Below are 64797 nucleotides of genomic sequence, written 5' to 3'. Positions count from 1 at the left end.
CATGATCGGAGTCATTGTTTTTAGGGACAAAAATAGAAATCTGCAATTTTTGTGAAAATGGTTTTAAAATGTTTTTTTTAGGCCTGTCCAGAATGTCGCTAGTTCGGCATGACCGGAGTCACTGTTTTTGCATCAAGAAAATGAAAAAAAAGCTGCAATTTTTGTGAAAATGTTTCTAAAATTATTTTTTTAGGACTGTCCAGAATGTCGCTAGTTCGGCATGACCGGAGTCACTGTTTTTGTGTCACGAAAATGAAAAAAAATAAATCTGCAATTTTTTGTGAAAATGGTTTTTAAATGTTTTTTAGGCCTGTCCAGAATGTCGCTATTTCGGCATGATCCGAGTCATCCTTTTTGGTGACAAAAACAGAAATCTGCAATTTTTTGTGAAAATGTTTTAAAATGTTTTTTTTTAGGCCTGTCCAGAATGTCACTAGTTCGGCATGACCGAAGTCACCAATTTTGGTTCACAAAAATGAAAAAAAAAAATCAGCAATTTTTGTGAAAATGTTTTAAAATGTTTTTTTTAGGCCTGTCCAGAATGTCACAAGTTCGGCATGAGTCACAAAAATGAAAAAAAAAAATCTGCACTTTTTTGTGAAAATGGTTCTAAAATGTTTTTTTTTGGCCTGTCCAGAATGTCGTTAGTTCGGCATGATCGGAGTCATTGTTTTTAGGGACAAAAATAGAAATCTGCAATTTTTGTGAAAATGGTTTTAAAATATTTTTTTTAGGCTTGTCCAGAATGTAGCTAGATCGGCATGACCGGAGTCATCGTTTTTGGTGACAAAAACAGAAATCTGCAATTTTTTGTGAAAATGGTTTTAAAATGTTTTTTTAGGCCTGTCCCGAATGTCACTAGTTCGGCATGACCGGGGTCACTGTTTTTGTGTCACGAAAATGAAAATAAATAAATCAGCAATTTTTTGTGAAAATGGTTTTAAAATGTTTTTTTTAGGCCTGTCCAGAATGTCGCTTGTTCGGCATAACCGGAGTCACTGTTTTTGTGTCACGAAAATGAAAAAAAATAAATCTGTAATTTTTTGTGAAAATGGTTCTAAAATGGGTTTTTTAGGCCTGTACAGAATGTCGCTAGTTCGGCATGATTGGAGTCATCGTTTTTAGGGACAAAAATATAAATCTGCAATTTTTTGTGAAAATGGTTTTAAAATGTTTTTTTAGGCCTGTCCAGAATTTCGCTATTTCGGCATGATCGGAGGCATGATTGGTGACAAAAATAGAAATCAGTAATTCTTTGTGAAAATGGTTTTAAAATGTTTTTTAGGCCTGTCCAGAATGTCGCTAGTTCGGCATGACCGGAGTCACTGTTTTTGTGTCACGAAAATGAAAAAAAATAAATCTGCAATTTTTTGTGAAAATGGTTTTTAAATGTTTTTTTAGGCCTGTCCAGAATGTCGCTATTTCGGCATGATCGGAGTCATCCTTTTTGTTGACAATAAAAAAAATCTGCAATTTTTTATGAAAATGGTTCTAAAATGGTTTTTTTAGGCCTGTCCAGAATGTCGTTAGTTCGGCATGATCGGAGTCATCGTTTTTGGTGACAAAAACAGAAATCTGCAATTTTTTGTGAAAATGTTTTAAAATGTTTTTTTTAGGCCTGTCCAGAATGTCACTAGTTCGGCATGACCGAAGTCACCAATTTTGGTTCACAAAAATGAAAAAAAAAATCAGCAATTTTTGGTGAAAATGTTTTAAAATGTTTTTTTTAGGCCTGTCCAGAATGTCACAAGTTCGGCATGAGTCACAAAAATGAAAAAAAAAAAAAATCTGCACTTTTTTGTGAAAATGGTTTTAAAATGTTTTTTTTAGGCTTGTCCAGAATGTAGCTAGATCGGCATGACCGGAGTCATCGTTTTTGGTGACAAAAACAGAAATCTGCAATTTTTAGTGAAAATGGTTTTAAAATGTTTTTTTAGGCCTGTCCAGAATGTCACTAGTTCGGCATGACCGGAGTCACTGTTTTTGTGTCACGAAAATGAAAAAAAATTCATCAGCAATTTTTTGTGAAAATGGTTTTAAAATGTTTTTTTAGGCCTGTCCAGAATGTCACTATTTCGGCATGATCCGAGTCATCCTTTTTGTTGACAATAATAAAAATCTGCAATTTTTTTGTGAAAATGGTTCTAAAATGGTTTTTTTAGGCCTGTCCAGAATGTCGTTAGTTCGGCATGATCGAAATCAGTGTTTTTAGGGACAAAATAGAAATCTGCAATTTTTTGTGAAAATGGTTTTAAAATGTTTTTTTTAGGCTTGTCCAGAATGTAGCTAGTTCGGCATGACCGGAGTCATCGTTTTGGTGACAAAAACAGAAATCTGCAATTTTTTGTGAAAATGTTTTAAAATGTTTTTTTTTAGGCCTGTCCAGAATGTCACAAGTTCGGCATGAGTCACAAAAATGAAAAAAAAAAAAAATCTGCACTTTTTTGTGAAAATGGTTCTAAAATGTTTTTTTTAGGCCTGTCCAGAATGTCGTTAGTTCGGCATGATCGGAGTCATTGTTTTTAGTGACAAAAATAGAAATCAGCAATTTTTGTGAAAATGGTTTTAAAATGTTTTTTTTAGGCTTGTCCAGAATGTAGCTAGATCGGCATGACCGGAGTCATCGTTTTTGGTGACAAAAACAGAAATCTGCAATTTTTTGTGAAAATGGTTTTAAAATGTTTTTTTTAGGCCTGTCCAGAATGTCGCTAGTTCAGCATGACCGGAGTCACTGTTTTTGTGTCACGAAAATGAAAAAAAATAAATCGGCAATTTTTTGTGAAAATGGTTTTAAAATGTTTTTTTTAGGCCTGTCCAGAATGTCGCTAGTTCGGCATGACCGGAGTCACTGTTTTTGCATCAAGAAAATGAAAAAAAAAAGCTGCAATTTTTGTGAAAATGTTTCTAAAATTATTTTTTTAGGACTGTCCAGAATGTCGCTAGTTCGTCATGTCCAGGGTCACTGTTTTTGTGTCACGAAAATGAAAAAAAAATATCTGCAATTTTTTTGTGAAAATGGTTCTAAAATGTTTTTTTTAGGCCTGTCCAGAATGTCGTTAGTTCGGCATGATCGGAGTCATTGTTTTTAGGGACAAAAATAGAAATCTGCAATTTTTGTGAAAATGGTTTTAAAATGTTTTTTTTTAGGCCTGTCCAGAATGTCGCTAGTTCGGCATGACCGGAGTCACTGTTTTTGCATCAAGAAAATGAAAAAAAAGCTGCAATTTTTGTGAAAATGTTTCTAAAATTATTTTTTTAGGACTGTCCAGAATGTCGCTAGTTCGGCATGACCGGAGTCACTGTTTTTGTGTCACGAAAATGAAAAAAAATAAATCTGCAATTTTTTGTGAAAATGGTTTTTAAATGTTTTTTTAGGCCTGTCCAGAATGTCGCTATTTCGGCATGATCCGAGTCATCCTTTTTGTTGACAATAAAAAAAATCTGCAATTTTTTATGAAAATGGTTCTAAAATGGTTTTTTTTAGGCCTGTCCAGAATGTCGTTAGTTCGGCATGATCGGAGTCATCGTTTTTGGTGACAAAAACAGAAATCTGCAATTTTTTGTGAAAATGTTTTAAAATGTTTTTTTTAGGCCTGTCCAGAATGTCACTAGTTCGGCATGACCGAAGTCACCAATTTTGGTTCACAAAAATGAAAAAAAAAATCAGCAATTTTTTGTGAAAATGTTTTAAAATGTTTTTTTTAGGCCTGTCCAGAATGTCACAAGTTCGGCATGAGTCACAAAAATGAAAAAAAAAAAAATCTGCACTTTTTTGTGAAAATGGTTCTAAAATGGTTTTTTTAGGCCTGTCCAGAATGTCGTTAGTTCGGCATGATCGGAGTCATCGTTTTTGGTGACAAAAACAGAAATCTGCAATTTTTTGTGAAAATGTTTTAAAATGTTTTTTTTAGGCCTGTCCAGAATGTCACTAGTTCGGCATGACCGAAGTCACCAATTTTGGTTCACAAAAATGAAAAAAAAAATCAGCAATTTTTGGTGAAAATGTTTTAAAATGTTTTTTTTAGGCCTGTCCAGAATGTCACAAGTTCGGCATGAGTCACAAAAATGAAAAAAAAAAAAAATCTGCACTTTTTTGTGAAAATGGTTCTAAAATGTTTTTTTTAGGCCTGTCCAGAATGTCGTTAGTTCGGCATGATCGGAGTCATTGTTTTTGGGACAAAAATAGAAATCTGCAATTTTTGTGAAAATGGTTTTAAAATGTTTTTTTTAGGCTTGTCCAGAATGTAGCTAGATCGGCATGACCGGAGTCATCGTTTTTGGTGACAAAAACAGAAATCTGCAATTTTTAGTGAAAATGGTTTTAAAATGTTTTTTTAGGCCTGTCCAGAATGTCACTAGTTCGGCATGACCGGAGTCACTGTTTTTGTGTCACGAAAATGAAAAAAAATTCATCAGCAATTTTTTGTGAAAATGGTTTTAAAATGTTTTTTTAGGCCTGTCCAGAATGTCACTATTTCGGCATGATCCGAGTCATCCTTTTTGTTGACAATAATAAAAATCTGCAATTTTTTTGTGAAAATGGTTCTAAAATGGTTTTTTTAGGCCTGTCCAGAATGTCGTTAGTTCGGCATGATCGAAATCAGTGTTTTTAGGGACAAAAATAGAAATCTGCAATTTTTTGTGAAAATGGTTTTAAAATGTTTTTTTTAGGCTTGTCCAGAATGTAGCTAGTTCGGCATGACCGGAGTCATCGTTTTTGGTGACAAAAACAGAAATCTGCAATTTTTTGTGAAAATGTTTTAAAATGTTTTTTTTTAGGCCTGTCCAGAATGTCACAAGTTCGGCATGAGTCACAAAAATGAAAAAAAAAAAAAATCTGCACTTTTTTGTGAAAAAGGTTCTAAAATGTTTTTTTTAGGCCTGTCCAGAATGTCGTTAGTTCGGCATGATCGGAGTCATTGTTTTTAGGGACAAAAATAGAAATCAGCAATTTTAGTGAAAATGGTTTTAAAATGTTTTTTTTAGGCTTGTCCAGAATGTAGCTAGATCGGCATGACCGGAGTCATCGTTTTTGGTGACAAAAACAGAAATCTGCAATTTTTTGTGAAAATGTTTTAAAATGTTTTTTTTTAGGCCTGTCCAGAATGTCACAAGTACGGCATGAGTCACAAAAATGAAAAAAAAAAAAATCTGCACTTTTTTGTGAAAATGGTTCTAAAATGTTTTTTTAGGCCTGTCCAGAATGTCGTTAGTTCGGCATGATCGGAGTCATTGTTTTTAGGGACAAAAATAGAAATCAGCAATTTTTGTGAAAATGGTTTTAAAATGTTTTTTTTAGGCTTGTCCAGAATGTAGCTAGATCGGCATGACCGGAGTCATCGTTTTTGGTGACAAAAACAGAAATCTGCAATTTTTTGTGAAAATGGTTTTAAAATGTTTTTTTTAGGCCTGTCCAGAATGTCGCTAGTTCAGCATGACCGGAGTCACTGTTTTTGTGTCACGAAAATGAAAAAAAATAAATCGGCAATTTTTTGTGAAAATGGTTTTAAAATGTTTTTTTTAGGCCTGTCCAGAATGTCGCTAGTTCGGCATGACCGGAGTCACTGTTTTTGCATCAAGAAAATGAAAAAAAAAGCTGCAATTTTTGTGAAAATGTTTCTAAAATTATTTTTTTAGGACTGTCCAGAATGTCGCTAGTTCGTCATGTCCAGGGTCACTGTTTTTGTGTCACGAAAATGAAAAAAAAATATCTGCAATTTTTTTGTGAAAATGGTTCTAAAATGTTTTTTTTAGGCCTGTCCAGAATGTCGTTAGTTCGGCATGATCGGAGTCATTGTTTTTAGGGACAAAAATAGAAATCTGCAATTTTTGTGAAAATGGTTTTAAAATGTTTTTTTTAGGCCTGTCCAGAATGTCGCTAGTTCGGCATGACCGGAGTCACTGTTTTTGCATCAAGAAAATGAAAAAAAAACTGCAATTTTTGTGAAAATGTTTCTAAAATTATTTTTTTAGGACTGTCCAGAATGTCGCTAGTTCGGCATGACCGGAGTCACTGTTTTTGTGTCACGAAAATGAAAAAAAATAAATCTGCAATTTTTTGTGAAAATGGTTTTTAAATGTTTTTTTAGGCCTGTCCAGAATGTCGCTATTTCGGCATGATCCGAGTCATCCTTTTTGTTGACAATAAAAAAAATCTGCAATTTTTTATGAAAATGGTTCTAAAATGGTTTTTTTAGGCCTGTCCAGAATGTCGTTAGTTCGGCATGATCGGAGTCATCGTTTTTGGTGACAAAAACAGAAATCTGCAATTTTTTGTGAAAATGTTTTAAAATGTTTTTTTTAGGCCTGTCCAGAATGTCACTAGTTCGGCATGACCGAAGTCACCAATTTTGGTTCACAAAAATGAAAAAAAAAATCAGCAATTTTTTGTGAAAATGTTTTAAAATGTTTTTTTTAGGCCTGTCCAGAATGTCACAAGTTCGGCATGAGTCACAAAAATGAAAAAAAATAAAAATCTGCACTTTTTTGTGAAAATGGTTCTAAAATGTTTTTTTTAGGCCTGTCCAGAATGTCGTTAGTTCGGCATGATCGGAGTCATTGTTTTTAGGGACAAAAATAGAAATCTGCAATTTTTGTGAAAATGGTTTTAAAATGTTTTTTTTAGGCTTGTCCAGAATGTAGCTAGATCGGCATGACCGGAGTCATCGTTTTTGGTGACAAAAACAGAAATCTGCAATTTTTTGTGAAAATGGTTTTAAAATGTTTTTTTAGGCCTGTCCCGAATGTCACTAGTTCGGCATGACCGGGGTCACTGTTTTTGTGTCACGAAAATGAAAATAAATAAATCTGTAATTTTTTGTGAAAATGGTTCTAAAATGGGTTTTTTAGGCCTGTACAGAATGTCGCTAGTTCGGCATGATTGGAGTCATCGTTTTTAGGGACAAAAATATAAATCTGCAATTTTTTGTGAAAATGGTTTTAAAATGTTTTTTTAGGCCTGTCCAGAATTTCGCTATTTCGGCATGATCGGAGGCATGATTGGTGACAAAAATAGAAATCAGTAATTCTTTGTGAAAATGGTTTTAAAATGTTTTTTAGGCCTGTCCAGAATGTCGCTAGTTCGGCATGACCGGAGTCACTGTTTTTGTGTCACGAAAATGAAAAAAAATAAATCTGCAATTTTTTGTGAAAATGGTTTTTAAATGTTTTTTTTAGGCCTGTCCAGAATGTCGCTATTTCGGCATGATCCGAGTCATCCTTTTTGTTGACAATAAAAAAAATCTGCAATTTTTTATGAAAATGGTTCTAAAATGGTTTTTTTAGGCCTGTCCAGAATGTCGTTAGTTGGGCATGATCGGAGTCATCGTTTTTGGTGACAAAAACAGAAATCTGCAATTTTTTGTGAAAATGTTTTAAAATGTTTTTTTTAGGCCTGTCCAGAATGTCACTAGTTCGGCATGACCGAAGTCACCAATTTTGGTTCACAAAAATGAAAAAAAAAAATCAGCAATTTTTTGTGAAAATGTTTTAAAATGTTTTTTTTAGGCCTGTCCAGAATGTCACAAGTTCGGCATGAGTCACAAAAATGAAAAAAAAAAAAAATCTGCACTTTTTTGTGAAAATGGTTCTAAAATGTTTTTTTTAGGCCTGTCCAGAATGTCGTTAGTTCGGCATGATCGGAGTCATTGTTTTTAGGGACAAAAATAGAAATCTGCAATTTTTGTGAAAATGGTTTTAAAATGTTTTTTTTAGGCTTGTCCAGAATGTAGCTAGATCGGCATGACCGGAGTCATCGTTTTTGGTGACAAAAACAGAAATCTGCAATTTTTTGTGAAAATGGTTTTAAAATGTTTTTTTAGGCCTGTCCAGAATGTCACTAGTTCGGCATGACCGGAGTCACTGTTTTTGTGTCACGAAAATGAAAAAAAATTCATCAGCAATTTTTTGTGAAAATGGTTTTAAAATGTTTTTTTAGGCCTGTCCAGAATGTCACTATTTCGGCATGATCCGAGTCATCCTTTTTGTTGACAATAATAAAAATCTGCAATTGTTTTGTGAAAATGGTTCTAAAATGGTTTTTTTAGGCCTGTCCAGAATGTCGTTAGTTCGGCATGATCGAAGTCAGTGTTTTTAGGGACAAAAATAGAAATCTGCAATTTTTTGTGAAAATGGTTTTAAAATGTTTTTTTTAGGCTTGTCCAGAATGTAGCTAGTTCGGCATGACCGGAGTCATCGTTTTTGGTGACAAAAACAGAAATCTGCAATTTTTTGTGAAAATGTTTTAAAATGTTTTTTTTTAGGCCTGTCCAGAATGTCACAAGTTCGGCATGAGTCACAAAAATGAAAAAAAAAAAAATCTGCACTTTTTTGTGAAAATGGTTCTAAAATGTTTTTTTTAGGCCTGTCCAGAATGTCGTTAGTTCGGCATGATCGGAGTCATTGTTTTTAGGGACAAAAATAGAAATCTGCAATTTTTGTGAAAATGGTTTTAAAATGTTTTTTTTAGGCTTGTCCTGAATGTAGCTAGATCGGCATGACCGGAGTCATCGTTTTTGGTGACAAAAACAGAAATCTGCAATTTTTTGTGAAAATGGTTTTAAAATGTTTTTTTTAGGCCTGTCCAGAATGTCGCTAGTTCAGCATGACCGGAGTCACTGTTTTTGTGTCACGAAAATGAAAAAAAATAAATCGGCAATTTTTTGTGAAAATGGTTTTAAAATGTTTTTTTTAGGCCTGTCCAGAATGTCGCTAGTTCGGCATGACCGGAGTCACTGTTTTTGCATCAAGAAAATGAAAAAAAAAGCTGCAATTTTTGTGAAAATGTTTCTAAAATTATTTTTTTAGGACTGTCCAGAATGTCGCTAGTTCGTCATGTCCAGGGTCACTGTTTTTGTGTCTTGAAAATGAAAAAAAAATATCTGCAATTTTTTGTGAAAATGGTTTTAAATGTTTTTTAGGCCTGTCCAGAATGTCGCTAGTTCGGCATGACCGGAGTCACTGTTTTTGTGTCACGAAAATGAAAAAAAAAAAATCTGCAATTTTTGGTGAAAATGGTTTTAAAATGTTTTTTTTAGGCCTGTCCAGAATGTCGCTATTTCGGCATGATCCGAGTCATCCTTTTTGTTGACAATAAAAAAAATCTACAATTTTTTGTGAAAATGGTTCTAAAATGTTTTTTTTAGGCCTGTCCAGAATATTGTTAGTTCGGCATGATCGGAGTCATACTGGTCTAATACTTAGAGTACTTCCGTCGTGAGGTTAGCTCCTCCGTGGATAACATAGCTATGAAATAGACTTCATACCTACCACCACTACAATCGTGGAAGACACTGTGACTTGTAGAAAACTACTACAGACACCCTTGACACCAATTCTGACTGACCTCCAGGCATTGACCTGAAAATTACCTGACTACGTCAGACTCATTCTGAACAAGTTGTAATCTGCCAGGATACTTGGTTTTCTTCCCTTGACATGCGCGATTGTGTAAGCATAAACGCACATGCACAACGGAACATCCAATTAGGATTTATGCTAGGATCACTTAAGGGTCCAAGCAAAATACCAGCCTTAGTAAAGTTGAACATTTACTTCTAGGCCTTTGACTCTACAGCACTCACCAGTTTTCTAACCAGAAGTCCATAGGTCATCACTGTAGACTGCCCAAAAGTAGTGCCTTACAGCTGTAGACTTATATAGTTGTCAACTTAGGATAGTACCCTAAGCGCCACCCCGCAAATTAGGAAAGCCCTAGATATGACATTAGACAATGCCATGATAGGGTCATTTTGCCAAGACCATGGACGTAGATAGAATACAGTCCAATTAGATGATGAAGGTGGCATAACTATTTTGTTTTGTTTATGCTTTCATTCATTTTGTTTCATTTACTTTGGCACATAGAAAGTGATAGAGCCATAAACAACTCCCCCATACAACCATCAGTTAGTGCCACAACGCCGCTCATTTGGGAGGAAATGTAATGATATATTTCATGAGTGTGTGTGCGTTGTTAACATCTGCCTAAGTTACTGCCCAGATATTCCAGTCCGGACGACCAGACGACGGGTCCGGAACGGCGATCCCAATCCGGACATCCGCTGCCGAGTCATGGAACGGACTTCTTCATTTGCAGAGACTCTACCCGGGTCGACCACCAGAGGGGGGACTGCAATAGCAAACCCCAACTGGACATCTGGTGCCCAGCCTTGGAGCGGACTTCTTCATTTGCAGACACCCTACCCGGGTCGACCGCCAGATGGGGACCACAATGATGATCCACAACCAGGACAACCCACGTTCATTTTTATGTTGGTTTACAACATGCAGTTTAATCGCAAGATTGAACCCAACATGGGGGGACTGTCATGACGTTGGCCTGTGGGTAAGGTTTATGACCCCCCCCCCATAAATACCTTTCTCCCTTCCCCTCTCTGACCCTACTGAAGGACTTGAATAGCCTGTGTTAACCTGTTTGGGATAGGGGGCAGTATTGAGAATTTTGGAAAAAATATGTGCCCATTTTTAACTGCTTCCTACACAAACTCAGAAGCTAGAATATGCATATTATTGTTCAGGTTTGGATAGAAAACACCCTAAAGTTTCTAAAACTGTTTGAATGGGGTCTGTGAGTATAACAGAACTCCTATGGCAGGCAAAAATCTGAGAAGGTTTCATGCAGGAAGTGGCCTGTCTGACAAGGAGTCGTTCTTCTTGTCTCTGTTTATTGAAGAGTAAGGATCTTAGCTGTAACGTGACAATTCCTAGGGCTCCAATAGGCTATCAGAACCCGGGAAAAACAGGAACGATGACGAGGCAGCCTCAGGCTGAAACAGATTATCGCCTTTTCCAAGTGTCCCATTAGGTGACAATGGAATGAGGCGCGTGCGTTATTCGCCCCCGTGGAGAAATTTCATTCGGCTGTTTAGCTTATTGCAGATTCCCGGTCGGAATATTATCGCTTTTCTACGAGATAAATGGCATAAAAATTGATTTTAAACAGCGGTTGACATGCTTCGAAGTACGGTAATGGAATATTTAGACATTTTTTGTCACGTCATGCGCCATGCTCGTGACCGTGATTTAGTATTCTGATAGTGTCTAGAATGCATGAACAAAACGTTGCTGATGGAACATAACGATGGATTATTTGGGACCAAACCTACATTTGTTATTGAAGTAGAAGTCCTGGGAGTGCATTCTGATGAAGAACAGGAAAGGTAAGCCCATTTTTCTTATAGGAAATGTGATTTTGGTGAAGGCTAATCTTGCCGGGTGTCTAAATAGCTAGCCCATGATGGCTGGGCTATGTACTTAGAATATTGCAAAATGTGCTTCATCCGAAAAGCTATTTTAAAATCGGACATATCGAGTGCATAGAGGAGTAATGTATCTATAATTCTTAAAATAATTGTTATGCTTTTTGTGAACGTTTATCGTGAGTAATTTAGCAAACTGTTAGTAAATTCCCCGGAAGTTTGCGGGGGGTATGCTTTTTCTGAACGTCACATGCTAATGTAAAAAGCTGTTTTTTGATATAAATATGAACTTGATTGAACAGACATGCATGTATTGTATAACATAATGTCCTAGGTGTGTCATCTGATGAAGATCATAAAAGGTTAGTGCTGCATTTAGCTGTGGTTTGGGTTTTTGTGACATTATATGCTAGCTTGAAAAATGGGTGTCTGATTATTTCTGGCTGGGCACTCTCCTGACATAATCTAATATTTTGCTTTCGTTGTAAAGCCTTTTTGAAATCGGACAGTGTGGTTAGATTAACGAGAGTCTTGTCTTTAAATAGCTGTAAAATAGTCATATGTTTGAGAAATTGAAGTAATAGTATTTCAAACGTTTCAAAAATCGCGCCACTGGATTTCAGTGGCTGTTACGCAGGTGGGACGAATTCGTCCCACCTGCGCCAGAGAGGTTAAATATAGAGAGTCTGGGAACATCAAACAAATGGGGAAAGGAACCATATTTTGGTAATAAAACCAGTTGGAAATATGCTTTGGAATGTAATGAGTATGGATGTCAGTTCGTTGTTATCTGAGACATTATGATTGATGACAGGACGACATAAACTGTACCTGAGAAAGTATACACTCTCTAGTTATCAGAGTAACATGGAATTGTTATGCAATTGAAATGTTTGATATTGAAATTGTTTGTTAGGAGATGAAATTTTAGCTTCCAAATGAGAGATTTGGGTTTTCATAAGGAAAGTGCCCTGCTTGATCAGTGGCCCACCCCTGTGAAGAGGAGGGGTTATAAACGATGAAACACATCCTTCCCCCCTCTCCACTATATAAGCCTTTGACGAAAAGATAACCACGTTGTTCCAGTACGTAAGGTCTGCAGCCTCTACGTTAGAAGGACACACATGTCAAGAACAGAACTAAGCCAACCTCGGCGTGAGCTTTGGTTGTGAATGGTATGAACTTTGAGCTTATTCACTACAGAAGTGATACTTCCTAGCCGTTGAGTTAGCAGCGGCCGCTGCAGACGTGGGCTAGGAAAGGACGGACGACGGATCCAGTCTAACAAACAGACGAAGATACCACCACGTATCCAATTTACCACCAGAGACATTCTCCCAAGGACAGGAAGATCTGTTGGCCAACCCGGCCAGCATCTACGACCAATCTACCGAAGCGCAGCTCAGAGTAAATATTTATTGCATTTTCCTTTTCCAAATGGGCGGTAATTTAGAATGCATAAGATAATGTATTTACGATAGCATAGCTGCTGTTTCTTCGTTCCTAAGTCTTCCCGCTCTTTCATTCAAACCCAACCCCCTTTCCTTTGTGTAACCAGCCATGATACAGGTTCCGTCCACCAGGACGTTTTCTGTATGACATCATTGGTATTCTGTGTATATGTAATTCTGTGTGATTAGTTTAGGTATTTAGTAAATAAATAATTAAACCCAATTTTGTATTGCTGATTCAACTTGTTAGCCAGGGTTCGTGAAGATAACCAAGAATTTACAACTTTCATTATGAGACTGAAAATAAGATAAGGGTTAATATTGACTGCTATCGATGTAAAATATTACTAAGTATTTTAAGAGTTTATTCGGAAGATAACGCCTCTATAAACGTTCTTCCGTGTTGCCCCGACTTTCTAGTTAATTACATTTACATGATTAGCTTAATCAGGTAATATTAATTAGAGAAAGAATTTTATAGGTTAGCATGTCATATCACTTAATCCGGCATAGCCAAAGACACGACAACGTACTTCGAAGCATGTCAACCGCTGTTTAAAATCAATTTTTATGCCATTTTTCTCGTAAAAAAGCGATAATATTCCGACCGGGAGTGGTTGTTTTCGTTCAAAGAGAGAGAAAGTAAACATGGTGTCAGCTCGGGTACGCGCCTCAGTCTCATTGTCCTCAGATCGACCACTTACAAAATGCGCTAATGTTTTTCAGCCAAGGCCTGCAAAGCCACCATTCAGCTTTCTGGCACCTTCTGAGAGCCTATGGGAGCGTTAGAAAATGTCACATCATGCCAGAGATCCCCTGTTTTGGTTAGAGATGATCAAGAAGGCCATGAAATGGTCAGAGAGAGCGCTTCCTGTTTGGAATCTTCTCAGGTTTTGGCCTGCCAAATGAGTTCTGTTATACTCACAGACACCATTCAAACAGTTTTAGAAACTAGAGTGTTTTCTATCCAAATCTACTAATTATATGCATATTCTAGTTACTGGGCAGGAGTAGCAACCAGATTAAATTGGGTACGTTTTTTATCCGGCCGTGCAAATACTGCCCCTTATCCCCAACAGGTTAAACTCTGCTTTAATTTTTCTGTCTTCCTCTCGTCGTCCTGCACCGCTCCCCCCATCAGTGACACGGAGAAGTAATCCAATACACAGGACTCTATTGTGCTGAGATGAGAGGCTGGCCTCCTTTACTGCTGAGGACCTAATGCACCTCCACTCCCTAGCTCTCTCTCATTCCCCTCGCTCTCTCTCTTGCTCTCTCTACAGCCTAATCTGTGATGGACTTAAAGGGACCTTATCTCCAGGCTCTCCTGCTTCATTTCATGCTTGATTTACTTTAATTTGTCTGATGGGGCACAAGGATTTGGTTTGGGAGAGGAAGAGAGAAGAAAAAAACTATTTTTCAGGCAACTATTTCTCTCTCTCTCTGTCTAGATTTCCTAGAGAGGGGAATGATCTTGCTGTTGTGGTGCAGTAGTCTGTTTAAGTGCGTTGGAGGTTTCAAACTGTTAGATAATAAAGAGGTTGTAGGGTGTGAAGTGATTTCATGATGTGCTGCAGCACAATGATGGTCATGTCAAGTCCTCTCACAGTAATACTGTGAGAGCACTTGCTGCTATTTTAGTTTGGTCAGGGCGTGGCAGAGGGTGTTTGTTTTGTGTGTTTCGGTGTTTTTGGTTTATGATTTATGTTCTGTTATCTATTTCTATGTGTTTATCTAGTTTTCTATTTCTATGTTGGGTTTTTGGCAATGACCTCCAATTAGAGGCAGCTGGTTGTCGTTTTCTCTAAATGGAGGCCATATTTAGTTGGGTTTGTTTTCTCTTGTGTTTTGTTGGTGGTTGTTTCCTGTATAGTCTGTGCACCTTATGGGACTGTTTTGTCGTTTGTTAGTATTTTTGTTTAAGTGTTTCACGTTACTTCAATAAATTAAGAAGATGAGCACTTTACCCGCTGCGCCTTGGTCCAATCCTTACGATGCATATGACAACTCAAATCCCAATCCCACAAGTGGTCTTGAATCATCTAACTAGCCAATTCTAAACCACAAAACGTAATAATTCAAATATGCATCTTCATTTAAATCACTATGTATTTAATTGGGAGAGTGTGATATAAAGCTAATAAGAAAAATTCAAACAGGCCTATAATTGAACAAAAATAAATGTAATAACAGTTGTCACTATTGAGACAATTTATTCCTTGATTGACTTCCTTACTTCCTATGTATGTTTCCTCTGGTCCAACAGGCTTTCCTTCCCTCCCACACACCTTCCATTCTATTATACCATAATCAAAAAGGCTACATTTCACTCCCTTGACCTTCCTGTCAAACTCCTGTGGGGTAGACAGCACTGCTCCATGGGCCAAGGCTTTCTAATTCTATTCTTCCTTTAGATCTGCTACTCTTCCCCTATTTACAAACACTAATAAATTAATCTCTCTACTTGTGAAGGGCAGCACAGAAGGCAGCTTTGCTTTCCATTCCATTGAAAGACTTGAATTCAAACATCCAAACTCGTTTTCCCTCTCACTCACTAAAGAAATAGCTGGACCTGACTGCGATCATTGAAATTCCCCTAACAGCGGGTGTGTGAGCACTGATAAACAGACTGATGATCCAGCAACACATTTTTATCCAGGCTGAGGCTTTAATTACTGCCGAGTTGTTTGTTGAGGACATGATTAATATGCCGGAAAAACCTAATTGAATACCGCAACACTCTCATAATCAGGGAGGAACATGGTGTTTTATTTTTTGAAGATTAGAGGCCTTTTATCATTATCAATATTAATATTATTATTAACAGCATTATTTGGTGTCTAAGTTAATTCCTCTGACAACCAGGCCACTGTTCCCTCCTCCCTCCATTGTTCATCCACATACTAAGAAAAGGAAGTGAGAGATCCATCATTTAGATACTGCTTTTAAAAACAAGAGGGTCAGGTAGACAGGGTCAGGTAGACAAGTGTGTTGATAATATTCTTAAAGAAGGAATTGGAAGTATAGAGAGATATATAATACTAGAGTGGCTGATGTTATGAATGACACTCTCAACACCTTTCAGATGTATATAGAAGCTTATTCACATTCTGACTGTCAAAAGCCAATATTCTAGCTCCTACACAGTAAATCAAGGATAGTTAAAATCACTGTGTTAAAAAATGTTGGGTTAAATTAACTCTACTGGGATTATTTTAACCCTCAAGAGAGTGATACACTCCCTGGAGTTATTGTTGATAAACGGAGTTCATTGGGACGGAGTACTTTTAACTCCATTAAGAGTAACCAGAGAGACAGGGAGTAAAGTCTATGGAGTTATCCACAGATGTGGGAATGGCCTATTTCCTAACATGTTATGTTGCAGGTTGATTCAAAAAACTTGTTTGTTTCAATATCTGTGTTTTTGCATGTACATTGATAATTTTTTATATTATGCTACACAAAGATAAGTAACACATTTTCTCAACTAATCCAATCTGTAAGTGGTTGAATTTATATCAACCGTCAGTGAGATAGTTGTTCCAGTTCACATGGTGTCGGTAGTCTTCATGTAATGGATTTTCTTCCTTACCCTGACAGGCATTCTAAATACAAGTTGTGAGTAGGGCTGCTGTGGTGACCGTAATACCGCCTCACGAGTCATGAAGGCAGTCAAATTCCACATGACCGTTTAGTCACGGAAAATCTAATTCAACACTTCATGAGAACCCATGAGCTCATGTTGGTCAACAGTTCTATAGGCTATGACATTGCAGGAGAAACATAGTGATGGCCTCCATTAAAAAGAGGATCCCATCAGCTTTCTATGGGCTAGGGCTACTACATTTATTTATCAATATTTCCTAATATTAAGCACATTACTTATCTTTACAACAGGAGCATAGCCTACCTGGCTGGAATGAAAATAAGGCACAGAGAAAAGCATCCACCATTTGCTATTTAAGTGCATAGACGACATGTATTTTTTTCCCCGCTGACCCTGTTTTCAAGACAGGTGCATGATAATGGCCCATTCTAAATCAAAACAAATGTCACACATATATTTTCTTTAGTAGATGTAAAGACATGATTAAAACCTCTCTAGGGTAGATGGGACGCTAGCGTCCCACCTGGCCAACATCCGGTGAAATTGCAGAGCGCGAAATTCAAAATACATGAATAACGTAAACTCATTCACTTTTGTACATCGCCTTGGTCCGTACAATTGACCTTATTTTTGCGCCCAAGATCAACTGTAACATCAATACCAATGTAAAGCACAATTTCTCCCCTTTCCAGCAAAATCAGTGACGGGACCTTCATGATGCCCATCTCTGCATAATTCAAGAAGACAATGAGCTCTGTAGGGTCTTTTTTAAAATAGGCAGGTGGGGAGGGAAGGCTACGAAGTGAACGTGAAAGGGGGAAATATGTTGTGTGAGGAAACGGGTTTTTTCACTCGATTTGTCCAACTAATCAACTTTAAAATGTAAATAAAACAGAGTTTATGTAATGTCTCATCACATACCTGTTTGAAGGTTTGTGTCGAATTTGAAGAGGGGTTTAGGGCTGTGCTAACGTTAACCTCACAAGTGAACTGCAGCTGTTCCGGCTTTTGAGTGTCATGATGGCTCACAGTAATGATGCGCAAAAAAATGCAATTGGCACCCTAGTCATGAAATATTAGTTTAATATTAGCAATAATTACATGAATTTAGACATAAATCATGAATAATGAAGTTTTCTTACAAGTGTATATGGTTAAGCATGATTTTAATTTGCGAGAGAAGGGCTACCCCTGGTGGAAAGAGGCTGTATGGCACAAAATGAGTTGCAAATGTGCGCTGTACATTACGTAGTGACACGTCACGATGTAACGTACAGCGTCAGAGGGGTCCGTTTTTTCAACTTTTCTCCAATACTGTTAGTCCATTACCATTTCAATCAATGCTGAATCAAAACGTAGTTCACACCCCGGATTTTGATGCACAGTCACTACAGTCCCATTCGTTTTCATTGCAGCCTCGTTTGAATGTCGCGGTTACGCACATTTGTACAGAATGGGGTGAGTTTATGTTACACATAATAAACATGTTATACATCAGCTTAGAGATTAACTTCTTCTTAAAGATGAACTTCTTGTTAATCTAGTCGCTGTGTCAGATTTCAAAAAGGCTTTACGGTGAAAGCATACCATGCGATTATCTGATTAGTCACGAAAGTCAGAAATAGCGCTAAAATTAATCACTTACCTTTGATGATCTTCATATGGTTGCACTCACAAGACTCCATGTTACACAATAAATGTTTGTTTTGTTCGATAAAGTCCCTCTTTATATCCAAAAAACTCAGTTTTGTTGGTGTGTTTTGTTCAGTAATCCATTGGCTCAAAGGCGGTCACAAGAGGCAGACGAATAGATCCAAATATTACTGGTAAAGTTCGTCGAAACATGTCAAACGATGTTTTTTATTCATCCTCAGGTTGTCTTTATACTCGATAATATTTCAACCGGACAATAACATATTCAATACAAAGGAAAAAGAATGGAGGGCATGCTCCCGGTTACGCGCGTAAAAAGCTCTAGTTCATTTGACCTACCACTCAGAAAATGTTGTCATTCTTACTCATTTTTCAGAATAAAAGCCCGAAACAATGTCTAAAGACTGTTGACATCTAGTGGAAGCCATAGGAACTGCAATCTAGGTCCCATCCATTTATATGGTGGATAGGCTTTCAATGGAAAAACACTTAACCTTTTCACACGTACCATCACACGGGGTGTGATCGTTCTACAGTGGTCCCTGAAGCGTACGATCACACCCCGTGTGATTAGAACACTCATTTAGAACACTCATTTAGAACGGCCAGTTTCGAATGACGCAACAATCAGCATTTGAGCTGGCCACACTTTTTTCAGAAACTATTTACACAAACAGTCCTTACAAAGTTATGTCCAGAATGTGAGCAGTTTATTTTTGAATGCAATGTTCAGATATTCACAGAAGTATCTATAGCATAACACAATCATCCTAACTGGAAAAATGTAGGCTACATTTGTCCTAGCGCTAACTGAGGAAAGATTGACGCAACACAAGCGGTCATATTTTCTAACTCTCGGCTGACGTAAACTATACCATGAATTAGCTAATAGCAATTACTATGAATAATTAATCACATCACGAGTGAGCTCACCATTGATCGAAATAATTAGGTAAAACACTTTCTAGAAATTGAAAGTAATCCGTCGATTAGTTTCAGTGCGCAGCCATGCATTTTTTCTTCACAGAAACCGAAGATAATAAGAGAAGACAAGATGAGTTTGGTCTGTTTACAGTATACATGTTGAAGGGGTGTGTCATCTACTGTCGTTCACATCCCACCATTCATTTGCAGAAGTCATCAAAAAATGTGTGAACTCTTACTCACCTCATTTTGTTATAACATCTTTGGTCAAACGGATGATTACGTGAAACCCAGAATGCATTGTATGTCAACAAACATGGCTCCATACACATAGCTGGAATTAGCTTAGCTCATCATAATCAGTAAAACCTTCAAAACATTATTTGACACACATACTATGCGCCCATTACAATTTATGCAAAAATCAGAATGCATGATTTATCACGGGTAATTGAAAAACGTCAATACAATTACTAAATATATCAATAATACCACACAAAACATTTTCTGATAGTGATTTATTGATACAAATGGCGCATGTAGGCAGTAAATCACGGTAACCTCTCACTCCCACTCTGAGCCATTCAGTGTTGTTGTTTATGTAACAATCACATCCTGGAATGGAGAGAACGTTCGAACATCACGTGCATAAAAAAACTCACGCTGAGGCGACCATTTGAGATATTTGGAACTCACGCGTGAAAGGGTTAATTCAAAAGAATGCCACTTCCTGGATGGTTTTTGCCTGCCATATCAGTTCTGTTATACACACAGACATTATTTTAACATGTCTGTGATTGTCTGTTATTGTCATGTCTGTTATTTTCTATCCAATACTACCATGCATATGCATATCCTAGCTTCTTGTAACGGCTGTCGTGAGAGAGAGAGTAGACCAAGGTGCAGCGCAGTTAGTGTTCATCATTGAATTTAATAACAGAAAGAACACTATACGAAACAAAACAAGAAAACCGACAGCCAAACAGTCCTGTCAGGTGCAAAACACTAACGGAAACAATTACCCACAAAACTCCAACGGAAAAACAGGCACTTATGTGTGACTCCCAATCAGCAACAACACTCTACAGCTGTGCCTGATTGGAAGCCACACGGCCACAATCAACAAAACAAACCAACATAGAAAAAGAGCATAGAATGCCCACCCAATGTAACACCCTGGCCTAACCAAAATAAAGAACAAAAAACCCCTCTCTATGTCCAGGGCGTCACAGTACCCCCCCTAAGGTGCGGACTCCGGCCGCAAAACCTGACTCTGAAGGGGAGGGTCTGGATGGGCCTTCTACGGCGGCGGCTCAGGTGCGTGACGTGGCCTCTGCTCTACCCTCGGCGTCGCCCTCTTAGGTAGCACACCTGGCCGCGCCAAAGGTCTGGTGGGCGACCCTGACTGCGCCCGGCTAGCGGGCGGTGATAGCTGCGCCCGGCTGGCGGGCGGCGATGGCTGCGCCCGGCTGGCGGCCGACCCTGGTTGCGCCCGGCTGGCGGGTTGCGATGGCTGCGCCCGGCTGGCGGGCGGCGATGGCTGCGCCCGGCTGGCGGGCGTCCCTGGCTGCGCCCGGCTGGCGGGTGTCCCTGGCGGCTCCGGCGGCACTGACCCAGGATTCACCAGGCTGAGGAGACATGTAAGAGACCTGGCCCTAGGCGCAGGCACAGGACTCACCGGGCTGGCGGGCGGCTCTGACTGCTCCGGACAGGCGGGCTGCTCTGGCGGCTCCGGACAGGCGGGCGGCTCTGGCGGCTCCGGACAGGCGGGCGGCTCTGGCGGCTCCGGACAGGCGGGCGGCTCTGGCGGCTCCGGACAGGCGGGCGGCTCTGGCGGCTCCGGACAGGCGGGCGGCTCTGGCGGCTCCGGGCTGGCGGGCGGCTCTGGAGGCTCCGGACTGGCGGGCGGCTCTGGCGGCTCCGGACTGGCGGGCAGCTCTGGCAGCTCTGAACTGGCGAGACCCATTGGAGGCCTAGTCCGTGGAGACGGCAGAGGAGAGACCAGGATGGGGAGACCCACTGGAGGCCTGGTCCGTAGAGCAGGCACAGGACTGACTAGGATGGGGAGACCCACTGGAGGCCTGGTCCGTGGAAGCGGCACAGGACAGACCTGGATGGGGAGACCCACTGGAGGCCTGGTCCGTGGAGCAGGCACAGGACTGACCAGGATGGGGAGACCCACTGGAGGCCTGGTCCGTGGAGGCGGCACAGGATTCACCAGGCTGGGGAGACATGCAGGAGGCCTGGTTCTGGGCATAGGCACAGGATAGACCGGGTCCTGAAGACGCACTGGAGGTCTAGAGCGCACGGCCTGCACAACCCGTCCTGGCTCGATGCCCAATCTCCCCCGGCAGATATTAGGAGCTGGGATTTAGCGCACCGGGCTCTCCATGCGTACTGGGGACACCGTGCACTTTAGTGCATAACACGGTGCCTCACCAGTACTACGTTGCCTCCTGTAAGCACGGGGAGCTGGCTCAGGTCTCCAACCTGACTCTGCCACACTCCCTGTGTGCCCCCCCCAAATGTTTTGGGGGGCTGCCTCTCGGGCTCTACCTGCCTCCCAGGCAGGTTGTCACAGTGGTCCAGCAATTTCTCCCATGTCCAGTCAATCCTTGACTCCAACACCTCCAGCGACCAGGATGCCATCTCTTCCCGAGCGCGCTGCTTCCTATAGTCCTCCTTGACTTCCATCTGTCCTCTTCTCCGCTGCTTAGTCTTTTTGTGGTGGGTAATTCTGTAACGGCTGTCGTGAGAGAGAGTAGACCAAGGTGCAGCGGAGTTAGTGTTCATCATTGAATTTAATAACAGAAAGAACACTATACGAAACAAAACAAGAAAACCGACAGCCAAACAGTCCTGTCAGGTGCAAAACACTAACAGAAACAATTACCCACAAAACCCCAACGGAAAAACAGGCACTTGTGTGACTCCCAATCAGCAACAACACTCTACAGCTGTGCCTGACTGGAAGCCACACGACCACAATCAACAAAACAAACCAACATAGAAAAAGAGCATAGAACGCCCACCCAATGTAACACCCTGGCCTAACCAAAATAAAGAACATAAAACCCCTCTCTATGGCCAGGGCGTTACACTTCTGGGCCTGAGTAACAGGCAGTTTACATTGGGCACCTCATTCATCCAAAATTCAAAATGCTGCCACGTACCCAAGAGAGGTTAACCTCTCTAGTACATGTGGGACGAACTCGTCCCACCTACGTAACAGCCACTGAAATCCAGTGGCGCGATTTTTGAATCGTTAGAAATGCTATAACTTCAATTTCTCAAACATATGACTATTTCACAGCTATTTAAAGACAAGAATCTCGTTAATCTAACCCCACTGTCCGATTTCAAAAAGGCTTTACAACGAAAGCAAAACATTAGATTATGTCAGCAGAGTACCCAGCCAGAAAAAATCAGACACCCATTTTTCAAGCTAGCATATCATGTCACATAAACCCAAACCACAGCTAAATGCAGCACTAACCTTTTATAATCTTCATCAGATGACACACCTAGGACATTGTGTTATACAATACATGCATGTCTGTTCAATCAAGTTCATATTTATATCAAAAACCAGCTTTTTACATTAGCATGTGACGTTCAGAAAAAGCATAACCACCGCAAACTTCCGGTGAATTTACTAACAGTTTGCTAAATTACTCACGATAAACGTTCACAAAAAGCATAACAATTATTTTAAGAATTATAGATACATTACCCCTCTATGCACTCGATATGTCCGATTTTAAAATAGCTTTTCGGATGAAGCACATTTTGCAATAATCTAAGTACATAGCCCGGCATTACAGGGCTAGCTATTTAGATACCCACCCAGGTCAGCATCCACCAAAATCACATTTCCTATAAGAAAGATGTTCTTACCTTGCTTGTTCTTCATCAGAATACACTGCCAGGACTTCTACTTCAATAACAAATGTTGGTTTGGTCCCAAATAATCCATCGTTATATCCAAACAGCGACGTTTTGTTCGTGAGTTCTAGAATGCTTCTTCGCGGTGTCGCGCATGGCGCATTGGCGTGTCAAAAATGTCTAAATATTCCATTACCGTACTTCGAAGCATGTCAACCGCTGTTTAAAACCAATTTTTATGCCATTTATGTCGTAGAGAAGTGATAATATTCCGACCGGGAGTATGCATTGAGCCTAAACAGCCGAATAAAATTTCTCCTCAGAAGCGACTCATGCACGCGCATCATTGAAAGGTCCTCCGAGCATCCACTTACAAAAGGCGATAATATATTTCAACCTGAGGTTCCCTCGTAAACCTTCAGTTATTTCGCGGGCTCTGAGAGCCTATTGGAGCCCTGGGAATTGTCACGTTACAGCTAAGATCCTTACTTTTCAATAAAAAGAGGTAAGACGCACGACTCCTTGTCAGACAGGGTACTTCCTGCTTGAAACCTTGTCAGGTTTTTGCCTGCCATAGGAGTTCTGTTATACTCACAGACACCATTCAAACAGTTTTAGAAAATTCAGAGTGTTTTCTATCCAAACCTGAACAATAATATGCATATTCTAGCTTCTGAGTTGGTGTAGGAGGCAGTTAAAAATGGGAACATATTTTTTCCAAAATTCTCAATACTGCCCCCTATACCAAACAGGTTAAATCAAGAATAGTCTGATGGGTGACGTTATTAGCCTATCACTTGTGTTATATATATTATAACTTGTGAATTTTGCTCAGCATAAGATGCCCAGTCTTTTTTTGCGACTTGTTCGAATCATAGTCATGTAGCCTAGCCCATAGGGCTATCAGTTTTAATAAGGTTAGTATCACAGCTAAAGTGGCCAAATAACTTCTTCAAATTAAGCACATTAATCCGCTTTACAAGTGGTGTAGTGTCTAACTGGCATATATAAGCAGCGCATGAGTTTCAAGTTTGGGGAAGATAATTTTCACCATAAAAATGCACCTTATAATAAAAGTATTACATGCATAACTGCATTTGCGGTCACTTTTGATAATTGTGTTTTCCGCTAATGGAACATTCGTGCTTATAGCCTACTACAATGTGCGCATTGCTGAGCATATAATGTGAAGAAATAGACTAATAGTTTATCAATATTTTAAGCTAAACGTTCTGATCTGTTGCGTCAGCCACATGGCAAAAAAACTTTTTTTTAACCTAGTGGTTGTATTCATTTGGGAAGTATCGCATGCCACAACTGTCCCAGACTATGTTTGGAATATTTATTTCTCGCACAGAATAGGTCGACTTTCGTACTATGGGGGAATAGTAGATTGACAAAGACTAGTGCTTTTGCTGTTCATTAGGCCTACTTTTTTGTTGGCTGACGAAAGGTAAATGGGGACAGTTCTTCCAATATCTTCAAAATGCACCTCAGAATTGCATAAAGACGCGCAGTTGCGTTCCCGATGTATCTGTCTTAACTTGTAACCTGTGAGAAAGACCCGATCATGTGAGGGAGAGCTGTGTGAGCTGTGTGAGAGATGCTTCGGATTGCTCAGCACACTCAGGAGAAGGGCACAACGCAGCACTCAGGGTCTCAAAAGGCATGGATTTGTTTTAGGGTGAATTACGGCCACAAAAGGGATGCCGCAGTGTAATTCGAAGCATTATCAAGTGATTCTCAAATTGTAAATAAGAGACTATTGGAGTGTGGATGTAGCAGGTCTGTTATGCACCACAGGAGAACCAAGAAATGAAGAGCGACACCACGGCTGTCTTTTAGGCTTTTATGTTGATCTGCAATACTGCAATAGTATTGTGAAAAGACAGGACAGGAACACATCAGTCTCCAATGCACCACCTGACAAGTTGTTCTTTCTCTCTCAGTGTTTTCTCAGACTCTCACAATTACACTCATACATAAAGCCATAATGTATAGTATAAAATAATAACCAGTCCTTATTAATACAAAGAATGTATAATCTTAATTCTTAGACAATATAACCATACCTGCAATAGTATTGTGAAAAGACAGGACAGGAACACATCAGTCTCCAATGCACCACCTGACAAGTTGTTCCACACAGGAGCATGAAAAAGGTAAAACACATATCCTGTCTCACATCCCCAATACATTGCTAGGTGCTTTCAGTGTTGACAGTACCAAAATACAACAACTCATGTACAAAAACACCGCAACACAAACAAGTTACAACGTGAAATCGCGTTTATCCCATTCAGACCTTAGAGGGCCAAAACTACATCTCCCATAATGCAACACCATCACCAGTCGACAGCTCAGCTAGCCGTCTGCATCACAGAAAGGCATGCCAGCTAGCAACACTTTTAGCACTCTGTAAACTATATTAATAACAACAATAAAACTCTGAAAGTTACGTGTTTCAATAGTCTCACACTCCCTTGCAACACTGACACTCAACCTGATTGTTCTGTTCTGTGTTGTGTACTATTCTAATAATTTGATGTTTGATGGAATAACCATTTTAACTCTACTACATGTACAGACTGCGCAAACAAAACTAAGCAGAGGCCATGCCTTTCAAGCATTTTCAAATCATCATTAGAGTCTCATCATGCAGCCTTACAATATTTTAAATATCAAAACATATAGCCCAACATTTGTAGAACAACTAAAGTTACATTAATATCTCTAAATTAAGCATATAAGAGTACTTCATTCTTTGTTAACCTGTATGTGCTAGGGGGCAGTATTTTCACGGCCGGATAAAAAACGTACCCGATTTAAACTGGTTACTACTCTTGCCCAGAAACGAGAATATGTATATTATTAGTAGATTTGGATAGAAAACACTCTGAAGTTTCTAAAACTGTTTGAATGGTGTTCTGTGAGTATAACAGAACTCATATGGCAGGCAAAAACCTGACAAAATTCCAAGCAGGAAGTGGCCTGTCTGCGAATTTGTAGTTCTCCATTTGCTTCTCTATCGAAACTACAGTGACCGCTTCAACACAGAATAGCCGCATGTGCGCACTCCCTCAAATCCTTTGGAGAAAATATTTATATTTTATTCAGCCTTGTTCAATTGTTTTCTTCATACGCCAGACGTAGTCAACACACCTAGTCATCATTAACCCACTGCTAGCTAGCTAGCCAACAGCTAGCCAACCGTTACCGACTAGCAGCGCTGTAGATACCAATACTTTACAACGGAACGATTTGACTAGTGCAGTGTTGGCTAGCTAGCTACATAGTTGTCTTTGTCATAGCTTGATAATTGTGTAGTTTAGTAATTACCGAGGTTAGCTAGCCAGCTATTGCCGTCCCCCGCAACGCCATTTTTCCAAACCCAGCCAACTAGTAACACTGTAGAAACTAAATACATTACAAAGGAACGTCTTGATTAGTGTTATGTTAGCTAGCTACAAAGTTGCTTTTGTATCATGACAAGGTGTAGTACTGAAACTATCGAGGTCACCTAGCCAGCTACACCTAGCCAGCTACACGGTCAAACAAAGTCAACAACGCAGCCACTGCTAGCTAGCCTACTCCACCAGCCAGCAGTACTGTATCATTTTTCGTCATTTTAGTCAATAAGATTTTTTGCAACGTAAGCTTAACTTTCTGAACATTCGAGACGTGTAGTCCACTTCTCATTCCAATCTCCTTTGCATTAGCGTAGCCTCTTCTGTAGCTTGTCAACTATGTGTCTGGCTATCCCTGTTCTCTCCCCTCTGCACAGGCCATACAAACGCTTCACACCGCGTGGCCGCTGCCACTCTAACCTGGTGGTCCCAGCGCGCACGACCCACGTGGAGTTCCAGGTCTCCGGCAGCCTCTGGAACTGCCGGTCTGCGGCCAACAAGGCTGAGTTCATCTCAGCCTATGCTACCCTCCAGTCCCTAGACTTCCTGGCGCTGACGGAAACATGGATCACCACAGATAACACTGCTACTCCTACTGCTCTCTCCTCGTCTGCCCACGTGTTCTCGCATACCCCTAGAGCATCGAGCCAGCGGGGTGGTGGCACTGGAATCCTCATCTCTCCCAAGTGGACATTCTCTCTTTCTCCCCTGACCCATCTGTCTATCTCCTCATTTGAATTCCATGCTGTCACAGTTACCAGCCCTTTCAAGCGTAACATCCTCATCATTTATCGCCCTCCAGGTTCCCTTGGAGAGTTCATCATTGAGCTTGACGCCTTGATAAGTTCCTTCCCTGAGGATGGCTCACCTCTCACAGTTCTGGGTGACTTTAACCTCCCCACGTCTACCTTCGACTCATTCCTCTCTGCCTCCTTCTTTCCACTCCTCTCCTCTTTTGACCTCACCCTCTCACCTTCCCCCCCTACTCACAAGGCAGGCAATACGCTTGACCTCATCTTTACTAGATGCTGTTCTTCCACTAATCTCATTGCAACTCCTCTCCAAGTCTCCGACCACTACCTTGTATCCTTTTCCCTCTCGCTCTCATCAAAAACTTCTCACTCTGCCCCTACTCGGATGGTATTGCGCCGTCCCAACCTTCGCTCTCTCTCTCCTGCTACTCTCTCCTCTTCCATCCTATCATCTCTTCCCTCTGCTCAAACCTTCTCCAACCTATCTCCTGATTTTGCCTCCTCAACCCTCCTCTCCTCCCTCTCTGCATCCTTTGATTTTCTCTGTCCCCTATCCTCCAGGCCGGCTCGGTCCTCCCCTCCTGCTCCGTGGCTCGACGACTCACTGCGAGCTCACAGAACAGGGCTCCGGGCAGCCGAGCGGAAATGGAGGAAAACTCGCCTCCCTGCGGACCTCGCATCCTTTCACTCCCTCCTCTCTACATTTTCCTCTTCTGTCTCTGCTGCTAAAGCCACTTTCTACCACTCTAAATTCCAAGCATCTGCCTCTAACCCTAGGAAGCTTTTTGCTACCTTCTCCTCCCTCCTGAATCCTCCTCCCCCTCCCCCCCCTTCCTCCCTCACTGCGGATGACTTCGTCAACCATTTTGAAAAGAAGGTTGACGACATCCGATCCTCGTTTGCTAAGTCAAGCGACACCGCTGGTCCTGCTCACACTGCCCTACCCTGTGCTTTGACCTCTTTCTCCCCTCTCTCTCCAGATGAAATCTCGCGTCTTGTGACGGCCGGCCGCCCAACAACCTGCCCACTTGACCCTATCCCCTCCTCTCTTCTCCAGACCATTTCCGGAGACCTTCTCCCCTACCTCACCTCGCTCATCAACTCATCCTTGACCGCTGGCTACGGAAGGTCTTCAAGAGAGCGAGAGTTGCACCCCTTCTGAAAAAACCTACACTCGATCCCTCCGATGTCAACAACTACAGACCAGTATCCCTTCTTTCTTTTCTCTCCAGAGTACGACCCTGCCTCACACAGGAAGCGGCGCAGGTCCTAATCCAGGCACTTGTCATCTCCCGTCTGGATTACTGCAACTCGCTGTTGGCTGGGCTCCCTGCCTGTGCCATCAAACCCCTACAACTCATCCAGAACGCCGCAGCCCGTCTGGTGTTCAACCTTCCCAAGTTCTCTCACGTCACCCCGCTCCTCCGCTCTCTCCACTGGCTTCCAGTTGAAGCTCGCATCCGCTACAAGACCATGGTGCTTGCCTACGGAGCTGTGAGGGGAACGGCACCTCCGTACCTTCAGGCTCTGATCAGGCCCTACACCCAAACAAGGGCACTGCGTTCATCCACCTCTGGCCTGCTCGCCTCCCTACCTCTGAGGAAGCACAGTTCCCGCTCAGCCCAGTCAAAACTGTTCGCCGCTCTGGCACCCCAATGGTGGAACAAGCTCCCTCACGATGCCAGGACAGCGGAGTCAATCACCACCTTCCGGAGACACCTGAAACCCCACCTCTTTAAGGAATACCTGGGATAGGATAAAGTAATCCTTCTAACCCCCCCCCCTTTAAAAGATTTAGATGCACTATTGTAAAGTGGTTGTTCTACTGGATATTATAGGTGAATGCACCAATTTGTAAGTCGCTCTTGATAAGAGCGTCTGCTAAATGACTTAAATGTAAATGTAAATGTAATATAAATAATGCCACGGAATTACAAACAAATCTCATCTGCAAAATTAACTAGTGTAGCCCTCAGCCATTTGGCATAGCCACATGAGGACCTAACGTAAGGACAAATCAGAGTACGCTATTCTTTTCTTCTGAAATTGACTACATTTTCTTCATATCATTCTTCTTTAGACCTGTCTAAAATAAGTAATGGTGTGGGTGTAGCCTATATTACATGGATTTATTAAACTTTTTAAAATGGCTTGTAGGCTATGTGTGGAAGCCAGGAGATGCTAAACGTGTTTATGTTAATTAACTGTCAATTACCGTGAGACTGACAGTTATTTGCTTGACAATCACCAGCTGATGAAATTTTATGACCGCCACAGCCCTAGTTGTGAGTGATGTAAAAGTGCTGGATATGTTCCTGGAAGTTGGCTTCCAACAGAGATTGGATATCACATTGGAAACCAACATAATGTGACACATTAAGAAATGTTAAAATAAAGCTTTACACCCCTATAACTCAAAGTAAGTTGAAAGTTAATTCAAAACAAAACTGAAAAGTATAAAATGGCCAGGGTGTTGATTAGAAATAGCACTGAAAATAGAAAAATGGCAATTGGAGTTAAATTTTAAAAAACTCTGAGGGTTGGACATTTTCTCCATTTAGTGTCGTTTTAACTCCAAAAAAATCAACACCATTATGTGTAATTCTAACAAAATGGGCCTGGGACGATATAAACCCCCAAATAGTGTTACATTTTAATTAACTTTTGTTATTTTAATGTGTACATTTCCAATATGTCACCTTCAAAAATACCTTTCAGATGTATACGTATACCATACAGTCGATTTATCTTATATCCTTGACTTCATCACATACAATTCTGATTGTTAAAAGCAATCGTCCTGCTCTTACATTTCCAATACAGCACTTTAAAAAATACCTTTCAGATGTATACGTATACAGTAGATGTACCCTATATCCCTGACTTCATCACTTCACATAACTGCATGTCAAAAGCCAGGAGACTCCTCCCGCTCTATCTCCTTTCAATAATACCTTTCAGATGTAGGCCTATATACACATGTACAGTGGGGAGAACAAGTATTTGATACACTGCCGATTTTGCAGGTTTTCCTACTTACAAAGCATGTAGAGGTCTGTAATTTTTATCATAGGTACACTTTAAAACAAAAATCCAGAAAATCACATTGTATGATTTTTAAGTAATTAATTAGCATTTTATTGCATGACATAAGTATTTGATACATCAGAAAAGCAGAATTTAATATTTGGTACAGAAACCTTTGTTTGCAATTACAGAGATCATACGTTTCCTGTAGTTCTTGACCAGGTTTGCACACACTGCAGCAGGGATTTTGGCCCACTCCTCCATACAGACCTTCTCCAGATCCTTCAGGTTTCGGGGCTGTCACTGGGCAATACGGACTTTCAGCTCCCTCCAAAGATGTCCTATTGGGTTCAGGTCTGGAGACTGGCTAGGCCACTCCAGGACCTTGAGATGCTTCTTACGGAGCCACTCCTTAGTTGCCCTGGCTGTGTGTTTTGGGTCGTTGTCATGCTGGAAGACCCAGCCACGAACCATCTTCAATGCTCTTACTGAAGGAAGGAGGTTGTTGGCCAAGATCTCGCGATACATGGCCCCATCCATCCTCCCCTCAATACGGTGCAGTCGTCCTGTCCCCTTTGCAGAAAAGCATCCCCAAAGAATGATGTTTCCACCTCCATGCTTCACGGTTGGGATGGTGTCTTGGGGTTGTACTCATCCTTCTTCTTCCTACAAATATGGCGAGTGGAGTTTAGACCAAAAAGCTCTATTTTTGTCTCATCAGACCACATGACCTTCTCCCATTCCTCCTCTGGATCATCCAGATGGTCATTGGCAAACTTCAGACGGGCCTGGACATGTGCTGGCTTGAGCAGGGGGACCTTGCGTGCGCTGCAGGATTTTAATCCATGACGGCGTAGTGTGTTGCTAATGGTTTTCTTTGAGACTGCTGTGGTCCCAGCTCTCTTCAGGTCATTGACCAGGTCCTGTCGTGTAGTTCTGGGCTGATCCCTCACCTTCCTCATGATCATTGATGCACCACGAGGTGAGATCTTGCATGGAGCCCCAGACCGAGGATGATTGACCGTCATCTTGAACTTCTTCCATTTTCTAATAATTGCGCCTTCTCACCAAGCTGCTTGCCTATTGTCCTGTAGCCCATCCCAGCCTTGTGCAGGTCTACAATTTTATCCCTGATGCCCTTACACAGCTCTCTGGTCTTGGCCATTGTGGAGAGGTTGGAGTCTGTTTGATTGTGTGTGGACAGGTGTCTTTTATACAGGTAAAGAGTTCAAACAGGTGCAGTTAATACAGGTAATGAGTGGAGAACAGGAGGGCTTATTAAAGAAAAACTAACAGGTCTGTGAGAGCCGTAATTCTTACTGGTTGGTAGGTGATCAAATACTTATGTCATGCAATAAAATGCAAATTAATTACTTAAAAATCATACAATTACAGACCTCTACATGCTTTGTAAGTAGGAAAACCTGCAAAACCGGCAGTGTATCAAATACTTGTTCTCCCCACCGTATATATTTACACACATCCTGGCTTCACCACATCACATATTGCAATATGTCAAAAGCCAAGAGACTCTGATTCCCATTGTATCTCCCAGCTCTTACATTTCCAATCTGCTCTAGCCCAGTGTGGCAGGGTCGGTCTCTCCACTGATTTACACCCGCTTTGCTGTCCGCCAGGCCCCCTGTGAGAAAGCTTTAGGGGCTCAATCATGGGGACTTTGATGTCGTCTGGAGCTGTAATGATTTAACATTGTTCAGGGGATTTCTTTAATCCAACGCTGCCATTAAAATCCCCTTTCCCTTTCCCTTTTCCATCCCCATTCTTCCTCCGATCCTCACAGGCCTTTGTTACATGCTGCTGTATCCGTGTCTCTCCTCTGTCTCACTTTGTCTCCCTCTCTCTATCCCCCGTAACTTACTATTCGGCTTATTATGGGACAGGATTGAATTTAAATTTCTTGCCAGATGGAAAAAGTTATATCCAAATCAAAGTGTTTGGTGGTGATAATGGAGGTTAGAACTTAGAAGTGAATTGAAACCTTAGGCCTACAGACTTATAATTAGAAATTGATTATAGAATAGGTTTGTGATTATATAACACATTTATATTTCACTGTTAGGAAAATGTAACGTTGATAGGACACCACAATTGATATGACATATAAGTAAATAAATCTCATTGATCGAAGATCAAATATGTGTTATTTTTTAACATTTCAACATTCATATGTAAAATATGTTATATCCCATCAGAGGAAAGAGTGTATATCAACCTTTCCGTATACTGTAATTATTCCCTAAACCAGTGGTTATCAAAACTTTCCTCTGGGAGAGGACATTTAACAATTTTGTTGTAGCACTGAACTAACTCCCCTGATTTATCTAGTCAAGGGCCTGATGATTAGTTGACAATTGGAATCAGGTGTACTAGCTGTGGAATAGTTAAAATACATGGAATGGCTGTGGTTTAAAAAAATACATATTTCTAAATGATCAGATGAAAGCCAATGTAGCTCATTAGCTCATTACTGACATAGAAATTATTCTTTATCTTATTTTAATCATGTTCTGCCCTAAAGGAGAGCAGAGTGAGAGTAGATACCACACTGACTGTAGTAATCTGGGACAAAGTGTCACGTCCTGACCAGTAAAGATGTTATTTATTATTGTAGTTTGTTCAAGATGTGGCAGGTGGTGTTTGTTTAATGTGTTTCGGGGTTTGTTGGGCCATGTTCTATGTTAGTCTATTTCTATGTCTGTGTCCAGTTTATCTATTTCTATGCTTAGTTTATTGGTTTGACCTTCAATTGGAGGCAGCTGTTTCTCGTTGCCTCTAATTGAAGGTCCTATTTAGTAGGGGTGTTTTTTCATGGGTTTTTGTGGGTAGTTCCTTGTGTAGCTGTGTGCCTTTCAGGACTGTTTCTTGTCGTTGTTTTTGTTTAAGTGTTTGTTTTGGTTTTCATCACAATAATGAAGATGAGCTATACAGATTCCCGCTGCGCCTTGGTCCCATCCTTTTGACGAACGTGACAGAACTACCCACCACCAACGGACCAAGCAGCGGTTCCAGGAGGAGCAAGGATCCTGGGCCAGGGAAAGCCGGGAGTGGAGGACATCATGGACATGGGAGGAGGTAATGGCAGGGGACAAGACCCTGCCATGGAAACAGGTGGAGACAGCGAGGGATGAACAGCGACAGTATGAAGAGTGTGCCCAACGACGGAAGCACGAGAGGCACCACCAATAAATTCTTGGGGGGGGGGGCACATGGGTAGTTTGGCTGGGCTAAGGGTGAGCCCTAGGTCAACTCCCCGTGCTTATTATGGGGAGCAATGGATCAGAAGAGCGCCGGTCTATGCGGAAGAGCGCACGATCTCGCCCATGCGCACGCACAGTCCGGTGCGAGTGATTCCAGCCCCTCGCAAGTGCCGTGCTAGAGTGGGCATCCAGCCAGGTAGGAGTATGCCTACGCAGTACATCTGGCCACCAGTACGTCTCCTAGGCCCACCCTACGCCTGCTCTACGCATGGCAGCCATCAGGCCTCTGCACAGCCCAGTTCGCCCTGTGCCAGCACTCCGACAGTGCAGTGCTATTGTTACCAACCAGCCAGGATGGGTTGTGCAGGCTGTGCGCTCCAGATCTCCAGTGCTTGTTCATGGCCCGGTGTATCCAGTTCCTGCTCCTCGCACTAGCCCTGATGTGCGTATCTCTAGTCTGGCGCCTCCAAAGCCAGCACCACACACCAGGCCTCCAGTGCGTCAGCCCAGTCCAGTACGTCCTGTTCCTGCTCCTCGCACTAGCCTTGAAGTGCGTGTCTCCAGACTGGTACCTCCAGTACCAGCCCCACGCACTAGGCCTTCAGTGCGTCAGCCCAGTCCAGTTCGTCCTGCTCCTGCTCCTCGCACTGGCCTTGAGGTGTGTGTTACCAGTCTGGCGCCTCTAAAGCCAGCCCCATGCACTAGGCCTGTAGTGCGCCTGTCCAGTCCAGAGCTTCCGGAGACAGTTCCCCGTCCAGAGCTTCCGGCGACAGTTCCCGGTCTAGAGCTTCTGGAGACAGTTCCCCGTCTAGAGCTTCCGGCGACAGTTCCCCGTCTAGAGCTTCCGGAGACAGTTCCCCGTTCAGAGCTTCCGGCGACAGTTCCCCGTCCAGTGCTTCCGGCGACAGTTCCCCATCCAGTGCTTCCGGCAACGTCCTACAGTCCGGAGCCTGCAAAGACGGCCCACAGTCCAGAACCGAGAGAAACGGCCCACAGTTCAGAACTGACAGAGACGGCCCACAGTCCGGAGCCTGCAGAGACAGTCTACAGTCCGGATTCTGCAGAGACAGCCCACAGTCCGGAGCCTGCAGAGACGGCCACCAGTCCGGAGCCTGCAGAGACGGCCCACAGTCCAGAGCCTGCAGAGTCACCCTCCAGTCCGGAACCGGCGCAGCCAGAGTCGCCCTCCAGTCCGGAACCGGCGCAGCCAGAGTCGCCCTCCAGTCCGGAACCGGCGCAGCCAGAGTCGCCCTCCAGTCCGGAACCGGCGCAGCCAGAGTCGCCCTCCAGTCCGGAACAGGCACAGCCAGAGTCGCCCTCCAGTCCGGAACCGGCGCAGCCAGAGTCGCCCTCCAGTCCAGTAAGGGAAAACCCCCCTGATTTGGACAAAATAACATGGGAACATATTGGCATAGCACGAACCATACACACGGTTGTAAATACCACCGAAAGCGGTCCATCTCCGTGCCAATCATATGGCAATTTTCCGATGGGGATTGCCAATTGTAACACCCCAAATTTCCTTTAAATGGCGAGCGCGCTCCACCGTGGATTTTCATACGGCAAATGATACCCAAGTCTACACCCAAGGGTCAGATTTTGATAAAATGAAATTTTTTTGTTGAAAACTTATCACCCCTTAAAAAAGTGGTTTCTGGACCGTATTTCGAAAAAATTTCGATTTTTATGTCAATTACACATGTATAAGAGCTGTATGAACATGCTTATGACGTTTTTTATTGACGTCGTTTTTTGGGTTGCTTTTGCTTGTGCACACGGCATATGTTTTGTGCATTTTGAATATGATTTCATAGGAAAAAAGTGACTTTTTTTTCTTTCTTTTGCAAAATGACATGTCCAATGCTTTTTTTTGTCAATTATGAAAGTATTGAATGTGCCAAATCACAGGAAATATCCAATATATAGCTAGAGCTCTCCGCAGTGACTTTTCATATTGCAAATGTAACACAATTCAAGACCCAAGAGTCAAATTTTGAAAAAATGACATATTTTTTAAAAACATTTCAACCCCTTAAAAAGTGGTTTCTGGACCGTTTTTCATTTTTTTTCTCCCCGATTTTATGTCAATTACACATGTATAAGAGCTGTATGGTCATACTTTTGACATATTTTATTGACATAATTTTTTGGGTTGTTTTTGCTTGTGCATAAGGCATATGTTTTGTGCATTTGGAATATGATTTCATAGGAAGTTAAAAGTGACATATTTGCTTGTGCATAAGGCATATGTTTTGTGCATTTGGAATATGATTTCATAGGAAGTCAAAAGTGACATATTTATTTCTTTTTTTTGCCAAATGCCATTAGAAATGTGCAAATGAAATGTCCAATTCTTTTTTTGTCAATTATACATGTATGAAAGTATTGAATGTGCCAAATCAGTATGTTTGTCCGTTTGCCATGTACGATCAAAGGAAGTCGGTTTCCAAACCCAAAAGTCAGTGAACCATGGTCCAAATGGCATTTATACTGCCCAAATGATATATAGCCCTATGTTAAGCCATGAATCAACGCAGATGGTCTACTTGTCATGTATGATGAGGGAGAAGTGGGACTCTGTTGCTTTTAACATTTTTAACGAATTTGACATGCTCAGAATGCATAATTGACTGGCCCGATGATCTCGGGATGGCCGTGCAGTGACTGTGGTTACTCTCCATCGCTCGTTGTGTTGATTTCATCATGTCAACTTTGGTGATATTTTTTGCTGTTGAATCATATTGCAAATGCGCGTTACATTTGCAATATTGCGCGTTACGTTTGCAATATGATTCAATGGGCATTTAGCATCACGAATTTAGGCATGCTCAAAAATACTGCAGAAATGCATAATTGACTGTCCCGATGATCTCGGGATGGCCGTGCAGTGACTGTGGTTCCTCTCCATCGCTCGTTGTGTTGATTTCATCATGTCAACTTTGGTGATATTTATTGCTGTTGAATCATATTGCAAATGCGCGTTACATTTGCAATATTGCGCGTTACGTTTGCAAAATGATTCATCATATCAACTTTGGTGATATTTATTGCTGTTGAATCATATTGCAAATGCGCGTTACGTTTGCAATATTGCGCGTTACGTTTGCAATATGATTCATCATGTCAACTTTGGTGATATTTTTTGCTGTTGAATCATATTGCAAATGCACGTTACGTTTGCAATATTGCGCGTTACGTTTGCAATATGATTCAATGGGCATTTAGCATCACGAATTTAGGCATGCTCAAAAATACTGCAGAAATGCATAATTGACTGTCCCGATGAACTGGGGATGGCTGTGCAGTGACTGTGGTTCCTCTCCATCGCTCGTCACCCAGCAGTCAGCGTCCATCAGTCAATTAGATGTCATTCTGACACCAAACTGATTCCATCTGACACCAAATCCACTTTTTCCAACTCGTATAGAAGCCAACTACCACATATGTCAGAGCAGGCCCATAATTCACAGCGCCTTAAGTTTTAAGCATAAAAAAACATAAAACACATAGTTACGGTCTAGCTGCGGGTCCAGCTCTGACATTATGTGTAGGCCTATGTGAGGCGACCCCGAATCCCAAGTTTCGGCTCGATAGGTCATTCTGTGCCCGAGCAATGGCCTTAATTGGTGCTGAAAATCCACTTTTTCAGGGCATTACTACGGGGTCCCTGAATGAGCTATCGGACAGAGACATTGGGGTTCGTCTCTATGGGCCAAGGCGGTTTCAATGCACCTAGTCTTGCGACTCTGGGACATTTATACATGTCGCCATGTCCGTGATATTCAAAATGAATTGAACATATTGCAAATGCATGAGGCTGTTTCTCGGTCTGAGAACCATCTAGAGCAACATAATTTACCGTGCACTATTTACTTGAGCTCTAGAACAGGTTTCTAAAGTTTCGGAGCTCTAGGTCTGACGGATCTTGAATCGTTTGAACAAAAGTAACTATTCAAGGCGGTATAAGCCTCTAAGCCCCACACGATGTCCCTATGGCCAAGCTGTGTGTGTTTTAGTTTTTTTTGCAAAAAGAATAGACACACGTTGTCTTTGGGGTAGGCATAAACAGAATCCTGAATATGAAGCCTCTACCTTAAGAATTGACTGAATGACACAGGGTTGAGTTGCGTTATTTTCACAATGTGCAGGTTATATGACAATAGCTCTAGGGTGTTTTTAACCTCTTACATCTACACGTTCCGCTAGCGGAACGATTGCTCCAATATCCAATGATGGGCGGGGCGCGAAACTCAAACTCCTCTAAAATCGAAAACTTCCATTTTTCAAACATATGACTATTTTACAGCTATTTAAAGACAAGACTCTCCTTTATCTAACCAAACTGTCCGATTTCAAAAAGGCTTTACAGCGAAAGCAAAACATTAGAATATGTCAGCAGAGTACCCAGCCAGAAATATTCAGACACCCATTTTTCAAGCTAGCATATCATGTCACATAAACCCAAACCATAGCTAAATGCAGCACTAACCTTTTATGATCTTCATCAGATGACACACCTAGAACATTATGTTATACAATACATGCATGTCTGTTCAATCAAGTTCATATTTATATCAAAAACCAGCTTTTTACATTAGCATGTGACGTTCAGAACTAGCATTCCCACCGAACACTTCCGGTGATTTTACTAAATTACTCACGATAAACGTTCACAAAAAGCATAACAATTATTTTAAGAATTATAGATACAGAACTCCTCTATGTACTCGATATGTCCGATTTTAAAATAGCTTTTCGGATGAAGCACATTTTGCAATAATCTAAGTACATAGCCCGGCATTACAGGGCTAGCTATTTAGACACCCTGCAAGTTTAGCCTTCACCAGAATCACATTTCCTATAAGAAAAATGTTCTTACCTTGCTTGTTCTTCGTCAGAATACACTGCCAGGACTTCTACTTCAATAACAAATGTAGGTTTGGTCCCAAATAATCCATCGTTATGTTCCTTCAAGACGTTTTGTTCGTGCGTTCTAGACACTATCCCAACGCTAAATCTCGGCCACGAGCATGACGCAAAATATGACAAAAAATTTCTAAATATTCCATTACCGTACTTCGAAGCATGTCAACCGCTGTTTAAAACCAATTTTTATGCAATTTATCTCGTAGAGAAGCGATAATATTCCGACCGGGAATCTGCCTGTCTGTAAACTGAGGAAAAAACCGAAAGCCGGGGGCGGGGCGGGTCGCGAGCCTAAGGCTTAGTCCATTGAGTGACCACTCAGCTTTTGCTCTCGTGTGCTTCAGCCAGGGCTTTGAATTACATCATTCCTGCTTTTCCCGGGCTCTGAGACTCCATTGTTGACGTGCGAAGTGTCACGTAAGAGCAGAGATCCTTTGTAAAAGATAGAGATAATAAAGAAGGGCAAGAAATGTTCAGACAGGGTACTTCCTGAACAGAAGCATCTCAGGTTTTTGCCTGCCATAGGAGTTCTGTTATACTCACAGACACCATTCAAACAGTTTCAGAAACTGTGGAGTGTTTTCTCTCCAAAGCTAATAATTATATGCATATTCTAGTTTCTGGGCAGGACTAATAATCAGATTAAATCGGGTACGTTTTTTATCCAGCCGTGAAAATACTGCCCCCTAACCATAAGAGGTTAACCACTTCCGGTTGTCACAGGAAATTCGTACTCAACACACGTTGTCTTTGGGGTAGGCATAAACAGAATCCTGAATATGAAGTCTCTACCTTAAGAATTGACTGAATGACACATGGTTGAGTTGCGTGATTTTCACTATGTGCAGGTTATATGACAACAGCTCTAGGGTGTTTTTAACAACTTCCGGTTGTCACAGGAAGTTCATACTCAACACACGTTGTCTTTGGGGTAGTCATAAACAGAATCCTGAATATGAAGCCACTACCTTAAGAATTGACTGAATGACACATGGTTGAGTTGCGTGATTTTCACTATCTGCAGGTTGCTTATATGACAATAGCTCTAGGGTGATTTTAACAACTTCCGGTTGCTCCAGGAACCTTAGAATCGACACAGGTAGACCTCACCGTAGCCTGATGGATTGTTATAGAAGACAGGTTCATAAGGAATTCATAACCCACATAGGCTTCAGGTTGAATTTAGGAGAATAGTCAATGTATTCCTATGGGAGAGAAGTCATTGCACACGTTTAGATCTAAACACCTTCTTTTCACTGTGAAGGGTTAATGCCACAGGGTCAAGGTTAGGCTTGCACAGATCGGGAGGACCTCAGGAACGCTCCTGAGGTTGAATTGTGCTTCTAACCCTAACGGTTCTCTCACTGTCACCCAAAAGCACTTGACATATTGGTGCTGGCATCATTTTGGGCCTAGTTTTCTCACGGTGGCTACGCTCAGACCGAGCGAGCTACTGTCAAGCGGGGCATCTCATTGAACTCGGCACAGCCTAGAGATAATGGTAATGCCATTGCAGGCTCTTTGTGTCTTTAAGCACCGCACTGTGTCACTCCGTCCTTTCTGTGTGTGTGTGTGAGAGAGCTTTTCTTTGACATCTGATGGGATAAATGACTGATTTACAGTTCATGAGGGTTGCCTAGTCACACATATGAAGTTGTGGAAAGATCTGACCTTTTTAACCCTTCAAAACAGCCCCTATAAAACCATTTTAAGGCACTTCTGGTTGACACAGGAAGCTGAACGTTAGGCTCTTATAGAATATTGAGTTTTAGGTCTTTCTGATAAGAACTGACTTATTTACAGAGGGTTGAACAAGTGTGTGTTGTTTCAGAAATTCACAGAAAATCACAGAAATCTCACAGAGCTCCGAAACCCGCCTTAACGGACTCATCTGAACTCGCTGCAACTGGATGTGTAACTTTTTTGAAAAAAAACCCTCCTATTGTTGAATATCACCAATGTGATATCACAATTTCTCTGAAATGAACATTGGTAAATGCATGGTTCCTTTTCTCCTGACACCGTAGGCTCATGTAGTTTGATGTGAAGCGGTCAAATCAGCACTCTATTTTCCTGTTTGACTTTCAATCCCATTAAAATAGCCTAAACTCGAAAAGCGTCGAGGCCTCGACTCCATCCTGTTTGGGGCCAACTGCCCATTATGCCAAACCCACGCTGACCGAGTTTCGTCTTCGAATTCTTTTCCGTTTAGGAGAAAAAGCCGCGTCGTGATCGGTGATATACGTTACGTTTGCAATATGATTCCGTTCGCCCTCCCGTGGAATAATCGCCCTCCCGGGACTGCAAAGAAATGACCAAAATTAGAACATTTTATTAAACGGAAACGGAAGGTACGAGAGACTCCGTTCGATGACTTCCTGGAAGATCTGGCCCCTGTGAGCGGCCAGACGCCGTCCGCGGATTTATCGGACGTAGTCGGACGTCTAGTAAGGGAGCGTACATTTGCTATATGGACTTTCTCACTAACCATACGGCTTGCGCACATGTGTTCCCTTCATGTATGAACCGGCGCAGCCAGAGTCAGGTATACAAGCTGCAGTTAGGAGCACTCCCTTTAAGAGTGTGCTCCTAATCTCAGCTCGTTACCTGTATAAAAGACACCTGGGAACCAGAAATCGTTCTGATTGAGAGGGGGTCAAATACTTATTTCCCTCATTAAAATGCAAATCAATTGATAACATTTTTAACATGCGGTTTTCTGGATATCTTTGTTGTTATTCTGTCTCTCACTGTTCAAATAAACCTAACATTACAATTATAGACTGATCCTTTCTTTATCAGTGGGCAAACGTACAAAATCAGCAGGGATCAAATACTTTTTTCCATTACCGTACTTAGAAGCATGTCAAACGCTGTTTAAAATCAATCTTTATGGTATTTTTAACGTAAAATTGCAATAATATTCCAACCAGACAATAGCATATTCATTCAAGAAGAAAAAGAAGGAGGGGCGCGCTCGCGTGACCGCACATATCCAATCCCTTTGTTGCCAGGCAGTCCACTCAGAAACTGAGCTCCTATTATCTGCCCAGTGACAGGAGAATGCTCAAACCACTTTCTGAAGGCTGTTATACTCACAGACACCATTCAAACAGTTTTAGAAACTTCAGAGTGTTTTCTATCCAAATATGCATATTCTAGTTTCTGGGCCAGAGTAGTAACCTGTTTAAATTGGGTATATTTTTCATCCGGCCGTGAAAGTACTGCCCCCTAGCCCAGACAGGTTATTAACTTCTTTGGGCTATTTGGGAAGCTAGCGTGCCACCCGTGGCGCACCCTATCAACAGCAGGTGCATTTCAAGAGCGGCAAATTTGAAACCAAATAAATGTCAAAATTCAAATTTCTCAAACATACAACTATCTTACACCCTTTGAAAGATAAAGATCTCCTTAATCTAACCACGTTGTCCGATTTCAAAAAGGTTTTACGGCGAAAGCATAAAGTTAGGTTATGTTAGGAGAGTACATTGACAATAGCTGCGTGTAATGTATTGTCAATTCAAAGACAGGCGTCACCAAAACCATAAAATCAGCTAAAATTATGCACTAACCTTTTGCAATCTCCATCAGATGAAACTCCTAGGACATTATGTTAGACAATGCATGCATTTTTAGTTCTATCAAGTTCATATTTATATCCAAAAACAGCGTTTTACTATGGCGTTGATGTTCAGGAAATCGTTTCCCTCCAATAACCGGCAGTCAAGTCATCACAACAAAATAATTAATTAATATTAGAAAACATTGGTAAAATATTATATTGTCATTCAAAGAATTATAGATTTACATCTCTTGAACGCAATCAACTTGCCAGATTTAAAAATAACCTTACTGGGAAATCACACTTTGGAATAATCTGAGCACTGCGCCCAGAAAAATACGCTTTGCTATATAGACTAACCGCCATGTTGGAGAGATCTAAAATCGAAAATACTATGTAAATAATCCATTACTTTTTGATTCTCTTCATCAGATGTCACTTCCAGGAGCTTTTTTGAACAAAACTACATTCGTTATGGACCTGGGATGCCTGGAAGTGACATCTGATGAAGAGAATCAAAAGGTAATGGATTATTTACATAGTATTTTCGATTTTAGATCTCTCCAACATGGCGGTTAGTCTGTATCGCAAAGCGTATTTTTCTGGGCGCAGTGCTCAGATTATTGCAAAGTGTGATTTCCCAGTAAGGTTATTTTTAAATCTGGCAAGTCGTTGCGTTCAAGAGATGTAAATCTATAATTCTTTGAATGACAATATAATATTTTACCAATGTTTTCTAATATTAATTAATTATTTTGTTGTGATGACTTGACTGCCGGTTATTGGAGGGAAACGATTTCCTGAACATCAACGCCATAGTAAAACGCTGTTTTTGGATATAAATATGAACTTGATAGAACTAAAAATGCATGCATTGTCTAACATAATGTCCTAGGAGTGTCATCTGGTGGAGATTGTAAAAGGTTAGTGCATAATTTTAGCTGATTTTATGGTTTTGGTGACGCCTGTCTTTGAATTGACAATACATTACACACAGCTATTGTCAATGTACTCTCCTAACATAACCTAACTTTATGCTTTCGCCGTAAAACCTTTTTGAAATCGGACAACGTGGTTAGATTAAGGAGATGTTTATCTTTCAAAGGGTGTAAGATAGTTGTATGTTTGAGAAATTTGAATTTTGACATTTATTTGGTTTCAAATTTGCCGCTCTTGAAATGCACCTGCTGTTTGATAGGGTGCGCCACGGGTGGCACGCTAGCGTCCCAAATAGCCCAAAGAAGTTAAGTTCTATGCATTTTGCTTATATTTTTTGCATCACAACATTGCAGTGTTTTATAGACAGACTGGGTCTTTATATTTGCCATCTGGGTCTTGTTTTAATAATTGAGAAATAAGACCTTCCTGCTGAGTACCTGACAGACTACAATTTCCGTAGGAGTAGTTAAAACAATCTAACAATGGAGATTTAGTATATCAAAAAATACTTGATATACTTCTATCGGTATGCCATCAAGCCCTGGGGTTTTTCCAGACAAAGGATTTAATAGCCTCAACAAGTTCTTCCTCTGTAATTTGGCCTTCGCACTGATCTTTCTGTACATTTGTTAATTTTCCATTTTTATATTATTTGTAAAGAATAATATAAAAAAAAGAATTACCTTAATCTTTATTCAGTGGGAGAGGTTGTGATGGAAAAGAGAGCATCTGCCTAAAATAATTAGCTTCCTCTTTTAAAATATCATTCAGAGAACCATAGATGACTCCATCTTCAGTAACGACTTTCTCCAAATTACTTTTGTTAGTGTTCCTGTATTGGAGATTCAGGAAGAATTTTGTGCATTTTTCTCCATATTCCATCCAGTTTGCTTTATTTTTGCAATAGATTATATTAGATCGTTCTTGAATAAGTTCCTCAAGTTATTTTTGTTTTTTCTCTAACTTATTTTGTATCTCTGTAGTTTCGTTTTTATGGCTATCTACCTGTACTATTAGTTCATGGATTTCCCTTGTTAGTCTTGTTTCTTTAGCCAGAAATTGCTTTTTTATTATTGATGAATATTGAATTGAATGACCCCTGAAGGTACATTTAAAGGTATCCCAAACAATAAGGGGATTTGCTGAACCTATATTATACTGGAAAAATTCAGTTGAAAAATCCTGTCTTAGTTAAAAATAAGTTGTCCTCCAGTAAACCTTGATTAAATTTCCAATATCCCCGTCCACGTGGAAAATCTATAAGAGTTATGTGAATGCTAATTAGATGATGATCCGATTGCATTCTGTCTCCTATTAAAACTTTTTTAACCTTTGATGCAGGAGAGAAAGAGACAAGAAAGTCTCCTCCATGTATATCTCACTAGGTCGGGATTTTTTAGTCTCCAAATATCCACTATTTCTAATGTGTCCATAATATTTGTGATTTCCTAAGGGTATGGTGTTGATAATTTGTAGAGTGATTACCTTTACAGTCGATTGAGGTACTTAACACTGTGTTATAGTCTCCTACCATAATGATTAGACCATTTGTTGCCTGTAAGTTCAATAAATTGGTATAAATGTTTCCGAAGAAGTGTGGATCATCCTGATTTGGACAATTTGGATTAATGAGCCAAATCTCTTTTTCATCCACTTACATATTCAAAATATTCCACCTTCCTTGCGAATCATTCCTGATTATTTGCACATCAGGATCAACATTTTTGTTAATTAATATCATCACACGCTTTGAGTTTCTTTGTCCATGACAAAAAAATATTTCACCACCCCATTCCTTTTTCCACACAACTTTATCTAAGCATGTAGTGTCATGTCCTGACCAGTATAAGGGGTTATTGGTTATTGTAGTTTGGTCAGGACGTGGCAGGGGGTATTTGTTTTATGTGGTTCGGGGTTTAACTTCTTTGGGATAGGGGGCAGTATTTTCACGGCCGGATAAAAAAAGTACCCGATTTAACCTGATTACTACTCCTGCCCAGTAACGAGAATATGCATATAATTAGTGGATTTTGATAGAAAACACTGTAAAGTTTCTAAAACCGTTTGAATGGTGTCTGTGAGTATAACAGAACTCATATGGCAGGCCAAAACCTGAGAAGATTTCATACAGGAAGACCCTGTCTGACAATTTGTTGTCCTTCTGTTGCATCTCTATCAACATTACAGCATCTGTGCTGTAACGTGACACTTTCTAAGGCTTCCATTGGCTCTCTAAAGCTGGCAGAAAGCGGAATGGGGTGTCTGCTGTCTCTGGGCAAAGTATAGGAGCGGAGTTTGTAAGTGGTCAGCCTGGGGACAGTGAGACTGGAGATGCGCGGTCACAAGAACTCGCCATGTTTTTATTTCAGTCTTTGAATGAATACAACGTTGCCCGGTTGGAATATTATCGCTATTTTACGAGAAAAATAGCATAAAAATTGATTTTAAACAGCGTTTGACATGCTTCTAAGTACGGTAATGGAATATTTAGACATTTTTTGTCACGAAATGCGCTCGCGCATTACCCTTCGGATAGTGACCTGAACGCACGAACAAAACGGAGGTATTTGGGTATAACGATGGATTATTTGGAACCAAAACAACATTTGTTGTTGAAGTAGAAGTCCTGGGAGTGCATTCTGACGAAGAACAGCAAAGGTAATCCAATTTTTCTAATAGTAATTCTTAGTTTAGGTGACCCCGATGTTGGCGGATGTCAAAATAGCTAGCCGTGATGGCCGAGCTATGTACTCAGAATATTGCAAAATGTGCTTTCGCCAAAAAGCTATTTTAAAATCGGACATAGCGATTGCATAAAGGAGTTCTGTATATATAATTCTTATAATAATTGTTATGTATTTTGTCAACGTTTATCATGAGTAATTTAGTAAATTCACCGGAAGTTTTCGGTGGGTATCCTCTTGACGGGTTCGTCCCGTATGCGGGATCAACATCCAGCGAAAAATCCTATCGCCATATTCTTAACAAAATGGAATATTTTAGTTTTTTCAAATATAGGACTATGTTATATCGTTTTATAGATACACCTCTCCTGAATTGAACCACGTTGTCCGATTTCAAAAAGGCTTTACAGCAAAAGCAAAACATTAGATTATGTTAGAGGAGTATATCGTAAAAGTAGCCACATAGACATTTTCCAAACAACCACATGCATGACAAATAACCAAAAAACAGCTAATTGCAGCACTAACCTTTGACAATCTTCATCAGATAACACTCCTAGGACATCACGTTACACAATACATGCATTATTTTGTTCGATAAAGTTCACATTTATATATAAAAACAGCATTTTACATTGGCGCGTGACGTTGACTAACTATTTTCCCTCAAATGCATCCGGTGAAACAGCGCTACAATGTACTAAATTACTATTCGAAAACATTTTTAAAATGTACTATTGTCATTCTAAGATTTATAGATTAACATCTCTTGAAAGCACCTGCAATGCCAGATTTAAAAATAACTTTACTGGGTAATCACACTTTGCGATAAAAGGGGATGCGATACTCAGCGCCATCTTGGAACAATCGCATATCAAATCTACTCTTGTATACTATTGTCAATAATCCCTTACATAGTTGAATGTGCTGACAACAAAATCACACAAAAATATTCAATGGAAATCCAATTTATCAACCCATGGAGGTCTGGATTTGGAGTCACACTCAAAATTAAAGTGGAAACCACACTGCAGGCTGATCCAACTTTGATGAAATGTCCTTAAAACAAGTCAAAATGAGGCTCAGTAGTGTGTGTGGCCTCCACGTGCCTGTATGACCTCCCTACAACGCCTGGGCATGCTCCTGATAAGGTGACGGATGGTCTCCTGAGGGATCTCCTCCCAGACCTGGACTAAAGCATCCGCCAACTCCTGGACAGTCTGTGGTGCAACGTGGCGTTGGTGGATGGAGCGAGACATGATGTCCCAGATTTGCTCAATTGGATTCAGGTACTGGGGAACGGGCGGGCCAGTCCATAAAATCAATGCCTTCCTCTTGCAGGAACTGCTGACACACTTCCAGCCACATGAGGTCTAGCATTGTCTTGCATTAGGAGGAACCCAGGGCCAACCGCACCAGCATATGGTCTCACAAGGGGTCTGAGGATCTCATCTCGGTACCTAATGGCAGTCAGGCTACCTCTGGTGAGCACATGGAGGGCTGTGCGGCCCCCCAAAGAAATGCCACCCCACACCATGACTGACCCACCGCAAACCGGTCATGCTGGAGGATGTTGCTGGCAGCAGAACGTTCTCCACGGCGTCTCCAGACTCTGTCACGTCTGTCACATGTGCTCAGTGTGAACCTGCTTTCATCTGTGAAGAGCACAGGGCGCCAGTGGCGAATTTGCCAATCTTGGTGTTCTCTGGCAAATGCCAAACGTCCTGCACGGTGTTGGGCTGTAAGCACAACCCCCACTTGTGGACGTCGGGCCCTCATACCACCCTCATGGAGTCTGTTTCTGACCGTTTGAGCAGACACATGCACATTTGTGGCCTGCTGGAGGTCATTTTGCAGGGCTCTGGCAGTGCTCCTCCTGCTCCTCCTTGCACAAAGGTGGAGGTAGCGGTCCTGCTGCTGGGTTGTTGCCCTCCTACGGCCTCCACGTCTCCTGATGTACTGGCCTGTCTCCTGGTAGCGCCTCCATGCTCTGGACACTACGCTGACAGACACAGCAAACCTTCTTGCCACAGCTCGCATTGATGTGCCATCCTGGATGAGCTGCACTACCTGAGCCACTTGTGTGGGTTGTAGACTCCGTCTCATGCTACCACTAGAGTGAAAGCACCGCCAGCATTCAAAAGTGACCAAAACATCAGCCAGGAAGCATAGGAACTGAGAAGTGGTCTGTGGTCCCCACCTGCAGAACCACTCCTTTATTGGGGGTGTCTTGCTAATTGCCTATAATTTCCACCTGTTGTCTATTCCATTTGCGCAACAGCATGTGAAATTTATTGTCAATCAGTGTTGCTTCCTAAGTGGACAGTTTGATTTCACAGAAGTGTGATTGACTTGGAGTTACATTGTGTTGTTTAAGTGTTCCCTTTATTTTTAAGAGCAGTGTATATAAGATGGGGAGAAGTCTGGCAATACTAAAGCACTTCTCTACTTTGTAGGACCTGCCTTGTTCGCAACAGCATTACGAACAAGACAGGTTCTACAGGCCCTGATGTTTTCACACCTGGACTACTGTTCACTCGTGTGGGCAGGTGCCACAAAAAAGGACATAGGAAAATTGCAATTGGCTCAGAACAGGGCAGAACGGCTGGCCTTGGATGCACACAGAAAGCTAATATTAATAATATGCATGTCAATCTCTCCTGGCTTAAAGTGGAGGAGGGATTGACTTCATCACTACTTGTTTTTATGAGAGGTATTGACATGTTGAATGCATCGAGCTGTATGTTTGAACTGCTGGCGCAGTCAGCAGTCCAGTCGGACCTCCATACATACCCCACAAGACATGCCACCAGAGGTCTCTTCACAGTCCCCTAAGTACAGAGCAGACTATGGGAGGCGCACAGTACTACATAGACCTATGACTTCATGATACTCTATTCCACATCAAGTAACTGAAGCAAGCAGTAAAATCTGATAAAAAAACAGATAAAATACACCTTATGGAACAGCGGGGACTGTGGAGCTACACAAACATAGGCACACATGCAGGCACACATGCATACACACAGACAAGATAACATGTGCACTATACACGCACTTACACATGGATTTGGTATTGTAGATATGTGTTAGTGGTGGAGTAGGGGCCTGAGGGCACACAGTGTGTTGTGGAATCTTTGAATTTATTGCTATGTTTTTAAATTGTATGAACTGCCTTAATATTGCTGAACCCCAGGACGATTAGCTGCTTCCTTGGCAGTAGTATTTGAATCTCTTTGTTTCCAGGTCTTTATTTCCAAGATTAATAAATAAATGAAAACACTTGAAAAAGAAGCATGCATATAAAGCAAATACTATGGAGGAATAAAGTGTAAATCTAAAAGTAACATTGTCCTTCGTTTTGGTCAGGGTCAAGCTTACAGAAAGCTACGCATCAGTTTGGACATCTTCTGCACTTTATTGCTATAGAGATTTGTCTGGAAAATGCTCAGAGATTCACAGAATACCCTATAATATACATGATTGCATTAGACCAGGGGTGGGAGTGCCAAGAGACCAGAGGTGGCAGTACGGGGTACTCAGGTTGTGGTGTAGGGTTTAAGCATATCCTGAAGGTAGAGAGGGGCAGTTCCTCTTGCTGCTCCGTAGGCAAGTACCATGGTCTTGTAGTGGATGAGAGCTTTGACTGAAAGCCAGTGGAGTGTGCAGAGGACTGCAGTGACATGGGAGAACTTGGGAAGGTTGAACACCATGCAGTCTGCAGCATTCTGGATAAGTCACAGGGGTTTGATTGCACAATCAGGGAGCCCAGTCAACAGCGAGTTGCAGCAGTCCAGACGGGAGATGACAAATTCCTGGATTAGGACCTGCACCGCTTCCTGTGTGAGGTAGGGTCGTACTCTACGGATGTGGTAGAGCATGCACTTGCAGGAGCAAGTCACTGCTTTGACGTTTGCAAAGAATGACAGGGTGTTGTCAAGGGTTATGCCAATGTTCTTTGGGGGACACCGTTGAGTTGTCAACCGTGATGGAGAGGTCTTTGAGTGGGCAGGCCTTCCCCTGGAGGAAGAGCAGCTTCCTCTTGTGGAGGTTGAGCTTGAGGTGGTGGACCGACATCCAAGCTGAGATTTCTGCCAAGCACACAGAGATGCGTGTCGCCACTTGGGTGTCAGAAGGGGCTAAGGAGAAAAGTAGTTGAGTGTCATCATCATAGCAATGATACGAGAGTCCATGTGAGGATATGATGGAGCTGTAACTTAGTGTATAGAGAGAAGAAGAGAGGGCCTACAACCGAGCCTTGGGGCACACCAGTCGTGAGAGTATGTGGTAAAGACACAGATCCTCTCACGTCACCTGGTAGGAGCAGCCTGCCGGGTAGGATTCAATCCAAGTGTGTACAGAGCCTGAGACGCCCAGCCCGTAGAGAGTGGAGAAGAGGATTGGATGGTTCACGGTGTCAAAGGCAGCGGATCAGTCTAGGAGGATGAGAACAGAGGATAGGGATTTAGCTTTGGCAGTGCGCAGAGCCTTTGTGATACAGAGAAAAGCAGTCTCAGTTGAGTGACCCGTCTTGAAGCCAGACGGGTTAGGGTCAAGAAGATCATTCTGAGAGAGATAGCGAGAGAGTTGTTCAGACACAGCACGCTCAAGTGCTTTGGAAAGAAAGAAGGGGTACCGGTCTGTAGTTTTTGACGTCAGAGGAGTTGAGTGTTGGTCAGGGATGAGTTGATGAGGGAAGTGAGGAATAGGAGAAGGTCTCCAGAGATCTAGAGAAGCGGATGGGGTCGAGTGGGTAGGTTGTCGGTAGGCTTGACTTCACTAGTCACAGGATTAATCTGGAGAGAGAGGGGAGACAGAGTTCAAGGCGTAGGGTAGTTCTGTGTGAGTGGGACCAGTGGACTCAATAGGTTGAGTGAATGAGGAGCGGATGTCATCATCCTTTTTAAAATGGTTGACAAAGTCATCCTTGGAGAGGGAGGGGGTGCACTAACAGTGTGCAATAAGTGTTTAACATGACTTTTGAATGAATACCTCATCTCTGTACACCACACAAATAATTATATGTAAGGGAATGAACCCGGGTCTGTAGTAACGCCTCTGGCACTGTGATCGCTACGCCACTCGGGAGCCCCCCCCCCCAACTTTTCTGATTAACCTCTCTCGGGTATGTGGGACAAAATCGTCCCACCTAGTCAACAGCCAGTGGAATCGAGTGGTGCGATATTCAAAAACCTTAAAAATGCTATTACTTCAATTTCTCAAACATATGACTATTTTACACCATTTTAAAGACAAGACTCTCCTTTATCTAACCACACTGTCCAATTTCAAAAAGGCTTTACAACGAAAGCAAAACATTAGATTATGTCAGCAGAGTACCCAGCCAGAAATAATCAGACAACCATTTTTCAAGCTAGCATATAATGTCACAAAAACCAAAACCACAGCTAAATGCAGCACTAACCTTTGATGATCTTCATCAGATGACACTCCTAGGACATTATGTTATACAATACATGTATGTTTTGTTGAATCAAGTTCATATTTATATCAAAAAACAGCTTTTTACATTAGCATGTGATGTTCAGAACTAGCAAACATACCGAAAACTTCCGGTGATTTTACTAAATTACTCACGATAAACGTTCACAAAAAACATAACAATTATTTTAAGAATTATAGATACAGAACTCCTTTATGCAATCGCGGTGTCCGATTTTAAAATAGCTTTTCGGCAAAAGCACATGAGTAGATAGCTCGCCATCACGGGCTAGCTAATTTGACACCCACCAAGTTTGGCGTTCACTAAACTCAGAATTACTATAAGAAAAATTGGATTACCTTTGCTGTTCTTCGTCAGAATGCACTCCCAGGACTTCTACTTCATCCACAAATGTTGTTTTGGTTCAAAATAATCCATAGTTATGTTCAAATATCCTCTGTTTTGTTCTTGCATTCAAGACACTATCCGAACGGTGACGCTCGGACGCATGTCATGACAAAAAATTTCAAAATTATCCATTACCGTACTTCGAAGCATGTCAAACGCCATTTAAAATCAATTTTTATGCGATTTTTCTCGTAAAATAGCGATAATATTCCGCCCGGGAGACGTCGTTTTTGTTCAAAGACTGAAAGAAGAAAATTGACTCTTCACATGCATGCGCACGCCCGTGTCATTGTTCTCAGATCGACCACTATCCAAATGCGCTACTGTTTTTCAGCCAGGGAATGCAGAGTCATCATTCAACGTTCTGGCGCCTTCTGAGAGCCTATGGGAGTCTTAGAAAATGTCACGTTATAGCAGAGATCCTCTATTTTTGATAAAGAGTCTATAGAAGGCCAAGAAATGGTCAGAGAGGGCACTTCCTGTACAGAATCTTCTCAGGTTTTGGCCTGCCATATGAGTTCTGTTATACTCACAGACACCATTCAAACAGTTTTAGAAACTTTAGGGTGTTTTCTATCCAAAGCCAATAATTATATGCATATTCTAGTTTCTGGGCAGTAGTAATAACCAGATTAAATCGGGTACGTTTTTTATCCGGATGTGAAAATACTGCCCCCTACCCTAGAGAGGTTAAAGAAAACAATTATACGTTTTATTTGTTTTTAGACAACACTGTAAATACTGTGGTCGTAATTTAGGACATTTGTTCCAAAGTACTCCCACACATAAAGAGTTATATGTGATTGTATAGAAATGTAAGCAAGGTTTCTAGTTGATCATCCCTGCTGTAAGGGTTTCCTCTGTAGGCTCCATGTATGTTATTAACTGCACAAATATCATAACTGCATAGTAAACAAATATTACATTTTTATTATCACACCCAAAAACACAAAATACAAAACATACATAATATACCTACGTATGCTATACATTAATACATCATTTCAAACATTGAAAACAATTAGCTAGCCACTCTTTTATATTAACAGAAACATTGACATATACTGTAAAATGTAGGTCCTTCCAGCTCATTCAGTAGCCTTGCTCTGGGTTTGAGTCCAGGTAGTTAGCGATGTCATCATAGTCACCCTCTGAGGAGGACTGGTTGGGGTCAGGAGAGTTCAGGTGGCCCTCCTCCTCATAATCACCACTGTTCCCATCAGCCACTCCTGGGTGACAAACCATGATAAACAGAATACAGTGTGTCAGAAAATAGAGTAACATCCCAAATCCCTTATTGTCAAAAATAGAGTGATAGAGGAGAGGAAAAGAGATAAGAAAGAACAGCTTGTTTACCCTGGTCATTTGAATGGGTTTGATCAGGCTTCCTTGAAGGCGTCAGGTGGTTATTTGCATTGTGGGTAATTGGAGGTTGCCATTGATCCATTCCTTCTGGGAGAGAAAAATAAATGCACAGCATGAATAGAAATTTAACTAAGCTATTGAAACATAAGCACAGTTTGCAGTGCTGTCTGCTCCTACTGTATCCATAAGGACTAGAATTTGTCCAGGTCAGGTCCCATAAAGTCAGGAAAAACTCAGGGCTGTACCCATGGACATACCTGATATTAGTAGATTCTCTACATCTTTGCCTGTGTTTTCATAGCATTCCTCGGAGGAGGTGCTGGAAGAATCAAAGGAGTCCACTGCAGCAGAAGTCAACACAAACCATCATTAGATTGTCTCTTGCTTTTCACTGAATTGTTCATTCTTGAGTTCAAAAGGTGACCCTCTGGGGAGGTGACTGACGAGCAACCCTAGTTGCTAGGGGGGGAAGGAAGGGGGGGGAAACATGGTTTCCTGGAGTGGGGAGGGAGGATTGGATGGAGACATGTTGTCTGGGTGGGTTTGGGGGAATAGGATGGGAGGTTCACTTTTTATTTATTTTTATACTGAATTTATTATTCCTTAAACTCTATGTATTTCTTACTGTTATTTTGATTAGCAGCCTACTTGTATATGTTTTATAAACTTATACATTGAATGGTATAATGTACCTTTAACCCCCCTATCAAAAAATTTACATAACAAATAAAACATAAAAAGTGACCCTCACCACTTGGGGGTCCTATGTTGCATCCTGGATCTTGGTCAACAATGCCTCCTATGAAAATGTTATGGTTGTCTCCTGCATGTGCTACTGACGTCACATTGATGGTGAATAACTAACTTTTAAAACGTATTTTCTATCAAATGTTGTGCATTTGTGTCTGTCATGTAGGAAAGGCATTGAGACCGTTATTGGAGTGCACCACTAAATATGGACTCACCTTCCTCAGATAGACTGTCCAGAGCTGTAGCCCTCATAAAGGGGTTCCTGGTATCTTGTTTGTATCGTATAGAATCTGAATTACAAGTGAGAGTTAAGCTATATTAGCTACACAACAGTGGTGCTGCTGAAAGGATGACGGCTGATAATGGCTGGACCAGCGCAAATGGAATGGCATCAAACACATAGCAAACATGTATTCGATACCATTCCACTAATTCCGCTCCAGCCATTACCACAAGCCTGTCTTCCCCAATGAAGGTGCCACCAACCTCCTGTGCTACACAAATATGAGTAGTGTAGTCCAAAATGATTGTGTATTTTGGAGTCTTGATTAGCCCTTCTGAAGTGTAATGCTTAGTTAAAGTATGTAATAATTAAATGTGATTTGGGAGAAAAAATATACTGTTTACTCTGAAAGGTGGTCAAATGCACAGCTGCCTCGGTGCTTAGATCACACTGCTCATAGTCTGTATCCACTGAGGTGCTGTCCACACTACTCTGGGTCCACTGACATCTGGGATTTGATGGGACTGCAAGGCAAAACAAAAGAGACGTTCTCTATCTTTACAGAGAGTAACCAAAAATGTTGATAATATGTGGCAATGTGGGTCTTGATGAAGTAGTAGCTCTGTAGAGGAAAACAGGGTCAAAGAGGGATGTTCTAATTCACTAACCATCATTTTCTGTTGGGCTGCTGGTTGTGACCTTGATGAGATTCACAGAGTCCCGGTAGTCGTTGTCATGATGCTCAGTTGGCGTCTGCAGGTTAGCATGTCGCTGCTGGACTAAGAGAGCTATGGATAGTAAAAAACACATGCTGTAATATTAATAGAGTATCAGCTTCTATCCAATCCAAAATGATCTATATTGGATTGTATAGGTGACTCTACAGAAATGGTGCAAATTGCAGTCCCACCCCAAAATAACTATTTAAAAAATGACATTTATTTACATGTTGATATGGTCTAATTCAATACAAGGCAATAACAAACATTGTTAAATTAATATAGTACAAAGTCATTGTTTATACACATTTCTATTGAGAGGTCGCTGTCCTCAACCCTGACTCCTAAATGTAAGGTTTAAAAATAAAAGCAATTAATGATTTCTGTAATTGTTTAACACCATTTCAGAGCATATTGAGTTGTTCTATTATTACATTGAAAGATGCTGATCTAATTAGTAGTTGTGCATATATATAAAAAAAAGTTTTGGGCAGAAATGCCTTCTCGAACATGTGAACTTTCATGTGCCTCTGTAAATACGAATAAAATTGTTAAATTGTAAGCCTAGTTGGTTTAGCCCCAGAAAATGTCAGCAGCATTCCTGCTAGCCATGATTGGCTGAGATAATTAGTGGGCTGGACATGCCAAGAGAGGAGTTCGGACTGATCTACCATGTAGCGCGCTTCTGTCTATAATATGAGCTGGTCAGTATGTGTAGGTAATCCTTTCTACCATGGCTTTTTTGAAAGATATCACATAGTATAACTGCATAAGTGTTGCTTTCCACTTTCTGGAGGACCGAGTTTTGAAATCAGTGGAATTAGAGTATTGATAGCTAAGATGGAGAAAATTCTGGCGTTTGATTGCAAATATGCAGACGGAGTCGAAAACAGAACACACAGAAGGCTGGTGTATAAAATATCTGTCAAACTAAGGGCAACCATGGAATCCATGACAGAGAGGGAGAAGCGTCCATCCGTGCATACGGGTAAGAAGGTCTAGCTCGCTACATTTTCAGATATTACACATTTCAAATTTTGTCAGAAAGTTGTTTTCATTTCAAGTTAAAGTGTACTGTTAGCTAGCTAGCTAATGTTAGCTGGCTGGCTAGCTAGCTAACGTTACGTGTATGATCTCTGTAGTAATATTATTTGTATCTCAGAGCAATTTGCATTGCCAGTTATAGCCCAATGTTAGTTAGCTAACATTGAACCTGGTTGGTTAGCTACCTGCAGATTCATGCAGGGTAGTAACGTTATGAGTTGGGATTATGGTTCATTATTTAGCTAGCTAGCCACATGTCTAAGCAAAAGACTCCACTATGCAAGTAATTATTTCAATAGAATGTTTATGATGTCACTGCAACAGCCATTGATAGACGTAGCTGGTAAAAAGAGCGCAGAATAACTGACGAATCTACGAACGCTCAACACCCATTGAAAATGGCCAGTATCATTAAAGGTTGGCGGCAGCGTAGTCTAGTGGTTAGAGTGTTGGTCTAGCAACCGCAAGGTTGCAAATTCAAATCCCCGAACTGACAAGGTACAAATCTGTCGTCCTGCCCCTGAACAGGCAGTTAACCCACTGTTCCTAGGCCGTCATTGAAAATAAGAATTTGTTCTTAACTTAACCTCTACGGGCTAAGGGGCAGTATTGAGAATTTTGGAAAAAATATGTGCCCATTTGTAACTGCCTCCTACACCAACTCAGAAGCTAGAATATGCATATTATTGTTCAGGTTTGGATAGAAAACACCCTAAAGTTTCTAAAACTGTTTGAATGGTGTCTGTGAGTATAACAGAACTCCTATGGCAGGCAAAAACCTGAGAAGGTTTCATGCAGGAAGTACCCTGTCTGACAAGGTGTTGTTGTTCTTGCTTCTGTTTATTGAAGAGTCAGGATCTTAGCTGTAACGTGACAATTCCTAGGGCTCCAATAGGCTCTCAGAACCCGGGAAAAACCTGAACGATGACGAGGCAGCCTCAGGCTGAAACACAGAATCCCCTTTTCCAAGTGGCCCATCAGAGGACAATGGAATTAGGCGCGTGCCCGATTCGACCCCGTGCAGTATTTTCCTTTGGCTGTTTAGCTAATTGCAGATTCCCGGTCGGAATATTATCGCTTTTTTACGAGAATAATGGCATAAAAATTGATTTTAAACAGCGGTTGACATGCTTCGAAGTACGGTAATGGAATATTTAGAATTTTTTTGTCACGTTCTGCGCCATGCGCACCACTGTGATTTACCATTCTGATAGTGTCTAGAACGCACGAACAAAACGTCGCTGATGGAACATAACGATGGATTATTTGGGACCAAACCTACATTTGTTATTGAAGTAGAAGTCCTGGGAGTGCATTCTGACGAAGAACAGGAAAGGTAAGACCATTTTTCTTATAGGAAATGTGATTTTGGTGAAGGCTAAACTGGGTGGGTGTCTAAATAGCTAGCCCGTGATGGCTGGGCTATGTACTTAGAATATTGCAAAATGTGCTTCATCCAAAAAGCTATTTTAAAATCGGACATATCGAGTGCATAGAGGAGTAATGCATCTATAATTCTTAAAATAATTGTTATGCTTTTTGTGAACGTTTATCGTGAGTAATTTAGTAAATTGTTAGTAAATTCCCCGGAAGTTTGCGGGGGGTATGCTTTTTCTGAACGTCACATGCTAATGTAAAAAGCTGTTTTTTGATATAAATATGAACTTGATTGAACAGACATGCATGTATTGTATAACATAATGTCCTAGGTGTGTCATCTGATGAAGATCATCAAAGGTTAGTGCTGCATTTAGCTGTGGTTTGGGTTTTTGTGACATTATATGCTAGCTTGAAAAATGGGTGTCTGATTATTTCTGGCTGGGTACACTGCTGACATAATCTGCTTTCGTTGTAAAGCCTTTTTGAAATCGGACAGTGTGGTTAGATTAACGAGAGTCTTGTCTTTAAATAGCTGTAAAATAGTCATATGTTTGAGAAATTGAAGTAATAGCATTTCAAAAGTTTTAAAAATCGCGCCACAGGATTCAACTGGCTGTTACATAGGTGGGACGAATTCGTCCCGCCGGTCCCATAGAGGTTAAAACCTCTTACATCTAGACGTTCCGCTAGCGGAACACCTGCTCCAATAGCCAATGATGGGCGTGGCGCGAATTACAAATTCCTAAAAAATACAAAAACTTCAATTTTTCAATCATATGACTATTTTACACCATTTTAAAGACAAGACTCTCCTTTATCTAACCACACTGTCCAATTTCAAAAAGGCTTTACAACGAAAGCAAAACATTAGATTATGTCAGCAGAGTAACCGAACACTTCCGGTGATTTTACTAAATTACTCACGATAAACGTTCACAAAAAGCATAACAATTATTTTAAGAATTATAGATACAGAACTCCTCTATACACTCGCTATGTCCGATTTTAAAATAGCTTTTCGGTGAAAGCACATTTTGCAATATTCTCAGTAGATAGCCCAGCCATCACAGCTAGCTATTTAGACACCCACCAAGTTTAGCACTCACCAAAGTCAGATTTACTATAAGAAAAATGTTATTACCTTTGCTGTTCTTCATCAGAATGCACTCCCAGGACTTCTACTTCAATAACAAATGTTGGTTTGGTCCCAAATACTCCATAGTTATATCCAAACAGCGGTGTTTTGTTCGTGCGTTCAAGACACTATCCGAAAGGGTAAATAATGGTTACGCGCCCGACGTGTTTCGTGACAAAAAAATTCTAAATATTCCATTACCGTACTTCGAAGCATGTCAACCGCTGTTTAAAATAAATTTTTATGCCATTTTTCTCGTAAAGAAGCGATAATATTCTGACCGGCAAAGCGTGTTTACGTTCAAAGAGAGAGAAAGTAAAAGCATGGGATCCCCTCGTGCACGAGCCTCAGTCTGATGGCCCTCTGATCGACCACTATCCAAACGCGCTAAAGTTTTTCAGCCAGCGGCTGGAATTACATCATTCAGCTTTTTCCCGGGTTCTGAGAGCCTATGAGAGCCGTAGGAAGTGTCACGTTACAGCAAAGATCCTACATTTTCTTTAAACAGAGCCAAGAAGCTCAAGGAATGGTCAGAGAGGGTACTTCCTGTTTGGAATCTTCTCAGGTTTTTGCCTGCCATATGAGTTCTGTTATACTCACAGACACCATTCAAACAGTTTTAGAAACTTTAGGGTGTTTTCTATCCAAAGCCAATAATTATATGCATATTCTAGTTTCTGGGCAGGAGTAATAATCAGATTAAATCGGGTATGTTTTTTATCCGGCCGTGAAAATACTGCCCCCTAGCCATAACAGGTTAACTGACTTGCCTAGTTAAATAAAAGGTAAAAAAAAAGCGTAATTAAATTGTTGCCAGCAGCACAGTTGCAGTCATCAACGGATAACATAAAAACAGCCTAATAGCTCTGCTAGGGCGAGTAAAATAGAGTGAGTTCTCTCATTTGTGTCTGGAAGTAGATAGCAAGCTAGCCAACATTACCCAGTTAGCTTGGGTGCTTGACTGCTGTTAGGTCAGAATGCTCGGATCAACCCTACTCCTCAGCGAAAGAGTCTAGTGTGCGCTCTGACAATGCTCTGAGTTTACGAATGCCCAGAGCACACTCTTTCACTCTAGATTAAATTTACGAACACACCCGTAGTATAAACCAGCCTTTAGTCTTGAAATATTTGGCTGTTTAGTACATAGCCTCACATGTGAATCCTTAAAGAGATGGGTGGGGTTAAAGTTTAAGAGGGTGCTGAATGCTGAAAGGGGGTAGACAAAGAAGAGCTCTCCAGTAGGTACCAAAACATTCAAAGGCCATCTTCTCAAAAGTGAAGTAACAAGTTAATCAACTTTCAAAGCAGAATTACATTCCAATTGTTCCTCAACTGTAGTGTATGATATATAATTTTCCAGCTCTGAGTCTCTTTTATCCAATGTAAAAAAAATTTAAAAAATCTAATTTTGCTACATAAGACCGAATCAAGCCAGTCGGTCACATATATCAAATATGCAATACAAACAGAGTGTGTGAGTAGTACTGTATATATGTCTATCATACATATGTTGTAAGAAATATGCGCTGAAGGTTTGGGAAAAATAGGATACAAATTAGATATTTTTTCCAATCCCCAATTTGCACCACTTCTGTAGAATAACCCATTTACAAAACTATATTACAGTATGAACTGCCAGATACATGGACATATGATGCATGGAGATTTTGAAATACAGTCACTGAATGTATGTGGCAGTTGGGACGAACCATCTCTCCTCCTGTAGTGGCAGCAAAGCAGAGCGTTTGTGACCAGAGCCATGAGCAAAAGGAAGGACAGGGAGATGCACCCCAGCAGCTCTAGGGACATGGAGAATGGGAAGCCATCATTTGATACACTGGCTGTAGTCACTGGGCCTAGGAAGTAAACAAAATACAGGAACAAAATACAATTTTACACACATTTGATCTTGATGTTTTACATTATCAAAAGTCTGAATAGTTTTGCCAATCTTAACATTCAGACTCAGGTTTAACTTTTTCACCTGGCGTTCTGCTTAATACTGTTGTAGCTGCTTCTGTTGTAACTGGAAGATATCGTCCATGTGATCCTGTGAGAAAAAGTACAGGAGAAAATATTTGTTTCTGCTTCAAGTATCACATGTCCTTAAGTGGTTTGTCAGTATCTCTGAAAAACCTAAATTGTGCTCACTGTATACATTAAATGAAATATTTAAATTAGTGCACAAATAATCTCACTTACCACTACAAATAAGTCCAGCCGCTTTAGAGTCAGCGCACAATAGTGTCTTGTTGGCAAACTCCTTACACTGCCAAAGGTCTGTGTGATTTGGAAAGCATTGGTAGTACCACAGGGTACTATTGTTGTGAGTGAAAGGGGGTATGAAAGCTAGAAAATGAACTGGCTCCCCACAGCCCAACATGGAACACACCATTGAGGCTTCCTCCTTCCCCCAGCAGGTATCGCACACTGTCCCCCATGATCCATTACGGTGGATCTCCACTTTACCAGAACAGCGGTCCACACCTCCGGTCAGCCTCACTGCCTTCAGCTCTGTAAAGGAGGCAGAGAAAAGAGGGACCATGAAGATCTTTAGATGAATAAAGAGAAGTTGGTGCAATCTGGCCTGTTAATAGGTTTAATAATGTTTGTAGTGTGTAGGAAATCAGAGTGACAGTTACCTGAGCATACCACCCCAGCGTCCTCCTTGTGCCCACAGTCATGGCTTTCACCTGACGCTGGGCACTGCCATAGGTTGCCCTCTTTGCCAGTACATTTCAGCTCATCCAGGTAGATGGGATCCTTGCCCTGAGGGAAGGCACCACCCTGCCCTGTCACACTCAAAGCATACCCACAGTCAAGCTGGGCACATACCACATCAGCGTCCCCCACGTCCCACTCATCGTCACACACCGTGCCCCACTGCTGCCCCTCTCTCCACAGCTCCACACGTCCAGCACAGCGGTGCTCGCCTCCAGCCAGCCTCACAGCCTGATGCTCTACAACCACAAGTACTGTGTGAGTTTCAGTGAACATGATTTGCTCTATTCAACCCATAGAGTTATGGTTAGTGTGCAACTCATGTCGTTCAGCTTGAAAAACTACATGATGTAATGCATATGATACATTTGTAGAAAATAAGACTGTATGATCAACAATAGAAAATATCCTATTATAATTTGAAACTTATTTTGTGAAATGAGAGCATATGATGAAATGATTGTCTTTTCAAACCATGTCTTACCACAAATGACATCGGACACTATTGCGCAATTAATCCTCACAACGTGGAAGCAGTTCTGAAGACGATATTCATGGTAGGTGCAGTTTGTGAGGCAGGTACTGTTGGGTGGTGCGCTGGTCTCAGTAAGACTGTAGACTCCACCACAGCCAAGTTCCATACAGATCTGATGGGCTAGTTGGTCTCTGGACTCTGCAGTGAATGTGACTGAAGTCCATATCTCATCTCTAAGGATCCTGGGACTCCAGGAGCATGCATTGGATTGTAGAGTTATATAGGGCTCAGCTGTGAATGAGACATTTTAAGTGAATGAAGACTAACTATTAAACGATATCACTAAATTAAATCGCAATGGTATAAGAGTGGGAGGGATGGAATGATTACATATGTAGTCTATTTATAACATAATGGATGGTCATACTATAGAGAAAATGTTATGGGTATTGATGTGCAGAATGCAGGAACATTTAGGATCTTGATGAGTGGGTGAAATAGTTTTGCAACATAGGCCTTAACCTAAATTACAGTGCTATCAAACTCTTGGTTGGAATGCACCTGCAAAGTTCAATCAAACATAGCAGCAAAGCCCTAACCACCTCCACATCCTGTTTGACATTCTTTTGACACTGAACAAAAATATTCATATGGAGAGCACACAATGGGGTTTAACCAAGCACAAGTGGTTTCAAACTCTGCACCGACTGCTTGATTAATGCTCTGAGAACTGGATAATTTGGGGTGGTCTGGTCATGATGCATGAGCGATGGAGTAAAATGAAATGTGAAACTCAAAGCCAGCAGTAATGAATGGAGATATTTTTTTATAAGTGTGTGTGGCTTTGTCAGAAAATAAAATATAGAAACTCACTTCGATTCTTATCAAGCTCCGATTGTGATGCATTTTTTCCAGTTTGAGAGGAGTCATCTTTATATGCTGAAAGAAAGTTGAAAATCACATCCCTTTAGATCACAGATATAGCAATGACATGTACCATCATTTTATTTGTTAGAGTGTCACTGCTATTGTGACTCCCTTTGACCACTAGGACTTCCCACATGCAAGAATTTCAAACTAACCACTTGACCAAGCACAATCTGTTGTTGTTAATCCAGCATGTGAGATGCATGTGAAATGTGGTAAGATGACTTGAGTCATAAAGCCCTGTGTCCTAACCACCTGTTTACTGTACAAAGTAGTTAGTGGTAGTAGTTTACTACATTTTCCATGTAGGCCGTACAGTGTTTATTATTACATTAAAAGTAAAATAAAAATGAGGGTTATCCAGCTTGCACATTTGGTTCCTTGGAAGTTGTGGGAACATGTGTTATTGGTTTCCCAATGGTTTTGAGAACGAAGACATGAGTCTCATGACCGGGTTTTTTTATTTTAATTTTTTTAAACGTTCTGAGAACGGAAGTGAACATTTTGCCTGTTTTGGGAACGTTTGTTTTTAGGTTTTATGAACTTTCTGAAAACAAATTATAGGTCATTTGAAGGTTCTAAGAACATATTTCGATAAGACTTAATAACACTGCTAGCTTAGTTTGGGTTAACTCATAGCACAGATCGAAATTAATTTGCTATGGCATTAATCATGCAAACATTTTTTATTTATAATTGTGGCACAGCATCAATATGATTCAAACCTATTACCTTTTGTTCTCTAGCCATGTAATTTAGTCCACTGTGCCACCAAGATGGAGCGAGCATGCCATGTCTTTTTAACTCATACAAAGCTGTTAATTTTAGTCTATTCAAACATACCACATTTAAGTAGAACCATGAGGAAACCTGCAGAAAATGTTATGCTGAAGTACTGAAATTCACACAGAATAAACATATGGTTCTCAGAACATTATGTGCGAGCTGGGATAATTCCTTCACTGCTATTGTTATTCAAATAAATAATATTTGTGCCTTTTTTGCCTTGTGTAATACATAAAATCCAAAAGTTGTTTAAAATCCCTGAAGTTATTAGCCGTGAACTGGTTAGCATGTCTAATACTCTTCACATTGTATTTATTTATGTCACCTTTATTTAACCAGGTAGACAAGTTGAGAACAAGTTCTCATTTACAACTGGGACCTGGCCAAGATAAAGCAAAGCAGTTCGACACATAACACAGAGTTACACATGGAGTAAAACAAAGATACAGTCAATAATACAGTGGAAAAATAAGTCTACATACAATGTGAGCACATGAGGTGATATAAGGGAGGTAAAGGCAAATAAATAGGCCATGGTGGCGAAGTAAATACAATATAGCAATTAAAACACTGGAATGGTAGATTTGACAGTAGATGAGTGTGCAAAGTAGAAATACTGGGATGCAAAGCAGCAAAATGAATAAATACAGTAGGGGAAGAGGTAGTTGTTTGGGCTATTTATAGATAATAAATAATGTTTATCTTCACTTATCGGGTGTGATAGAATCAAGGTTACTTTTACTGTAAATATTAAACAAGTAAATCAGAAATAGATCATAAAGAAATTATGGTGTAGAGTGGCATATATTACCTTGACAAGATTGAAGCGTTTGGAGGATTAAAATGAGTTTCACCAAATTCATAGTGTTTTTATCTATTCAGACACACTATTGGAAAAGAAAACAATGAAAACAGAAAAATGTAAGTTTCCCTTGATATCTAGCTCTGATCACTGCATAACCCCAAACGGTGTGAAAATGTCATCCTGAGCTCTCTTTTCTGTGCCTAAACAATGCGCGGTTTCCTCTCTTGTTCCTCTGGCATATGTCTTCATTTCACATTTCCGCTAAAACATCAAATAGCTAGTGTGTGCTCACATAGGCCTACTCACAAAATATGAAATAAGTCAATAATCTAAGAAAATCTGATAGGGTCTGTCACTAAAAGACAGGACCAGTCCAGTATTAGAACATTGTCTAATATTTAAAATATCATTTTAAGTTCATTATTTTTGTTTAATTAACCTGAATTTAGTTGGTTAGAATTTGATTGACCCTGCCAACAGTCATAGTTGTTTGTCATCAGAAATGTAATGTGGGCAGGAAATGAATGTAGAGAACTCATGATTCAAAAACTGTATATCATTGTAATCAAAGACAGTACAGTAGCCTGTACTGTCTAAAAAGTGCTTCAGTTTTTTTATACCCCTACCCGAGATATAACAAAATTTATTCAGAGCTCTAAAGTCAACCAAAAGTGAACAGTCTTTATGACCCCCATATACACACACACAAACAGTAGGTGGGCTGTATCTTTTTCCACAGTTCACATTCCTCCTTTATCACTTGGCAGCTTCTTTACTCCCTAGATTAGAGGCGCCTTGACAGGGCCTCTATCCTGTCGTAAGTTTTTCCAGAGTTCCAACCAGGTCATGTGTAGTTCAATTGCCCTCTATTTTCTCAACCACACATTTCTCACCCTTAACCTTGTCTCAACCATACTTTATTGGATTATAGTCTTATAATTCTAATACTTTTCAGTCTTATAATTGTAATACATTTCACATCGTTAATTTATTTTTACTTTTATTTAACTAGGCAAGTCAGTTAAGAACAAATTCTTATTTTCAATGACGGCCTTGGAACAGTGGGTTAACTGCCTTGTTCAGGGGCAGAACGACAGATTTGTAATTTGTCAGCTCAGGGATTTGAACTTGCAACCTTTCGGTTACTAGCCCAATGCTCTAACCACTAGGCTACCTTTAGTCATTACTTTAAACATAAATTCCCTTATCAGTGGGCCACATTATCACGTTTCAGGGGAGACCCAGATGCAGACAATGTCGAAGTAACAAAAGTTTATTACTAGAATTGGGGGCAGGCAAAATTACAGGATAAGGGCAGGCAGAGGTCAATATTCCAGATTAGCAACAGATAGAGAACACAGG

General features: G+C 40.9%; 1 protein-coding gene across 3 annotated transcripts; it reads right to left on the bottom strand.

Moving 5' to 3' along the window:
* Positions 1 to 52008: 52008 nt before the first annotated feature.
* Positions 52009 to 63664, bottom strand: LOC115176118 (T-cell differentiation antigen CD6). 3 transcript variants are annotated; one of them, XM_029735951.1, is made up of 13 exons: positions 63442 to 63664; positions 61791 to 61856; positions 60927 to 61208; positions 60364 to 60681; positions 59924 to 60235; positions 59706 to 59771; positions 59431 to 59577; positions 54112 to 54231; positions 53848 to 53967; positions 53436 to 53510; positions 52728 to 52811; positions 52462 to 52554; positions 52009 to 52334 (listed from the first exon to the last, which is right to left on the bottom strand). In XM_029735951.1, the coding sequence occupies exons 1-13, from the start codon at positions 63491 to 63493 to the stop codon at positions 52198 to 52200; spliced, it is 1872 nt and encodes a 623-aa protein (XP_029591811.1). In that variant the 5' UTR covers positions 63494 to 63664; the 3' UTR covers positions 52009 to 52197. The 3 variants fall into 3 exon arrangements, with proteins under 3 accessions (XP_029591811.1, XP_029591810.1, XP_029591812.1); XM_029735950.1 differs by having other exon boundaries at positions 52462 to 52557; positions 63442 to 63663; XM_029735952.1 differs by lacking the exon at positions 63442 to 63664 and having other exon boundaries at positions 52462 to 52557; positions 60927 to 61165.
* Between the last annotated feature and the right edge of the window lie 1133 nt (positions 63665 to 64797).

This window comes from Salmo trutta, chromosome 36, assembly GCF_901001165.1.
Source record: "Salmo trutta chromosome 36, fSalTru1.1, whole genome shotgun sequence".
Taxonomy (NCBI): domain Eukaryota; kingdom Metazoa; phylum Chordata; class Actinopteri; order Salmoniformes; family Salmonidae; genus Salmo; species Salmo trutta.
The sequence above is the reverse complement of the archived record's forward strand: the minus strand, read 5'-3'. Positions and strand labels throughout refer to the sequence as shown.

Bases quoted from the DNA above. Each gene is read 5' to 3' on its own strand.
- LOC115176118 (XM_029735950.1), bottom strand. From the start codon at position 63,493: ATGAATTTGGTGAAACTCATTTTAATCCTCCAAACGCTTCAATCTTGT. The intron at 61,209-61,790 runs GTGAGTTTCTAT...TCTCATTCACAG, and splicing joins GGAGCTTGATAAGAATCGAA to CTGAGCCCTATATAACTCTA. The intron at 54,232-59,430 runs GTTCGTCCCAAC...TACTATCCATAG, and splicing joins CCACTACAGGAGGAGAGATG to CTCTCTTAGTCCAGCAGCGA.